This window comes from Carettochelys insculpta, chromosome 1, assembly GCF_033958435.1.
Source record: "Carettochelys insculpta isolate YL-2023 chromosome 1, ASM3395843v1, whole genome shotgun sequence".
Lineage (NCBI taxonomy): Eukaryota > Metazoa > Chordata > Testudines > Carettochelyidae > Carettochelys > Carettochelys insculpta.
The window spans coordinates 11518731-11579678 of record NC_134137.1 but is presented as its reverse complement, the minus strand read 5'-3'; the positions used below and the strand labels follow the sequence as shown (position 1 = coordinate 11579678).

General features: G+C 49.6%; 2 protein-coding genes across 2 annotated transcripts in view; one reads left to right on the top strand and one right to left on the bottom strand.

Moving 5' to 3' along the window:
• Positions 1-16750: 16750 nt before the first annotated feature.
• LOC142003569 (ecto-ADP-ribosyltransferase 5-like) lies at positions 16751-29010 on the bottom strand. Its single transcript, XM_074980632.1, has 4 exons — positions 28945-29010; positions 23302-24016; positions 19663-19695; positions 16751-16857 (listed from the first exon to the last, which is right to left on the bottom strand). The coding sequence occupies exons 1-4, from the start codon at positions 29008-29010 to the stop codon at positions 16751-16753; spliced, it is 921 nt and encodes a 306-aa protein (XP_074836733.1).
• A 28455-nt stretch (positions 29011-57465) lies between these two features.
• The window catches only part of LOC142003555 (ecto-ADP-ribosyltransferase 5-like), an 11419-nt gene continuing 7936 nt past the window's right edge, over positions 57466-60948 (top strand). The window contains exons 1-2 of the mRNA XM_074980607.1: positions 57466-57488; positions 60250-60493. Coding sequence (XP_074836708.1) covers positions 60350-60493 — 144 coding nt within the window. The 5' untranslated portion in view covers positions 57466-57488; positions 60250-60349. The remainder of the gene's footprint in view (positions 57489-60249; positions 60494-60948) is intronic.

The following is a 60948-nucleotide window of genomic DNA, read 5'->3' as shown; positions in this document are numbered from 1 at the left end:
TGCACTGGGTGATAGCATAAATTGTGACTTTACAGCAACATGTTATTTACCACGGACAAAAGTTCATTGCTTTGCCTGCTCCCATCAGGCTTTCTTTACAAGGCATTACAAATGCACACCTTTGTATTTTCATGCAAGTGATCTCTGCAGGACCCATTTCCCAGCTCCTTCAGCAGCATTGAGCTCCTGCTGGCATATTCCTTACATCAGGCACCAACCCCGTCACACAGAGCATGTCTGTTGCCACACTGCCCAGCAAGAACCACACAAGTCACTCCCTCATGCACTCCAGCTTCCCCTGTGCCACAACCTGTGTCCTCCTTACACAGCTGAGAGGTTCCCAAAATCTGAACAGGGTTCTTCTGATCCCTCAGGGATTTCTGGGACTGCCCCTGTCCTGCAGCCTGTCTTACCTGGCCATTACTGTGGACTCTCTCTGAGGTCACCACCACCTGACCTCCTTTGCCTGATAGGCTGTGGTGATGCAAAAGGTCTTGTGATGTCACTGTCACAGCTACCCCTCCTATGCAGGGCTAATGTCCTGCCTCTGGTCAGCCATTTTTATGTGTGAGCTGCACCCCCTGCATTGTCCCCTTCTTCATTGTTAGCTCTAAAGGCCAAGCAGGCTACCCAGGAAAACATCCGAGGCTGCTCAAGGTGCTGCTTTCAGGTTTGCGTGAGAGACAGTCCTTTAATCCGCCCCCTGCCACCCATGTGCATGTCACAGGCATCCTCCAGAAAGGCAAGTCATCCTCTCTGGAAGACCTCGAGAGGACTGTCACGAGTAGTTGGGAGGAATCTGATGCACTGGGGGGAAGAGAATTGACACGAAGTGCACGCGTGTGAGTCTGTATCACAACTCATATTCACAATGAGTGGCACTACGATTGTACAAGGAACCTTCCTTCTGGTGTTCCCTCATGTTCCAAGGCCTGGGCTACACCCACTTTTTTGGAACTTACAGAACTATTTTGGGTCGGGATTTATTTATTTATTTAGTTCTACCGAAATAATAGTCCCAGCACAGATTCTTGTGTGTGCACAGTTTGAGCTTCATCAGTGGCTCATATGGATGTATTTCCCCACTATGCACTATCATGGAGAGCTGGCTGTGTCCAGACTGGGGTGAGAGTACCTTTTGAAGTGCACTAGCAGAGTTGAAGGCTAAGGTAGGTTTCTCAGACTTCACTGCCCCGTGTCCCACTTCTGACAACAAAAATTGCCACACGATCCCAGGAGGGAGATGGATTCCTGAGTTGGCCTGAGCACCACTGCCTTGTGTTGGGGAAGACAAAGCCTGAACTCCACAATTCCAGAGGTGGGGGAGGGCTCCAACTCCAGGTGTCAAGTATCAGAGGGGTAGCCGTGTTAGTCTGGATCTGTAAACGCAACAAGTGGTCCTGTGGGGTCCTATATACATTGGACAACTGGATAGTCCCTATGGAAAAGAATAAATGCACACAAGTTGGTTATCAGAAATGGCGATGTACAAAAGCCTTCAGGAGAGCACTTCAATCTCCCAGGACACACAGTAACATATTTAAAAGTAGCTATCCCACAGCAAAACAATTTTACAACCAGACTCCAAAGAGAACCTGCTGAGCTGCATTTCTTTGGCAAATTTGACACCCTCAGCTCAGGATTAAACAAAGACTGTGAATGGCTGGCTAAATACAAAAGCAGTTTCTCCTCTCTTGGTGTTCACACCTCCAGATCAACTGCTGGTTGTCAGCCTCACCCTCCCTGACTGAGTTAACCTCGTTATCTCCAGCCTTGCTCTGGCCTGCCTATTTATACCTGACTCTGCAAATTTCCACTACCTGCATCTCAAGAAGTGGGTCTTTGTCCATGAAAGCTCATGCTCATACATTTCTGTTAGTCTGTAAGGTGCCAAAGGACCCCTTGTTGCTTTTGCAACTCCAGGTGGGGGTGGTCTATAATCTGAGCCCCCACTGCTCAGGGTGAAACCCTTACATTTCAGCTTTGGCCTCAGATGGAGCAGCTGAGGATTCAGTCCTGGGACCCAGCAAGTCTTAAGTCAGTCCTGGCCAGGATCCTGGACCACTGCTTGAGAACCGTTGTTCTAGTATAAACAAGCCCAGACCATCAAATCTCCTGCACCATTAGATTGAAATAAAACAATCAGATTCTTGCTCAGAGGGCTGAGAATTGCCACCCCACAGCACAAACGTTACTCAGCTACTGCAGTGACAGACAACAGCTGTATAACCTCGATCAACAAGCTCCTCTGATCCATACGTACAAAGGAGTGTCAGTTCAGGTGTGGGATGGGATTGCAGGGCCCTGGAAGAGTAGTCTGGGCCCAGGCTACATATGGGATCTGATTTAAAAATAGAGAGATCGTGTGGGCAGTTGATTGTATCAAGTATCAAGTATCTGGCCCGGCTCAAAGGCCATCAGGAGCGAGTCGCCAGGTGGGACCCTGGGGACAGGACCGCTCTGTTGCAGAATTAGGCGACCCAGAGCCCGTTAAACGCTCTAAGCTGTAAGGTGAAGTGATGGAGTAGAGAGAGTCAACATTTAGCCCACAGCTCAGCCAGTCAGCACTGAGGATCTGCGTGGGGGAGGAGGCTGAGGGTTTTCCCCAGGTGGCCCAGGGATGGCTTAGATCACCAGTGGGGTCACTCTCCCGGCACTCTTCCAGTCACGTCTCTGGGCGAGGACCCGCACCCTGAGGGCTGGAGAGCAGCCCCCTCTTGGCCAGTGGCAGGAGGACAGTAGGGAAAAGGGAAAACCACACAGACAAATGCCAGTGAGTCTAAACGGCAAAGGCCCAGATGGGAAAAAATTTCTCACGTTTTCCATGACTAGAACTGGGTGGATCAGGCAGAACGGGCACCCGCTCGCTGAGGCGCTTCTCCCCTCCACACGGACGTCTGCCTTCTCGCTCCGTCAGAAGGGGAAAGCGCTGAAGGGTCTTCTCCTCACGCTCAGGTACAGGAGCCTCAATGGTCTCCCAGTCCTCAAGGGAGCGACCCCAAAAGGGACAGTGGCTGCAGCAAAGCCCTGGGAGGGTCTCTCTGACTGCCACAGTCCTGCAGCCTGGGTCACCCGGCCATTGTCATGGACTATCTGTGAGGTCACTGCCACCCAACCTCCTCTGACCAATAGGCTGAGGTGCTGCAAAAGGCCTTTGTGATGTCATTGCCACCCCCACCCCCTCCTATGCAGGTAGCTCAGGTTGCTGCTCCTAACCCCTGACCCTTTAGACCCCCATCTGAGGGAGTGGTCTGAGCCTGCCCTTCCTGGCCGGTTACAGTGCCTGGTGGCAGGAGGGCCAGACAGTCCTGGCCCTAGCTCCAGTCTTCTCCAGGTGGCTGAACAAGTGCACCCCCCATCCCTATCCAGTTGCAGGCACCCCCAGCTCCACCCTCATCCTTCCCCAGGCAGCCCAACAGCTGTGGTCCTGGCTCTTGGCCCTTCCTGGGAGGCCAGACACTCTTGGTTGCAGCTCTGACCTTCCTGATGACCAGACAGTCATGGACCCGGCCCTCCACAGGTGGCTGGATAGTCTCAGCCCTGGCCCATCCCTCTGTGGATAGCTGGACAGTCGTGGCCCTGGCCTGGCCCTTCCCAGGAAGTGGCAGCCCTGGACCTGGCTCACCATCCTTCTCTGGTGGCTGGAGTTGTTGCACACAGCCAGACACTGTTTAAAAAATGGAACGGCACGAAGCGGAAGCCAAACACATTCAATTTACAAAACAAACCAGCAGTCCTGTAGCGCTTTAACGACTAGCAAAATAATTCATTAGGCAATGAGCTTTCCTGGGACAGACCTACTTCTTCAGATCTGGAAATTCTGAATTTCACAATGAGCGGCACTACGATTGTACAAGGAACCTTCATTCTGGTGTTCCCTCCTGTTCCAAGACCTGGGCTACACCCATTCCTTTGAACTTGCAGAACTACATGTGGCCAGGATGCATTTCTTTATTTATTTCCACCTAAATAATGGTCCCAGAACAGCTTCTAGTGTGCGCACTGTTAAATACTTATAGAAGTGCCTCTCACAGATTTATTTTCCCGCAATACTGGTATAAAGCACCGTTACAGTGGTTTGGCTGTATCTGGACTGGGCTGACAGCACCTCTTGAAGTGCACTAAAGGAGCTCAAGCCAACAACTCTCTAAGGTAGGTTTCTCAGACTTCATTGCACCGTGTCCCACTTCTGACAACAAAAATCACCACGTGAGCCCAGAAGGGGGACAGATTCCTGAGCCCGCCTGAGCACCACTGCCCTGGGTCAGGGAAGACTAAGCCTGAACTTGACACTTCCATTGGGGGTGGTGGGAGAAGAGGGCATCAGCTCCAGGTGGGGGGTCTGTAACCTGAGTCCCACTCTTCAGGGTGAAGCCCTTAAGTTTTGGCCTTGACCCTAGTTGGTGCAGCTCAGGTTTCATTCCTGGGACTGAGCAAGTCAGTCCTGGCCACCATATTCAAAGGGGGCCCTGGACCACAGCTGTTCTAGTGTAAACCAGCTCCTGATCACCAACTCTCCTGCACCGTTATATTAAAATAAAATAGTCTGATTCTTGCTCAGGGGACCGAAAGATGGCCACTTCACAGCACAGATGTCACTCAGATACTTGGCCCTCAGATACAGCGGTGATGGGCACCAATTGTAAAACCAAGATCCATAGCTGCCCTGATCCTTGTGTCTGAAGTGTTGGCAGATTTGTCTGCTAATCTGGGGTGTGCAAATGTATGTGGGGCGGAGGTGAGGGGGAGCTGAATAAATCTATCAATGTACTGCTTGTGTTACTAGGGTTTCTAAGGAGCTTCACTTCTCCCTTCTGCTAATGTTTTTGGACCAACAGGACAAAAGTTCAAGAAGAACCTGGATTTGATTATGGGTACACATAGGCAAGTCGATAGAGACAGATTGTGCCTGGCTAGGAGGGATGTTCCTTGAAAGAGCTCACAATGCAACAAGACAGTTTCAGCATTTTGGATACAATAGGATCCAGTATTACAATTGGTCTGATAATGGGGGTGAGCCAGCCTGGGTTCATTCGCATCTGGAGTGGAGATTTCCCATCAGGCAGTGCTTCTCTGCGTTCAGTATCCCATAGTTCAGGGTGGTTCCTGCTTTGGGAAAGCTGTTCTCCAGTCTGTATGCTAACAGAGATGTCTCTCTGGTCTATCCTCAATGCAGGTGAGGCTGGGAGTGTTTTCTTAACCTCACTGCACTTGCTGGTGGGATTTTGGTGGATCTACGCCTGCCAGACCCAGTGTTTTGTCTTTTGGTTCCAACAGAGGCCCCAGGAGTGTGTGTGTGCGGGGGGGAAGGGGTTGGGGGCTTGTCTTTCATAAGAATCACTCCCTTCCTCCCCAAGGGCACAGGCGGAGAGAATCACAGGGCTGGCAGGGACCTCAGGAACTCATCTAGTCCAGCCCCCCGCTTCAAGCAGGATCAACCTCCTTTAAGTCATCCCAGCCAGGACCTGGTCAAGTTGAGACTTAAAACTCCTGCTCTGGTTCCCCAAAAACACAGAGCTGGTAGGTAATGTGACAAAGTCCAACTGATTCCTGGGCCTCTGGCCTCTCCTCAGTCCACTGGACCCACTTAAGGGCCCAGTTGCCCTCGCTGGGGTGACGGGTGATCTGGGGGGAACCCAGCCCCCACCCACTCGTGCTGTGTTCCAGCCCAGGGATCCTGTGTGGCTGCTAGTGGGAAGGGCTGACTCCCTTAGCCCTTGGTACAGCATCTCTTCTCCCTGGGCCACTTCCCCAGACGATTCCCCCACGTACCCTCTCCTGGCTGCAGTTGTAACCAGTCCCCCTCTCAACCTGCTGCAGCTCCTCACTCTCCCTCTGCTGCTCCTGTTCCTTTCTTCTGCTCCTTTCCAACCTGCTTTTTCTCACTGCTCTGGTCTCTCCTCCTCTCACACTCTCTTCCCCCATGAAGGGCTTTGAAAGGCCTCTTATTAGGTGTCCGCCTTGGAGTCAGGTGGTGCCAATTAGCCTGAGCCATCTCCCACCCAGCTGCTTTTGATTGTCCTGCTGGTGCTCCTCAGGCCCTTCTGCTTGGGCTCCCTCTGAGGGGGCCCTCTGCCCTGGCCCTGCCACACATCCCCCTGCTCAACACCCTGGGGTTGGGCTACTTGACAAGCCATCTGCATTTACATTTTGGCTCCCACGTCTATGTTGCACCTTGAAACTGAAGGGCTGCAGGGACAGGAACCAGCTGGTGAGCCTTGCATTTTTGTCTTTGTTGCGGTGCATCTATTGTAGGGATGCAAGATCAGTGACCAGGGTGAACTTCTGCCCCAGGAGGTGATAGCGTAGGGCATCCACGGCCTATTTCACCGCGAGGCATTCTCTCTCCACCATGGCACATCTTTGCTCACGTGGCAGGAGCTTCCTGCTAAGGTATAGAACGGGATGTTCCCCTTCCCTTACCATCTGTGACAATACCGCCCCAGCCCGACTTCTGAGGCATCGGTCTGGAGGATAAATTCCTTCTTAAAATCAGGGGCGATGAGGACGGGGTCACTGCAGAGAGCAGTTTTCAGGTCTATAAAAGCCTCCTCGGCTGCCGAGGTCCATTTTACAATATCAGGGCCACTGGCTCTGGGCAGGTCAGTCAATGGGTACACCCTGGAAGCGAAGTGGTGAATGAACTGGCAGTAATACCCAACCAGCCCTAAGAAGGCTCTGACCTGCTTCTTTCGGGATGGACAGGGACAATTTTGTATTGCCTCTACTTTATTCAGTTGAGGTCTTACCACTTCCCTTCCTACAACATACCTGAGGTACTTGTCTTCAGCTAGCCCAGTCGCACACTTGGTGGGATTCGCCATCAGGCCAGCTTTCCTCAGGTCTCCAACATAGCTTCCACCTTCTCAAGGTGTGTATCCCAATCCAGAGTGTAGACAATGACATTGTCTAAGTAGGCAGCCGCGTGCTTGGCATGTGGACGTAATAGCTTGTCCATAAGTCTTTGGAATGTTGCAGGCGCACCATGAAGCCCGAAGGGGAGGATAGTGTACTGGAAGAGTCTATCTGGGGGTCGAGAAGGCTGTCTTTTCTTCGGCCCCCAGTGTCAGAGGGATGTGCCAGGAGCCCTTGGTTAAATTGAGGGTGGACAGGAGTCGGGCCTTTCCCAGTTGGTCGATCAGTTCATCTACCTGTGGCATGGGGTAGGCATCAAACTTTGACACCCCATTCAGCCTTTGGAAGTAGTTGCAAAACCATAGGCTTCCAGTGAGCTTGGGTACCAATATGATAGGGCTAGACCACTGGGTGTACAACTCTTCAATAACTCCGAGCTCCAGCATTTTCTTAACCTCTGTTTGGATCTCCCCTCTCTTTGCCTCTGGTATTTGGTAGGGCTTAATGTTTGCTTTAACTCCTGGATCGGTGATGATGTCATAGTACACCTATGTTGTTCTAGGTTTAGCTGAAAATACATCACAGTTCCTCTCTATCACATTAGCTACTTCCATGTGTTGGTCTGGGGTCAACCCGGGAGATATCCCCACCTCCTTCTGGAGTTCCTCTTCTGGGGCTGGTGCTCCCAGAACAACCAGCTGCACTTCTCTGTCCCACCATGGCTCTAGCAAGTTGACATGATATATCTGGTCTGGCTTCCATCGGTCAGGCTGGTGGACCTTATAATCCACCTCACCAACAACTTCTATCACCTCCTATGGTCCCTGCCACCTGGCGAGGAGTTTGCTCTCGGCTGTAGGCACCAACAGCATTACCCTGTCTCCCACCTGGAATTTCCAGAGAGTTGCTTGCCGATTGTAGTGGGCTTGCTGGGCTTTCTGCGCTTTCTCAATGTGTTCCCTATTCTAAGTGTTTCTCTAAGTGTTCACTATTGGGGTGACTCTGGCGATTTGGTCTCTCATCTGCAGCACATGGTCAATGATGTTTCTCCCCAAGGTGGGCTGATCCTCCCAAATCTCTTTGGCAAGGTCCAGAATTCCCCGGGGGGTTACGCCCGGACAATAGCTCAAACGGGGAAAACCTGGTAGAAGCTTGAGGGACCTCCCTTACAGCAAACAATGAGAATGGCAGCAGCATGTCCCAGTCCTTGCCATCCTGGCTCACAACTTTTCTTATACTTTTCAGAGTTCCGCTAAATCGCTCAACGAGGCCGTCAGTCTGGGGGTGATAGACTGACATCCTCAGGGCACGTATCCAGAGCAGGGTACATAAGTCCTTCATGCGCTTGGACATGAAAGGGATCCCCTGATCGGTTAGGATTTCCTTGGGTATCCCCATCCTCGAGAAAATCTGGATCAGCTCCTTCACCATTGTTTTGGACAGGGTATTGCGCAGGGGCACAGCCTCCAGATACCTGGTGGCAGAGTCCACAACAACTAGGATGCTCTGGTGCCCCCATGCAGACTTCTCTAGTGGCCCAACTATGTCCATGGCAATCCTCTCAAAGGGGACTTTGATGACCGGTAGGGGCACCAGCGGGGCCCACAGGTGTGGACGGGGCCTGTGTAACTGGCATTCCAGACAGGAAGAACAATATTTCCAGACTTCCATATAGATCCCTGGCCAGAGGAATCCCCTCAGTATGAGGTCTAGGGTCTTGTCACCCCCAGATGCCCCCCAAAAAGTGGCTGTGGGCCAGCTCCATTATTGCCCTCCGGTGCTTCTGAGCTACCAAAAGCTGTTCTTCCTCTTGGTCCTGTATCCGGGCTACTCTGTAAAACAAGTCCCCCTTAATTACGTAATAAGGGCCCGTACCTCTGCTCCTTCCCTCCACAGGGGTCCCATTAACTTCGACCACCTCCTTATGGCTATTTTGGAACACCGGGTCATTGGCCTGATCCTGCCCAAACATTTCTGAGGAGAGACCCACATGTTCTGGGTCAGGGGAACCCCCCGTTGTTCTCCTCTGTCGATGAGCTAGGCTCCGCCTCTGGCTCACCTACTTCTCTAGATGTTTCCCTAGTAGTTGGATGGGTTTACCCACCTGCCAGCACGTGCTTCAGATTGTGGCCCAGTATCCTGGTTCCCAGCCTCTTGGCCGCCCTTCTCATCTCATGGGTCTTCCCTGGCGCCGAGAACAGGCCCTGGGAAAATTCACAAAAGATTGGGACCGAGCTATTCCCTTTGGCCCCATCCCACTGTAGTATGTCATTGAACCTGGGGAAGTCCCATCCTATGACCACGGTGTAGGAAGCCTGGGGACCGCCCCTGCAGTTATGTTTGTGACACTGCCTTGGACCTCTACCTTTACTGGGATGGCTGGGTAATAATTAACATCCCCATGAACACAAGAGATCCCTGCGTGCTTTGCCCAGGTCACTTGGTCCTGTCCCACTAACATCTTGATACCAAGGTAACTGCACTCCCGGAGTCTACCAATGTGGTTGTTTCTATTCTGTTCATCTTCACCAGGCAGGTGTACTGATGGGGGGCTGTTGAAGCCCCGGCAAGGTGAATGAAAGCACAGAGATCTTGCATGTACCCCACCCCATATCGCATGGGCTCCTCCTGATTGAGGCACTGTGAAGCTATGTGCCCCAGTTCCCCACAGGTATAACACCTATACCCCATGTGGGGCATCCACCTTTTCTTTGGGCTGCTGGGCCTGGCCCTCTGACCCTCCCGACCTTTGCCCCCAAATTTCCTCATACCCTCAAGTTGTTCCCCTGCCACCTTCTTCTCTGCCTGTGCCCGTTCTGGGGCTTCAGGAACATGGGCCCTGGGAATGAGGCTGGGCTCCTTGCTCCACCATACCCTTTCCCTGGGTGGGGGTCAAAACAGTTCCCTGGCCATCAAGCCTCTCTCTACGAGGGCCACCAGCTCATCGAAGGTAGCAGGGTCATTCTGTCCAAGGCAGTCCTCTGATATCTCTGTCCAGGATGACTACCTTGCCGACCTTCTCCGCACCGTGGATCTCTGGCTGCAACCACATCCAGGCCAGGTGGATTAGGTTAAACAACTGGGTTCGGGGGGTGGTTTGTCCTCCAGGTATTTCCTGTCGTGGAACCTTTGGGCCCTCACCGCTGTTGTGACACCCGCCCATGCCAGGATTTCTGCCTTCAGCTGGGGGTAGTCGGAAGCAGTTTCTTCCGCCACGTTGAAATATGCCTTCTGGGCTTCCCCAGTCAAAAATGGGGCTAAAATACTGGCCCACTAGGCCTGGGGCCAGGCCTCCCATACAACGGTTCTCTCAAAGGCCAACAGGTAGCCATCAATATCATCATCCCCCGTCATCTTCTGCAGGTAACAGCTAGCACGTACCAACCAGGTCCTGTCCTGATTTGGCATCTGGAGACCCAGGGTCTTCACCCGCTCCACGACCTCCTGCAGGGTAGCGTGGTCCTGGGCAGCCTCTCTCACCAGCAGCTGGTTTGTCTCCTGCTGGACTCGGGTAGCCTCCTGCTGGGCGGCTGTGACCTGCTGGTGTGCCTTTATCACATCCTCCATGGGTATTTCTCCTTTAAGAGGGGCCCAGATAGCTGGCTTTGGGGTCACTGTGAGACCTCACTGCAGTTACATTCTACCCCTGGCACCACATGTGACAAAGTCCATCTTATTTCTGGGCCTCTGGCCTCTACTCAGTCCACTGGACCCACTTAAGGGCCCAGTTGCCCTCACTGGGGTGGTCTGGGGGGAACCCAGTCCCCACCCACTCGTTCTGGGTTCCAGCCTAGGGACTCTATGGCTACGTCTACACGTGCACCCAACTTCGAAATAGCTTATTTCGATGTTGCGACATCGAAATAGGCTATTTCGATGAATAACGTCTACACGTCCTCCAGGGCTGGCAACGTCGATGTTCAACTTCGACGTTGCTCAGCCCAACATCGAAATAGGCACAGCGAGGGAACGTCTACACGCCAAAGTAGCACACATCGAAATAAGGGAGCCAGGCACAGCTGCAGACAGGGTCACGGGGCGGACTCAACAGCAAGTCGCTCCCTTAAAGGGCCCCTCCCAGACACACTTTCATTAAACAGTGCAAGATACACAGAGCCAACAACTAGTTGCAGACCCTGTATATGCAGCACGGACCCCCAGCTGCAGCAGCAGCAGCCAGAAGCCCTGGGCTAAGGGCTGCTGCCCACGGTGACCACAGAGCCCCGCAAGGGCTGGAGAGAGAGTATCTCTCAACCCCCCAGCTGATGGCCGCCATGGAGGACCCCACTATTTCGATGTTGCGGGACGCGGATCGTCTACACGTCCCTACTTCGATGTTGAACGTCGAAGTAGGGCGCTATTCCCATCCCCTCATGGGGTTAGCGACTTCGACGTCTCGCCACCTAACGTCGATTTCAACTTCGAAATAGCACCCAACACGTGTAGACGTGACGGGCGCTATTTCGAAGTTACTGCCGCTACTTCGAAGTAGCGTGCACGTGTAGACGCAGCTTATGTGACTGCCAGTGGGAAGGGCTGACTCCCTTAGCCCCTGGTGCAGCAGTTCTTGTCCCTGGGCCACTTCCCCAGATGATTCCCCCACGTCCCGTCTGCCGGCTGCACTTGTAACCAGTCCCCCTCTCAATCTCCTGCAGCTCCTCACTCTCCCCCTGCCATTCCTGGGGTTCCCGTTCCTTTCCTCTGCTCCTTTCCAACCTGCTTTCTCTCGCCACTCTGGTCTCCTCTCTCCACTTGCCTCTCACGCTCTCCCCACCCTTCCCCCATGAAGGGCTTTTAAAGGCCTCTTATTAGGCCCACCTTGGAGTCAACTGGTCCCAGCTAGCCTGGGCCATCTCCCACCCAGCAGCCTGTGATTGCCCTGCTGGTGCTTCGCAGGCCTTTCTGCCTGTTTGGGCTCCCTCTGAGGGGACCCTCCGCCCTGGCCCTGCCACGGTAACCAAATGGCAATTCAGGGGGGCGATGGGAGTGCAGGGCCCTTGAAAGGTGAGTCTGGACCCAGGCTACATATGGGATCTAATTTAAAAGCAAAGAGCCCATGTGGGAGACCGATTATCTCTGAAACCTCTGGCCCTGCTTAAAGACCATCAGGTGTTGCCAGAAGGGGCTCTTAGAGTCAGGAGCTCTCTGTTGCTGCAGGAGAAGGAGACCCAGAGCCTGTTAAACTCTCTAAGCTGAGAGGTAAAGTGATGGAGTAGAAAGGGTCCATATTTAGCCGCTCAGCATTGAGGTTGTGAGGGGCAGGGTGCTGATGGTTCCCTGCAGATGGCCCAGGGATGGCCCCGTTTGCCAGGGGGTCACTCTCAGATCACTCTTCCTGTCCCATCGCTGGCAGGCAGGTAAACAGGGAAAAGGGAAGACAGAAAGACAAATAACTGTGAGTGTAAAGGCCCGAGTGGGAGAAAATCCTCAAGGATTTTGTACCTAGAAGAGGTGGATAAGGCTGAAAAGGCACCAACTCTCGCTGAGGCTGTTATCTTCTCCACACAGATGTTTGTCTTCTCGCGCAGTTAGAAGGGGAAAGCGCGGAAGGGTCTCCTACCACTCAGGTCCAGGAGCCTGAACGGTCTCCCGGTCGTCAAGGGGAGACCTCAAAAGGGACAGCGGCTGCAGCAAAGCCCTGGGGGTCTCTGTGACTGGTACAGTTCTGCAGCCTGGGTCACCTGGCTGTTGTCATGGACTCTCTGTGAGGTCATCAGTTCTCAACCCCCTTTGACCAATAGGCTGAGGTGCTGCACAAGGCCCTTGTGATGTCACAGCCACACCGCCCCTCCTATGCAGCGCCAATGTCCTGCCCCTGGCCAGTCCCTCTGCGTGTTTGTGGTGCTTCCCCTGTACCACTCCCCCTCACGTTCACTGTTCTCTCTGGGGTTTAAGGAGGCCACACATGAAAACATCAGAGGCTGCCAAATGTGCCACCCTCAGTTTTTCATGGCTCTGTATCCTTTAAGGCCACAAGGAAGGGTTAGGTCACCTAATCTGACCGCTCCTCTGAACCCCTTGCTCATCACACCCCTCCTGTATGGACGACACCAAGAAATGCAGAAAGCTGCACAGCCCCTGGGTAGTTGGGAGGAAGTGGATGTGTTAGGGGAGGGAACTGACCCAAGTCCATACTTGGGAGTCTGTATCATAACACATATGTGCATCTGAACTGCATTAACGTTGTACACACAGCCATAACTCTGCGAACAGCAAGAAGTCCCGTGGCACCTTACAGACTGACGGATATTTTGGAGCATCAGCTTTCATGGGCAAAGACCTGCTTCATCTCAAGCATCTGACAAAGCAGGTCTTTGCCCGCAAAAGCTGATGCTCCAAAATATCCGTTAGTCTATAAGGTGCCACAGGACTTCTTGTTGTTCTCAAAGATACAGACTAGCACGGCCACCTCTCTAATACTTGTCACCATAACTCTGGGATTTCCTAATGCTTAGAGGCCTGGTCTCCCATAGGTCTTTGTAATTATAGAGTTATTTTGGGTAGAAATGCAGTAGACCAGCTGGTGGGGTGGCCAGGGGAGCTGATCAGCAATGGCTGGGCTGGCTACTGGGGAGGAATGAGCAGCTGGTGGGAGACCCAAGAAGTACACGCTGGCAGGGCAAACAAAGTGCCTTCTCTCCCCTACCCCAGCCGGGAGCTGAGCTCACACCAATGCACTTCTGAAGCCTGGGTCCTCCCTGACCACACATAGCCACAGTGAGTGGGGTCGGCAGAGGGAGCAGAGAGGGGCACAGAAAAACATCTTTTGGTTGTGGAACTCAGGAACAGGAAGCAGAAGTCTTTGCCCCACACACTCTGGGCTGGGCGTCCTGCTCACAGCTTTATGAACCTTCTTTGTGACCTTTTCCCAGGTGGTTTCCCTCCCTTCAGCAAAAGTTTCCTTTCTACACTCAGGCTGTGTGCGGGTGTGAGGTATTGCGTCTCAGAGGTGCCCAGGGGGTGGTGGAACAGATGCCCACGGCCAGGGCTGCATCGCTCAGGGGAGATGTGAAGGGAAGAGATGGGGTGAGGGCAGAGCAGGGCTGGAGAAAGGCGGGGCCTGGGTAAGAGGCTTTGTTTTTGGTGAGTGTAATGGGGTGGCACCCACTTCCGAAGAGACCCCCTGCTCCAGCCGGTTGCGTGTATCTGCCCATTGTGCTTGAAGCCTTCTGCAGCAGCTCAGCGGCAGAGTCACATCCCCTGCATGAAGTACACAAACAACCTCTGCTGGGACACACCCGTCACAGGGCACGTCTCAGCACCTTGTGTAGTGTCCCACGTCTGTTCCCTGCTCTGAGGGAGAGTGGGGTGAGTCCTGAGCTTCCCATACTGGCAACGTCTTCACCATCCCTTCAGGGCTTTATCTCCATGTCCCAGCATAGAGCCCTGGTCTGCGATAAGAGCTCCACAGGGAGCTGTCCGCGGTGCTGCTGCTCTCTCAGCCAGCTCTTCTCCCACTCTGCATCTCTCCAGCTCTGCACTGCAACTAGCTGCTGCTCTGCTTTGTAGTCCCTTTTATAGGGCCTTCCTGGTCCCCGATTGGATGCTTCCTCTACTGCCACTCTAACCTGCTCGGAGGACCTCTCTATGGTTTGTCTGGGGTGGAGGGTGGCAGTACCATAAGGCCTTCAACAGGAAGCTTCAGGGCCTGATCCGCCCCATCACAATGAGATTATAAATTTGGCCGCTTATGGATACAGGCTTAGCATAATAGAGTTTGATTTCTATAAGGCCTGTGGCATAGTCCCAGACAGCATTCTGACAAAAAATCAGCAGTATACAGAATCGGCGAAGCCCATAAGTAGCGTCATCAAAACTTGTTAGCTGATATCTCACAAAAAAGTAATTTTAAATAGGAAATCATCATCCAACGGGGGTGTTTGTAGTGAGGTTCTGTAGGGGTCAATGTCTTTATCAAGGAACTGAAAGGAAATATAAAATCATTGCTGGTAAAATTTGAACATGATACAAAAATTGATATGATACGGCCCCTTCTCATCTCAAGAGCTGGTGGTTAGCAGTGGTGGTGAGGACCTGTGGGCAGTGTTTGAGTCTGCAGCTTCTCTTGTGGCTTATCTGTCCAATATTGGATTTGCACAGTCGGTTGCAATAACCAGATGTCAGTCTATTTCTGAATTCCTGAGTCTTTCCTTCTAAGATGAAGTTCTTTCGCGTGGCTTGCACATATACTATCAAAGGATGATGTGCTCTGTCGTAGCAATCGTCACCAGGTATTTCGATCTGATGATGTAGATTCCCAGGATTTTGGATCGATGTTGAATTTTTTCATTGTGTTTTTGCATGTATCCTGGAATCTTAGCTTTGGTCTTCCTCTTTTTCTCAACCCACATGACAGTTCAGCAAAGAGGATTTCTTTGTGAACACATTCATCACCCATTCTTCTCACATGACCAAGCCATCCTAGTCCTCTGCTGTGGAGGATAACTATGAGGCTGGGTATGCCTGATCTTGACAGGACATGTACATTTGAAACTTTATCTTGCCAGTTAATATTCATAAATCTGCAGAGGCAGCGAAGATGGAAACTGTTCAATTTTTTCTCCTGATTCGAGTAGGTGGTCCATGCCTCAGAACCATATAGCAGGATACTCAATACACATGCCTGGTAGATTAGTATCTTTGTTTTCACTGTCACCTTAAGATTGTTCCATGCTTGTTTCATAAGTCTGCCAAAAATAGTAGCTGCCTTCCTGATTCTGATGTTCAGTTTTTCATCCATAGATAGGTTTGCGGTGACAGCAGATCCAAGGTAACAGAATTGTTGACCCACATCTAATGGGTTGTTATCCAGAATGACATTGGGTCGCTGAGGTTCACCTTGAGTGAATACAACAGTTTTCTTCATTCTTATGTCGAGGGAAAACAACTTGCAGGCTCTGGACAGAGAATCCATCCATGACTCTAGCGTGTCCTCATTATGAGCAACTACAGCTGCATGATCTGTGAAGAGGAGCTCCCTCATGAGGACTTTCTTGACCTTAATTTTGGCCTTGAGTCTTGCCATCTTATAGAGAGAGCCAACTAATCTTGTGTGGAGAAATACAGCGCTGTGTGAGTTTTGACAAAAATTGATAGAATGGTAAATCATGAGAGACAAGGACAGGTCAATTGTACAGGTCAGAGTGATCTAAGTATTTGGTGAAGAGAGCTAATTTAAATAATAGGCATCTAATACACCTAAAACAAAACAGATCAAAGCATGTAGCCCACACTTACAAGATGAGGTTCAGTAATATAGAATAGGAACATTACAAATACAGTGTCCAGTTCTGGTGTCCTCCTGATTGCCCAGTCTGGCTATTCAGAACATCCACGCACATGTCCCGTTACCTGCTGGAATACGTTAGCTGCCATGGGAGTGGTTAAGTGTATCCCCAGACTGTTGTTGATTAGACATCTTGCAATCCCAGAGCTGTCAGTAAGTGGCTACAAAGGGAGGTAAAACGGCCAAGAACTGTGCCTTGGATTATACCTGTGTCAGAGATAGAGACGTGATGCCACAAACTGTCCTGTTACCTGGATTCACCTGGCCAAATGATGGATTAAATCCATTGAGAGTATGAATGAAAACAGTCCAACTTAGTTCATTTCTTAAAGCCTTTTAATGAAGTCATCAAAACTGGTACAAAACTGCTAATATGACTGGCATAAAGTAACTGTTATCTAACGTCTGCCCATTTACAGGTTTTGATTTACTAATCAAGAGCGTATCATCAGCGCTGCCCAAGCAGGTACAAGATTGACTCTCCATCCATGTACCTGGTTTCCCTTTGAACCACTGGCAGAATAACAGGGTGGCTTTGAGTCTGGCAAGTCCCACAACCATGGTGTGAGTTGGAGAGGAAAAAAATTAATAAGGTAAATAGGAAATTTTTTAGAAACCAGAGAACAGCTTCAGAGCGGCGATTTGGACAAGGATGACGGATCCTCCAAACAGGAAAGAGCTGCACTCTCTGGGGAAGGTGAGGCCTCCTCTGGGAGCTGTCAGTGAGAAAAAGTGACTGGAAGGATAGGAAATAATTCCACAATGGCAGACATCCTTAGAGTGGGACAGCAGCAGAACAATAGCTTTAGGAGATAACTTGGGGATGGATCATTCCAGTCCATGGAGGGTTTTGAGATTTCAAAATAAGGTTTTGTTCTGACTTGGAATTAAAAAAAACTCTAAAAAAGTTAAAATTCTCCACACAAGGGAACAGAGCCTTGGCTCTGGGGCGGTGCACTGAGCAGGATGTCCCAGAGTTGGGGGCATGGGAAGTCCTGGGTCCATGACTGCTAGGCAGTCTCCCAGTTAAGCTGCTGAGAAGCCAGGTGACTGAGCTGGCCAGAGCCAAGCCAGGGATCTGCAACCTGTGGCTTCAGGGCCTCATGTGGCTCTTTAAGAACTTTGTGGCTCCCAGCGCTATAATTACAGAGTTAAGAAAAATCCCTCCTGATTGTTTTCAATAAACAGTGAACACCTAAAAGCCCAACAGTGAACAAGTCATATCTAAATAGCAAACAATGGGTGATCTCGAAACGTTGAGTAACTCCCCCTCTTAGTTTGTGCAGTGAATTGTGGGATATGATACCGTATCTCCCTTTTAACTGTGTTGCTCATAAAGTCTTGATTTCGAAAAGGAAGCATGTGGCATTCCTGCTGTGGAGGGCAACACACAAGAAAACTGAAATTAAACGTGAAGCAAAACTGGCATAATTAAAGTGGGTTCAGAAGTGAAAGTCAGGAAGACAGGGGTACAAACACACACTTGTAAAGTGTGAGGAAACAGAATACGAAAAAGGTTTGCGAGCATCCTACAGTAAACACATATCACATTACAAATCGGTGTGCGTGCTGGTCTTAAAGTAGGGGTTGTAGAAAGTACGGTTTGACATTATTTCTTAAGGGCCCTCTTGTATTCAGCCACAATGCACCTCTTGGATTATTAAGCTTTTCACCGAGTTTGAGCAGAAATGGCTTTTGCTGCTATTTGGGTTGCGACCCTGGCCCAGGCAGTGTTCTGACAGAACAGTCTCTGCAGAAGGTTAGATATTGACAATTTCATCAAATTGCAGCAAGAAAATGGTTTGTTGAGATTTTTCTGACCTGCTTGAGTAAAACAGTCAATTAGTCCTTTGAGAGGCTGTAATTCCACTGGGGGTAGAACAGGTGTCATTCGTCAAGGAGGGAGATGGGGACACGCTTGTGTTGCTGGATTAGGGGAGGTGTGTTCGCCTTATCATTCAGAACACTGAAGATGAATATTTAGTGCTCCAAGGGGTTGAGTTTCCTACATTTTCTTGTCTGAATTCAACTGCACATGGAATCCATTCAGACATGCAAGTGCTCAGAAACAAGTCATGAGATCCATCCTAAAGCCTGGAGAAATAGACAGACCCCACTGTTCACCCCATTTATTTCCCCACTAGTTTCCAGTAAGGTATTTGCCTGTGGGGCTGTTCTCTGCTCTGCACTTCAATATAAAGGGCAAGTGATCGTCAAAACAATGCAGAATGAAAGTTTCTTTCTTACCTGAGTTGTCAACGTATTCTTGGTTCTTCTGTCCTATGGCACAAACAGAGGCACTCGTTAGCCCAGGTACAATTTTCAGCTTCATTCAACTATTTCCAAAGAAATGTAGGATCTGTTGAATGGGGTCCCACCAACAGACTCCATCTAGTCTGAGATGTTCTCTCAGCTGCTTTGGGGAAGCTGCAAGTCATCCTCTATCGAACAAGTCTGGAATAATTTATATGTGGGGATTTTTCTTACCCAGCCCAAGCAGTGAGTGACTGCCTTATATCCTCAGGCTCTATGGATTATAGTCCTTTTAAAGTCATTTTTTTAATCCTAAGTATCCTAACGGTCGAGATTCTCATGGTCTGTAAAAATGGCTACTCTGTTGAGCTCTTGGCCTGATGGAAAGCTTGTGGTAATGAGTTCCCTATATTATACAACTGTTTTACTAGTTAACATTATAGACTCATAGGCCATGTCTACACTTGCTAAAAACTTGGAAATGGCCACGCTAATGGCCAAATCGAAGAATAGTAATGAGGTGCTGAAGTGCCTCATTCATTCGCCCGCGGCTTGTCTACTTGGGTGTCCTTTTCGAAAGGACCCCGCCAACATTGAAATCGCCTTATTCCTAGGAGACTTCGATGTCGCCGTGGTCCTTTTGAGAAGGACCCCCGTGTAGACAAGCCGCGGGTGAGTGAACCGTGGTGGCCGGCGGCATGCTAGTGAGGTGCTGAATGTGTATTTCAGCGCCTCATTAGTATTCTTCTATTTGGCCACTAGCGTGGCCATTTCCAAGTTTTTAGTAAGTGTAGATGTAGCATAGAGTCGTAGGATTGGAAGGGATCTGAGAGGTCACCTAGTCATTGCAGAACTAAGTATTTTTTAGATCATCCTTGAGAGATGCTGCCAGTTTAGTCCGGTTTTATGAGAAAGGGAAATGGCCCTCTCTGGCTCTGTCTCATTTATTGTTTTCTATGTTTCCATCATATTTCTTTTTGTGTCTCTCTCCTCCTCATAAAACAATTTCAGACTCGCCTTTGGAGGTCTCTCCAGACCACTCATCATTTCCAACATTTGTCTCTGAACCCTTCCCTCCCCATCCCCTGCTCACGTACTAGCCATGAGGTCCATACAAGGAATATGACCGACAGACAGAACATGACGTTCACCCTGCTTATTCCTCAGACGGTTTCATGTTTGCCTGATGGGCCTGCACTCGATACTGCACTTCAGTAAAGAGGGCAGGTCACGGTCAAAACAATCAACATAAAAAGTTTCTCTCTTACCGGAGTTGTCAACACATGTTTGGTTCTTCTCTCCTACGGTACAAACAGAGGTCAGTGAAATAGGACCCGGCAGAATTTTCAACTTCATTTTACTATTTCCAAAGAAACATTGGAGCGGTCGTTCTGGACCCTGCCAGCGGGCTTCATCTTGTGTGATATCCTCTACCTGACTGAGGTGAGACCCAGCTGCATCCAGAGAAGCTGGAACCCCCTACTGGACAGCTCTGTAACAACCTACACATAGGGGAAGTTTGTTCACCAACCCTGGCAATTAATGACTGTCCTATATCCTCAGGCCAAAGGGTTTATTGCCCTTTTTGAAACAATTCTTTAGCTTATGTAATACAGCTATGGACATTCTCACTGCCTTACATACATGGCTAATTCTTTTTAATACAGTAAACCCTCGAGATATGAGCAACCAAGTTGTGTGAGCCTCAGGTTAATGCGACTGCCACCCCTGACAAAAGTGGGGAAACCACTCCCGTCAGGGCAGCAGCCTGACCCTTGCAGCCCCTGACAGGAATGGTTTCCCAGGCCCTGGTGTAGTGTGGATCTGGGAACCAGGCAACAGCCTGGCTCCTGGTTCCACTCCGCTTGCAGAGCCAGGAAACTGAGCAGGGCAGCAGCCCTGGTTAGTTTCCTGGCTGCAAGGAGTGGAGGGGAGATAGGAGCCAGGCTGCCCCTGTTCCCTGCTCCCCTCCACCGCTGGAGTCCGGAAACTGACAAAGGCTGTTGCTCTGGTGAGTTTCCTGGCTCTGCAAGGGGTGGAGAGCCAGGAGCCAGGCTCCTGTCTGGTTCCCAGGTTCCCAACTCCCCGCTGCTTGCAGGATCCAGGAACCTGACTAGCTCCTGGCTGGTCAGTTTCCCGGGTCCTGTAAGTGTCAGGGAGCCAGGAAGCAAGTGGAAAGCTGGTTCCCAGCTCCCTGCCACTTGTGGAAACTGGGAAACTGACCAGCCATGTGCTGGTCAGTTTCCTGGGTCCAGCAAGAAGTGGGAAGACGGGATCTAGGCTGCCCCCTCGTTCCCAGCTCCCCACCACTCTGGGACCCCAGGAGGGCCTTGTTCGCAGCTCTCCTTGACTCATGCGAAAATTCAAGTTACGCTGGGGTTGCAGGAACGCACCCGTGGCGTAACTGGAGGGTTTACTGTATTCTACTGGGCTGTTGGTCTGAGGAAAATCTTGTGGCAAGGAGTTCCGCAAGTTAACCCTGCATTTGCTAACAAGGCATTCTCTTTTGCTGGTTAAAATGTGTTGCCTTCAGTTAATTCTTCTTTTATATGAAAGGGGAATGGCACCTTGTAATTTGTCACTGTCTCATTTATTATCATAAAATCATGGAACACTAGAACTGGAGGGGACCTCGAGAGGTCATCGAGTCCAGCCCCCTGCTCTCACGGCAGGACCGAGCACCATCTAAACCATCCCTGGTAGATGTCTGTCTAATCTGCTCTTAAATATCTTCAGCGACGGAGATTCTACAACCTCCCTAGGCAATTTATTCCAGTGTTTAACCACCTGACAGCTGGGAAATTTTTCCTAATGTCCAACCTAAACCTCCCTTGTTGCAGTTTAAGCCCATTACTACTTCTCCTGTCATCAGAGGTCAAGGAGAACATTTTTATCCCTCCTTGTAATGCTCTTTTGGGTACTTGAAAACTGCTATCATGTCCCCTCTCTGTCTTCTCTTTTCTAAACTAAACAAGCCCAGTTCTTTCAGTCTTCCCTCATCACTCATGTTCTCTAGACCTTCAGTCATTCTTGTTGCTCTTCTCTGGACCTTCTCCAATTTCTCCAAATCTTTCTTGAAATGTGGTGCCCAGAACTGGCCACAATACGCCAAGTGAGGCCTAATCAGTGCAGAGCAGAGCAGAGCAGAGCAGAGCAGAGCAGAAGAATGACTTCTCGTGTTTTGCTCACAACACTCCTTTTAATGCATCCAAGAAGCTTTTTTTTTTTTTTTTTGCAACAGCATCACATGGTTGACTCATATTTAGCTTGTTCGTCTGTATACCTCCATTGTGGTCTTTTTTATGTGTCCCTCCAGCTAATTCAGCCACCCCAGGCTCAACTTTGGAAATCTCACCAGTCCTCTCATCATTTTCTGTACTTCTCTGAACTTTTTTCCCTTCCTAACTCTTTGCCAATGGGGGTTTTGGAAGCACACCTACTCTCTCAGGGACGGGAGCCCCATTGAGCCATATAATGATACAACATTTGGCATAATTCTCCCTCCCATCAATACAGGCAAACCTGAATGTTTTGTTTCCATTGCAGACCCAGCCTTGCCCCAAGCAGAGCTTTTCACTAGGATTTGTACCAAACTCTCCACAATGGCAGCCCGGCTCATTAAAATCCCAGTGACATTCTTTCTCACAAGGTGCGTTACCTTCAATGTGTGTCAGTGAATTTCATCTCGTGTTGCCCTTTCGCCCAGCCTGGTCAGAGCTCTCTAAAGTTCCTCGATGTTGTCCTTAGCCCTTACTGCCCTAAACAATGTGCCACCACACAACAGGCCACCTGCCCGCTCTTCACAGCCTATGGCTTTGCTGGGCCCTGTCTGAGGAGATACAATGGCTCTGCCAGTCTTCTGTGGACTCTGTGCAGGGTGTGTTTGTGTGACACTTGCAGTGGTTTGGGGCTTTAACCTGTCTCTTTAGTGATCCCCTCGTTGTGGTGTCTAGGTGCTGTAGTAAGTACAGGCCTAGTATGAGGCCTTAGGCCTGAACCAAAGTAATGGTCAAAACTTTGCTAACAGAAAGCAAAGTGCAGCTGTGAGCTAAAGGAATGCATTGCTCACAGAAGTTGGCAAGAAGAGGGTTGATGTTGCATAAACATATCTACCTAGCATAGTGAAATAGGAACACGGTACCAGAACACCCGACCCAGGAACATTCCACAGATAAGGAAGAACAGGCCGACCCATCCCAATGACAGGGGCAGAAGGGTAATATGATGGACACAGTTGTTTTGTTCAAACCACCATGTACAAGGTGAGAGGCGGCACCTGGTTACGTAGAAGGGTGTATGTACCTCAATACATCAGGAGTGATGTGTAAGTTGTTTGTACCTGTGTATAAGAATGTAATCTTGGGATGTGGTCTGGGTCTGGCCGAGGGGGCAGTGGAAAGTCCCGCCACTGACTGAGCCGAGTCCATTGACCGTGGGTGCATATTTGTAGTATGCCCTGACTTAGACTAAGAAATCTACAGGGAACTACTACTGTATCCAATACGGCAATAAACCTGGCCGACGCGCCTTCGCACCTTACTAGACTCTGTGGTCATTGGGGGTTCTCTTTGAGTCTGCTGTGTCAGCTCTCTGCAGAGCCGGGGCAGCACACAGAGGGAACACACGCACGCAGCCGAGTGATACATTGGAGAGAGCAGAGCACCACGCTGGTGGCAACTCTGACAACAGGTGCCTTCTCTGTCCTCAGCGAGTGCTTGGGAGTGTCCACCCACCCCAGCCTGAGTCCTCTCTAGCTGCATGAGTGGTGGCAGCCTGTCTCCCCCAGCTCTGGTGGCAGATCCCCATGTCAGTGTACCTCTCATCGGCTCTCCCTGCAATGGGGGTTTCAAGTTCCCCGCAGCCAACAGCCCCAGCCAAATATTTCTCCTGCTCAGCCCAGGACTCACCGCCCAAATACGCGCAGTTAAAATAGCTGCAGGTCTGGTTTGTGCTCAAGAGGGCAAAGCCATTGTTCCCTTGTGCTTGTGATGCATTGAACATCTCATGTATTGGGATTAAGACTTCTTCTTGCTCTGGGAAGTGTGAGAAGCTCTTGATCTGAACACCAAAGCACGTGTGGATGGCGAATAATTTGTCCACGCTAAATCTTTGAGCTCTTTCTCTGTTCATAGATGAAGAGGCAAAATATCCAAACCGGAAGGGCTTTTCTTGGCAGGCAACTTCAGTCTCGAAAACCCTCCAGTACACCGTCAGGTTGTACGTCTCCTCACAGCTCCCTCGTAAGAGCTGTAAGGCTCTTGTCAAATAATAATGAAAGGCTTTGAACTGGAAACTGTCCATGTAATGGACTCGAGATACCCCTGCCCCTCTCACCGCCTCATTAAAAGTTCTTTGAAAAGCCTCGTTGTTGTATTTGTATTTGTCAGAGTAGGCTATGATGGCTCTTCCATGCTCATCCGTAAAGCCCCTGGGTAAGGAAATCTTTGTTTTTACCCGTTCCCATTTTTCTGTTGCTATTTTCCACACCTTGCGAAACAGCAACGACTTGGACATTTCTTCCTCCAGCAGGCCAGGGGCAAGTTCATCCATTTCATTAGCACAGCCAAGATATTGGTCATCAAAAGCATCAGGCTCCATGGTCAGGTTGACCTTATGTGTTGCCTGGGGGAAGAAAGGAAACATAGAGTCACATTAGAATCTGTGCTGCAATAGCACCTACGATAGCAGCCTGATTTCCAAATAAGCTCTTCTGGAGTAGCTTATTTTGAAATAACTCTCCTGTGTAGCCACACCCTTGGGCTGCATTTACGCTACCCCCCCTTTTTGGAAGAGGCGTGGAAATGCAATGGATCAAAAACGCTAATGAGGTGCTGATATGAATGTTCAGCACTTCATATGCATAAGGGGGGCCACTCGCCATGTCCTATGGCACAGGACTCCTCATGGTATTTTGCAGATCCAGAGTCACATGGCTGCCCCCTGAGAAATAGCTCCTAGGCTCACCCCCGGGATTGTGACCCTGCTGTACTTAGCCCTGTACAAACACACAGAGGCTGTGTCTACACTGCCCCTCCCTTTCGGCAGGGGCATGTAAATGCAGCAGATCGAAAATGCTAATGAGGCGTGGTATGAACAGTCAGCGCCCCATTTGGACAATGGGGGCCCCTCGCCACGTCGACAGCACTGCTTTTGAAATGCAAAGCAAATTAGGAAGAAGGGTGCTTTCAAAAGCAGGGCTTCTTTTTAAAGGAACCCCCTTGACACAGCTGTTCTGCCTTTCGAAAGCAGCACTTTTGACATGGCGAGTGGCCCCCATTATGCATATGAAGTGCTGGATATTCATATCAGCACCTCGTTAGCATTTTCAATCCATTGCATTTACACGCCTCTTCCAAAAAGGAGGGCTAGTGTAGATGCAGCCTAAGGGTGTGGCTACACAGAAGAGTTCTTTCAAACTAAGCTATTCCAGAAGAGCTTATTTTGAAATAAGGCTGCTGCACACAACAATGCATTTTGAAATATCACTCAGCTATTTCGAAATACAGCATCTACACAGAGGGGCTGTGGCTACACTTGCAATCTTCTTTCGAAAGAGGTATGCAAATGAGGGGAATCAAAATGCAAATGAGGCACAGATTTGCATATCTGACACCTCATTTGCACATTCTTTTTTCAAAATAGCTTCTTTTGAAAGAAGAAAACCAGTGCAGACGTTGCTGTTTTGAAAGTAAACCCCATCTTTGAAAGAATCCTTCATCCCTTTTTTTAGGGAAGCATCTTCTGGAAGCAGCCTGGTAATGAGCCATCTGAAGATGCTAATGAGGTACGGATGTAAATTTCCCATGCCTCATTAGCATATGGGCACGTGATTTGGAGGCTGGAAGAAAATTTTGGGGAAGAAGGGGATTCCAGAAAGAGGGGGTCCTTTTGGAAGATTCCTGTGGGCCGTGTGTCTGCACGTGAATTTTGGAGTCTGGAAGAGCTTCTTCCGGGCACCGAACTACATGCCCATATGCTAATAAGGCATGGCAAATTTACATCCACACCTCATTAGCATCTTCCGGACGGCTCACTACTATGCTGCTTCCAGGAGAGTTGGCATGTGCAGACACAGCCATAGAGCCTAATTTGAAACAGAGCCATTGGTGCCCTATGGCTTATTTCCAAATAGGATCTATTCCCGGTCTTAACAGCCCCTCTTTTTAAATAGCTGGTATTCCTCATAAAGGCCGTGTCTACACCTGGCCAAACTTTCGAAAGGACCATGCTAATGGCCAAATCGGAGAATACTAATGAGGCCATGAAATGAATATTCAGCACTTCCTTTGCATGCTGCTGGCCATGGCACTTTGAAAGTGCCACGTTTCGACTGTGCGCGGCTCGGCTACACGGGGCCCTTTTCGAAAGGACCCCACAACTGTCAAAATCCCCCCATTCCTTTCAGCTGAGAGGAATAAGGGGATTTCAATGTTTTCAGTCTCCTTTTGAAAAGGGCCCTGTGCAGATGAGCCACGCGTGATCGAACCACAGCGCTTTCAAAGTGCTGCGGCTGGCAGCATGCTACTGAAGCCCTGAATATTCATTTCAGTGCCTCATTAGTATTCTCCGATTTGGCCATTAGCATGGCCCTTTCGAAAGTTCAGCCGAGTGTAGCCACGACCAGAATGAAGTTTAGCAATTTTGAAATCAGCCCACCGCTATCTTGACATTATTTCAAAATAGTGGTTGCATTGCGTAGATGCTAGCATAGTTATTTCAGAAGGATGGCTTTTATTTGGAAATGACTTTGGTGGGTAGACCTACCCTAAGAGGTATCTTTGCACCTGGGAACTGACCCTTAAAATGACAAGACAGATGAAAGGTGGGAGAAAAGGATGACAAGCATAACCAGAATCCTCACTGAGTTCCTAGGCAAATGTCTTGTTGGCGCCATGATTCTTGGTAGATCAGCACTGTCTCTTGCTTTGGTTACTGGGCTGTCAACTGAACATGTTGACTTGGTTTAGTAGGGGGTTGTTGGGAAAACAAGCGGAGATGGAGAGAAAGGCTCCATCCCTGGAGGTTTTTAAGTCTCAGCTCGACAAAGCCCTGGCTGGGCTGATCTGATGGGTTTGGTCCTGCCTCGGGCAGGGGCTGGACTTGATGGCTTTTTAGGTCTCTTCCAGCTCTATTGTTCTATGATTCTATGAATCTATGACAAGCTATTTCTCAGCAAACGCTGGGGTGCTGTTCAGGGACAATGCCAGGACTTTTCACTTTGGAGATCTGGGTTCCTGTAGAGCTCACCTGGCAAGCTGGTGAGTGCAGGTGATCAGAAGAGCTGTGGCAGGTTGAACTAGGCACACCCTGTGGAAGCATAAGAGTTACATTGTAATGTAAGAAGTATAAGAGTTACATTATAAAAATCACACTATGATACAATGTTGCTTCTGAGCTCAAGAAGGGGAAGTGATGTTGATGCTGTGTGTAGGAAGGTAGGGTGGGTTTGGATAGAGCCAGGTGTGCCTGGGAAGGCAGGAACCAGAGCAGTAATAAGTGTGAGTCTGGCCTTTTCTTTGTTTATGGAATCACTGTCTTGAGCTGTATAAATCAAGAGACCCAAGCCCCAGGTGGGGGCTCACATTTCTGGATGTATTAGCAGAGCGGCTTTGCTAATAAACAGAGTGGCCTGACAAATTGTGAGTTTCAAGTCCATGGGGCATAGGCTCTGGAAAGGCAAACCCTAAGGCCCTAACTCAGAGCACAATGGATATACTGGTTCCTGCAGCTGAGGGCCCATCTGAGCCTGGAAGAATCACAGGATTCCTGCCCGAGAGCAGAAAAGGTGTTTACTTGTTTTGGGGAGGTCTAGGTGTTGGATTTTAGGAAAAGCTTTTTCACCAGGAGGGAGGTGAAGCCCTGAAATGTGTTGCCTGGAGAGGTGGTGGAATCTCCATCCCTAGAAATTTTTGTGTCCCGGCTAGACAAATCCCTGGCTGGGATGATTTAGTTGGGGTTGGTTTTGCTTTGGGCAGGAGGCCAGACTTGATTACCTCCTGAGGTCCCTTCCAGCCCTGGGATTTTATGCTTCTGTGGAAAAGCACAAGGCCTGACACCCAACTCTATGGTGTGCAGGGGTAGGATGAGGAAGACAGACAGGAAGGGACATATAAATAGGAAAGACAAAAGGGGTGGTGGGGAAAAGGAGACAGATGGGTGAGAATTAGGTCGGTCAGAAATCCCAGCCCACCTCCAACCAGAATCTCTACAGACCATTCCTGTTTATCTCAGTGGTGTAGCACATAGCATCTAATTCTGCATCTGATACTGGGTCTGTAGCACAGCATGGTGTGCACTGGTTGCCATCGCACACTGGGGCGCTTTCTACACATGCCACTGTCCTCCGAAAGTGGCATGCTAATGAACAGCCCAAAATGTGCTAATGAGGCATGTATGCAGATTGCTTATGCCTCATTAGCATATGGTCACATGGTTTGGACTCTGGAAGACGTTCTGCCGGATTCCAAAACGCCGTGTAGAAGCATAGCCCCCGAGGGCTTCTTCCATTAAATAAAGGAAAGAAGGACTCTTTTGAAGATGGGTTTACTTTTGAAAGAGCAGCGTCTACACTGGCTCACTTAGAATATGCAAACGAGGTGCCTAATATACAAATTTATGCCTCATTTGCATTTTCGAGTTACCTCATTTGCATGCTTCTTTCGAAAGAGGAATGCAAGTGTAGACACACCCGCAGTGATTTTCATACCCTCTTTGCATTACCTGTGCAGTGGTACCCAGCCATGCAAGATGCTTTGTGTATACATAAGACTGCCGAGAAACTGTTGTTAGTCTGTTGTATGACATTTAGGAAGAAGGTTTCAAGAAACAATTTCTCAACACTGTGGAAAAGGCAGACTGAGATGTGGAGCAAGAGATTAAAATACCTGGGCTCCTTTTGTCTTGAGAACGGAAGACTTGGGAAAGGGGGACCCAATAGCTGTCTTCAAATATATTAAGGGGTGTTATGAAGAGGATGCGGATGAATTGTTCTCCACTGCCACTGAAGGTAGTGTAACCCCCAGACCTGCTGGGTGTAGTGTACTGTCCCAGCTAGAGGCATTGAGACCACTTATAACAAGAACAATGAGTTTCCTCTTCAGACTTAGCTGAGAGCCAGCTGGCTTTTCGCAGAAGCAGTAGAGGCTCCTTCACTAAGCTCCAGAGGTCCCAGGTTTGACTTTACCCACAGATGGCTGGGGTCTGCTGGCATTAGAGCAGGACAAAAATTAATGGGCTGGAACTGCAGCAAGAATGATTTAGGCTAGATACTGGGAAAAACTTTCTAGGTATGAGAGAAGTCAAGGTCTGGAACCGGTTTCCCTGGTACGCTGTGGAATCCTCAGCACTGGAGCTTTTATAATAGGTTGGACATAATAGGTTGCGGCTGGTCTAGGTTCACTTGGTCATGCCTCAGCAAGGGAGCTGGATGAGATGGGATCCCTTCCAGTGTGACATGTCTATGCGGGTCAGACGATATTGCAACCTGCACAGCGTGGAGCAGAAATACAAGAATACCCAGCGCACTTCCCTGGCAAGGCTCAGGAGCTTACCTGGGTGGCTCCCAGCCAGGTTTGAAGACAGAAGTATATCATGGGGATCAGCAGAGGTCTCCGCATGGTTCTAACGTCCCTGTGCGGCTGTGGGAGAATCCAGCAGGGACATTAGCCGAGAGGTTTGGGGAAAGCACGCACCAAAACCAAATCACTCTGCTGCACCTGCTTTGGGAGCTGGAATTTCCCAGGCAGGCGCTGATCTCTCACAGATTGCAGCCCAGCCATAACGGAGGTGGGTCGGACCCTGTAATGCACTTCTCAGCTGGAGGGCTGGGGAAATCTTACTTTCCCTTTCATGGAGATCACATTTCCCCAAAGAAAATCTCCCCCTGGGAATACGATACCTAGCACTGCTGTGTTTACTCCTAAGTGCTGCTCAACTGCTGCACAAGACACAGAACCCAGGGAGGTCTGTCGAGTGTATCGCAGGCAATGGGGCTAAAATAATGACACCCCTCAATGTCCCATAACACGCCAGCTGGCCTGTCTGCAGGCCAAAAGGCCTCAGAGAGCGAGAGTGGAAACTTCCATACCTGAGGCACAAATTCCCATCCTTATGTAACAGCTTGTTACAGCTTTATACCCTGCAAACATAAACAGCAGGCAGCCACATCAGACCTGACACCTGCCTTTAGATGTGGGAACCTAAGAAACATGTAACCAGGGCAACCTTGGCTTCAGCCCTATGAGAACATTAAAGGTGGCACTGAACCAGTACATGCACCCCCGGTAAACAGCTAAAGGCTAAAATCACTGTAAGGTCCTGCCCCTAGCTGAGTTTTAATGAGGACTCTCCACCTCAAGGGTGCCTTGGCCAGCCCGCAGCTGGAGCCACATCCCCCGTGAGGCATTTCAGGACTGGAACTCCCTGCAGCGAAGGGGACGTAAGCAGGCCAAAATGCCTCTTGTCCAGTCATATACGTTCCTATTGTGCTTCTGGCTTGCTAATGTGTACCTTGTGAATCCAAATTTGTAGTGGCTTTGAGAAGATGAGCTTAATAAAGTACATTATCCCTAACTGACACTGTGTTGAAGCAAATCCCATAATCCTGTCTGGCCTTGGCCTTGTGAGTTGACACTCGAGAGTTTGGTGCCCCAACCAAGTGCCCAAGCTAACTCCACTGTACCCTGGGCCCCACTATTTGTTCTGCCCCATGGTTAATGGAGTGATCAACACCTCAGACGTCAAACAGCAAGGCCAGTCCAAGGCCCCAGGGTCCCAGCTGTACGGCCCTCACAGAGACACAAACAGACAGGCTTCTACAGTAGGGAGCTGAGTTTTGGGGATGATTTTTTGACCAGGAAAAGGGAGCCAGGGAGCCCACCCCAACCACACAGCGAAAACCAGAGCCACCCAGGGCTAGAAGCAGAGCTGGTGGGGGGAGGGTGGCAGGCTGGGGGGCCAGTGGTAAGGGACTTCCTCTGGTACAGCAAATTGCCTTGTTCAGGACCGGTCAGGTCCCAAGTGTGGCTGACCAGGGAGGTCCAACCTGCAGTACTGTGTCTGGCTCCATAAATCTTCAGGACGGCCTTGGAGACAGCCAGCAAACAGACCAACACACTGCTCACAAAGTTCCCTTACTTCCCTGCACCTGATCCACAGCCAGGTCCCGACTCTCTTGTTCACTGAGTGGATCCCTTGTGTAGGGGATACAGTGAGGAGCTGGGTCCTTGGAGCTGATTTTCTGACCAGGGAACGGGAGCCAGGCATTTCTGGCAATCAGAGTGTGACAGCATCTTGTTCAGGGAAAGCGAGATGGGCCCAGGACCAGGGAGTGCAGGGGTATTTATTGGGGTGGGGAGGGAGATGGGATTGTCACTGAACACATAGAAAGGTCATCCCACTTCTGGGGTAGGGTCTGAGATGGTGCTTGCCCTCCCTTCGCACAACTGAGGGGATGGCTTTGGGATAGGTGACTGCCGAGCTGTGCCAAGACGTTGGCATGGATGTGTGCACCGAGGATGTGTGGGTAGAGCAGGCGGGTGGAAAAGGAGCTGGGGAGAGGAGTGGGCATGCGGACCAGGGAGGTGAGGTGCCAGGAGCCTGGTGCGTGAATGAATGGTGGTATGGATTCAGTGTATGGGCATATACACAGGGGACATCTTCTTAGCTTAGCTGAGTGGCTTCCAGCAGGGTTTAAAGAAGGGATGGTGCTGATCTCTGAGGCTGCTGATGTGTGCTGAGCACCCAGTTTTTTTTCCCATGGGTGCACCAGCCCCGGGGTACCCACAGAGTGGGCACCTACAGGAATGTCAGATGGAAGGGGACCTCGAGAGATCATCAAGCGCAGTCCTGTGCAGAGGCAGGACTGAGCAAACCTAGACCAGCCTTGACAGGTGTTTGCCCAACTTTTTCTTAAAAACTTCAAGTGATGGGGATTCTACAACCTCCTTTGGCAGCCTGCTCCAGAGCTCCTTCACCCTGAGAGCTCTCTAATACCTAATCTAAATCTCCCCTGCTGCACATCTTGTCCAACCTTCAAAGGACAAGGAGAGCAGTTGGTCATGGTTCTCTTCCTAACAGCCCATAACATAGATGAGGACAGCTCTGAGGTCCCCCCCCCCGCCCCCCCCGGTCTTGCTAAATGTTCCTCGCAGATCAAGTTTTCTAACCCATTGATGTTGCTCTCCTCTGGACTCTGTCTGAAACGGAAACTGAAGCCTGGAGGTATGCCTATCTTATAGAGCTGGAAGGGATCTCAGGAGGTCAGCCAGTCCAGTCCTCTGCACACTCAGCGGGACCTATCACCATCCTTGGCAGATTTTTCTTTTCTTTTCTTTAAAAGTCTAACCTGCCCCAGAACTGTGAAAGGCTCCCTCAAGGACTGGGCTCACAACCCTCTGTTTACAAGCCCGAGGCTCTAACCACTGAGCTGTCCCACCCTCTCCTGCAGATGTCCATATTTCCAAAGCTATGGCACTCTGAACTGGGCACAGTATCCCACTGGGGTCTCACCAGTGCCAAGCAAAGCAGGACAATGACCTCCCCTCTCTTACATCTGACACTCCAGCTAATACATCCCAGGACGATATTTGCCTTGTTTGCAACTGCCTCACACAGTTGACTCATGTTCAGTTTGGAATTCCCTCAAAACCTCAAAACTTTTTTCAGCAATATGGCCCTCTAGCCACTTATTCCCCCGTTCGTAGCCATGCATTTGAGGTTTCCTTTCAAAGTGAAATACTCTGCATGGGTCTTAACTGAATTTCAGCTTGTTGATTTTAGACCAGTTGTCCCCCTCTTCAAGGTCGTATTTTAATTCTAATCCTGACATTGAAAGTACCTTCAACACCTCTACTAGGTTGGTGCCCCCATAAACTTTATAAGCATCCTTTTCCTCTCCCTTATCCAAGTCATTAATGAAAATGCTGGAGGTACTAGACCCAGGACTGACTCCTGCAGGACCACACTAAGTACGCCCTCCCAATTTGATATCAATTCACTGATCCCTATCCTTCACTCTCAACCTTTTGTGCACCCACCTTCTAGTAATTTCAGCTAGGTCACAGTTTCCTACCTTACTCATGAGACTGCTATGAGGGACTGTGGCAAAAGCCTTGCTAAAATTAGGATATAGCCTGTCTACGGCTTCCCCCCAGCCCTGCCAAAGAAAGCAATTAGGTGGGCTTGGCATGATTTGTTCTTGAGAATTCCATGCTATTTCCTATAATCTTCTTATCAGCTCAGTGCTCATAAGAACATAAGAACATAAGAATGGCCATACTGGGTCAGACCAAAGGTCCATCCAGCCCAGTATCCCATCTGCCGACAGTGGCCAATGCCAGGTGCCCCAGAGAAGGAGAACAGAAGACAATGATCAAGTGATTTATCTCCTGCCATCCATCTCCTGCCCTTGTACTGAAGGCCAGGGCACCATACTTTACCCCTGGCTAATAGCCATTTATGGACCTAACCAGCAAAAATTTATCGAGCTCTTTTTTAAACCCTAATAGAGTCCTGGCCTTCACAGCCTCCTCGGGCAAGGAGTTCCACAGGTTGACTGTGCGCTGTGTGAAGAAAAATTTCCTTTTATTAGTTTTGAACCTACTACCCATCAATTTAATTTGGTGTCCCCTAGTTCTTGTATTATGGGAAAAGGTAAATAATTTTTCTATGTTCACTTTCTCCACACCATTCATGATTTTATATACCTCTATCATATCACCCCTCAATCGCCTCTTTTCCAGACTGAAAAGTCCCAGTCTCTCTAGCCTCTCCCCATATGGGACCCGTTCCAAACCCCTAATCATCTTAGTCGCCCTTTTCTGTACCTTTTCTAACGCCAATATATCTTTTTTGAGGTGAGGAGACCACATCTGCCCGCAGTACTCAAGATGTGGGCGTACCATAGTTTTATATAGGGGAAGTATGATATCTTTTGTCTTATTATCGATCCCTTTTTTAATAATTCCTAACATCCTATTTGCTTTACTAACTGCCGCTGCACACTGCGTGGATGTCTTCACAGAACTATCCACTATAACTCCAAGATCCCTTTCCTGATCTGTCGTAGCTAAATTTAACCCCATCATGTTGTACGTGTAATTTGGGTTATTTTTTCCAATGTGCATTACCTTACATTTACCCACATTAAATTTCATTTGCCATTTTGCTGCCCAATCACTCAGTTTGCTGAGATCTTTTTGTAGTTCTTCACAATCCCTTTTGGTTTTGACTGTCCTGAACAACTTGGTGTCATCTGCAAACTTTGCCACCTGACTGCTTACCTCATTTTCTAGATCATTGATGAACAAGTTGAACAGGATCAGTCCCAGGACTGACCCCTGGCGAACACCACTAGTTACCCCCCTCCATTGTGAAAATTTACCATTTATTCCAACCCTTTGTTTTCTGTCTTTTAACCAATTCCCGATCCATGAAAGGATCTTTCCTCCTATCCCATGACCGCCTAATTTACATAAAAGCCTTTGGTGTGGGACCGTGTCAAAGGCTTTCTGGAAATCTAGGTATATTATGTCCTCTGGGTGCCCCTTGTCCGCATGTTTATTAACCCCTTCAAAGAATTCTAATAGATTAGTTAGACACGACTTCCCTCTGCAGAAACCATGCTGACTTTTGCCCAACAATTCGTGCTCTTCTACGTGCCTTGCAATTTTATTCTTTACTGCTCAAAATGCATTAATAATTTGTTCCAGTCGCTCTGCAGATACCAAAGTTAAGCTGACAGGCGTCCATTTTCCTGGGTTCCCTTTGCTCATCTTTTAGAAGAGGGTTCTTTGGAGATCTTCCACGGTGGCAAAATCATTTAAAAAAATCATTGGGCCTAGTGAACTGCACCATGGGTCCCAAAGCAGCCAGTTACTGCGTGGGTCTGTCTCTGTCACCCACGCACCAAAAGTTCTTTCACTATCTACAGAGGAGCAGCTTCCATAGAGAGACAGAGAAAAACGATGCACATGCAAATAAGGATATAAATGGCTGTGTAGCTGCATGGTTGGAGCACTTACATGGCAGCTCCCAGTTCAAATAATTTCCCCCCCTTCAACAGTGGGGACACTTGAACTGGGGCCTCCTGTAGCCTGGGTTTGTGTCCTAATCACTGGGCTAAAATCCCCCTTCTTCACACAGTGCTGGGGAGGCTATCCGGGGGCTGCCATGCACATGCTCAGAGGTAGAAACACAGCAGCCTAGGAAGCGGGTTGCTGCAAAAAGCAAGTGCCCAGTAAATGCACTCGCGTCCAACCTTCATGAGCAGGGGCTTTGTGAATCGTAGGTGGAGGAACCTGATTGTGGGATTTAAGTTGCCTAAAGTGACAGCTAGGTAGGGGTAGATGCAGAGGTGGAAAAGTACCTTAAAAGTTACTTGAGCAAACAGGGTAGCTGCTTTCACTTCTGGGTGCTTGAATATAATAAAGATGTGAAATGTGAGTGTGTGTTTGTGCACGCACGTGTGTGTACTTTTACTCAAGTAGTTTTTCAGAGGCATGCTGGTGATTTGTACTTAAGTACATCCTCCCCCCCCCCCACCAGCTGCACTTTTACTCAAGTAACTTTTTGGTAGTTTTCTCACCTCTGGTTAGATGGATAGATATCCGTTGCCCCAGTCCGTTGCCCCAGCAACCCCTGGGAAGAGATGAAAAGCTTTCTGCTTTGGAGGCTATCGGATTGTGAATGGATAATCTCTGTGGTTGTATCGGTAGGGGAGGATGTTTGTACTCTATGGAAAAAGCTGTGGTAGACCTATTTTTATGACATAGGTGTGAGCAAAATAAGCAGTTTCTTCTGTTTCTGGTTTCTCTGCATGTTCTCAGTAGCTTCTCCTGTCCCACAAACTTTTATAATTTCATGACCAGACAGAGCTCTCTACTTGATAGAAAATAATAGACTTTCCATTCTGTGCACCCCATAACACTGATAGTACTATTTGCATAACAAAAGCCAGTCGTGATCCCAACTCAGACTGCAGCCCCATTGAGCTAGAGGCTGTATTTGGGGGGGGATTTTCCCAATTCCCATTAGCTTGCAATCCAAGACAGACAAAGGTTGGTAGAAGGAGAGAAAAAGTGACTTGCCTGTTGTCACGCAGAGCAAGCCAGAGGAAAGCTTGGAGCTCTTGACTTCCAGGCAGCTGCCTTATCCACTAGTCCATACTCCCATCAGCACAAGATGGGTCTAACAGTGGCGAATTTGTAACATAGTCTAAATCAGGTGTGTCCAACCCGCAGCCCACGGGCTGCATGCAGCCCTGGACAGCTAGTAATGCGGCCCCTCAAGATCGTAAACTTTTAACATTATTATGTAATTTATATACATTAACTATTTTATATATTTTATATGTGGCCCAAGACAATTCCTCTTCACTCAGTGCGGCCCAGGCAAGCCAAAAGGTTGGACACCCATGGTCTAAATAATGGTACAATCTGTTGTCTAGAGATGAATGCAGCAGAAGAGTCTGTAAAAAATAAACGTTTAAAGATGTGACTGTACCTGACTTCCCAAAGGCTCTGAAGCTCTGGCTGACAGCGGACACAAGCGGGATGTTCCTGCAGTAGTAGTGCTTAATCTGCAATGTCTATAACACAGGAAACTGCCTGAATTTAGATAGGAAACCTCCCTGCTCTCTTTCACTTTCAGAAGTATGGGCCTGATCCAGTATTCCCCACAAGCTGAGCACTTGTGTGACTACCCAGGAGAGATTCAGGTGCTGTCCAGCTGATTAGCAGAGCCCACCCCCCGCCAATGCCCACAGCTGCAGCATGTGCTTCTATTGGTGGTGCATGTATGCACGAGTGTCGGTGCACGTAATAAAATTCATTCTTCACGTGGATGGAAAAAATTAGAGGGAACTTTGGCCTGAAACCAGTAGAAAGATCCCACTAATGTCAATGGGCTTTGAATTGAGCCTGTAGGGAATCAAATGTTATTTTGAGCTAGGGCAAGAGTGCCTGAAAATGCCCACTACATCCTTTTTCCAGATGTATCTACACAACTACCCCTGTTTTATCGTCTGTGCTTCCTGCTCTAGGATTCTTCATCTCGCTGACCCAAATGCTAAAGCCAAGCAATTCTGCTACTGTAGCCCAACTGTTACCAGCCATTTATATCTTGTTGCTGTGCTCACCAGGACAACTGGCAAAGCAGTCAGGAGCTTTGCTCTTTTGTGAGACAGAGCCTGGCCCAATAATAAAATGGCAACTTAGCTGAAAAGCTATATTGATGAGATCTGCTTTAATGCGTCTCCTGTATGGCCCAGACCCATGGACAGCTTACATGGAGCATACCAAAAGAAGAAACAGCTTTCCTAGGAGGCCTGCATAAAGGTCTTCGAATAAGATGCCAAAACAGTGTGACAAATACGGAAGTGTTAAGTTGTGCTGCTGTGTCATGCGTGGGAAGTACATTTTATGCAAGAAAAGGCTCAGGTGCTTGGGCATGTGAAGGGGATGCTGGATGACAGGATCTTGCAAAATGCACTGAAGCTCGGACAGGGCCTAGAAAGAGGCAGCCCACTATGCTACCTTTAGGGGAGAGCAAAAGGAACAGGGATGTTAATAACACTGTCAGAGCAGTGTGTGGCCTGGTACCAGAGGCCAGTTCTTACCGATGTGCTGTACTGGCCGCTTTCACATCTGTTTCTCAATGATGCTGCAAGTGCAGGTGGATCACAAGGGCCATTCCACTGATATTATTGTGAGATGGTCAGGAAAGGTGCCTGACATGTGCATCTTTAGGAACACAGGTTTGTTCAGAAGGCAGAAAGCAGGGACTTTCCTTTCAGCCTGCATAATAACTGTTGGTGATGTTGAAATGCTGACTGTGCTCCTGGGAAACCCAGTCTTCCCACGACCCATGAAGTCATACACAGGCAGCCTGGACAGTAGTAAGGACTGGCTCAAGCACAGGCAGTGTAAGTTCAAAATTGTAGTGGCATGTGCCTTTGGATGGTTAAAAGGTCACTGGCGTGGTTTGCTTATTAAGTTAGACCTCAGTGAAAACAATATCCCCATTCTTGTTGCTGCCTGCTGTATGCTCCATAATAGTTGTGAAACAAAGGGAGAAAAGTTTCTGCCTAGGTAGGGGCTGAGGCAGATTGCCTGGCTGCCAATTTTGAACAGTCAGACACCAGGGCAAAAAGAAGAGCACATTGAGGGGTGCTGCATCTCCATGAGGCTTTGAAAACCAGTTCCTGAGCCATTGTCATGTGGCACTGTCTGTTTTGTTTGTTACCAAACTGTCCTCTCCCCTGCATTTTCTCCCCTGTGTACAGAGCAGTCACCTCCATAGGACCATTTAAGGTGGCTGCCCCAGGGGGCACACTCTGGGGGCTCCCAGGCAGCTCCCTCAGATGTCTTACAGAGGGAACAATAGGGCCCTGTGAGGCCTGGGAAATTACCCAGGAGGCAGGACTGGTGCAGGTCAGCAGCAAAGGTTGGTCCCCTCCACACTCACAGTGGTGGTAGGAGCCAGAGCTACCCAGAAATCTGCTTTACTCTGCCCCACTGCCCATCTCCCAGCCTGCTGCACTCTGCTTCCCACCTCTGTGTGTGTTGCAATGATGCCAACAGAATTACTCAAGTGGCATGGGAAAGTGTTATACCACAATGGATGAAATAAGGCAGCCCTTCCCAGAAACCTGTTGGAAAGGCTTGCAGTGTACCGCTGTGAAAGCTTCCTGGAGATCTCCGAAGATGAGTCCAAGACCATCCACATGCAGGTAAATGGTCTTTTTTGGAGAACACTGAAGTAATCACCTGGTGGAATAGTGGAGGTTTTCCTGGGCATTGCTGAGAGGGCTAAATCAGGGCAAGTTGCTTAAAACAGGGCCACTTACAGCCCCAGACTGGGGTCCTCCACTATAAGGCACCAAACCAGTCACACAGAGCACTTCTGTTGCCACATTGACCTGCAAGAAGTCTCACAAGAAATTCCCTTGGGTATTACAGCTTCCCTTATGCCACAACTAGTGTCCTCCTTCCACAGGTGAGAGGTTATGAAAACCAAACTCACCAAATCATGACAGGGTCTTCCAGTCCCCAGGGACCCACCACATCCCCAGGTCAATGTATACCTCACACCTTATACAAAACAGCACACCATGCCAATCCTTAAGACTCTAAAATCTAAAGGTTTACTAACAAAAGAAAGAATAGGGTGAGAGTGGAATTGTTAAAGCAGGCACATTACATACACCAATGATGAAATTCTTGATGCAGGTTGGCAGCAGAGGTGGACTAGGCTGCTATCTTAAAAGTCTCTGGAATGCATCCTTTGTGAGAATGGGTCATCAATCCTTCCAGGCTCAGGCTATAGCAAAGATGTTCCTCAAGTGAAGCGCTTTAATGATGACAAAAATGGAGGCGCTCTCAGGGTCCTCTTTATACCCTTATCCATTTGGAGGGAATTCCATTGTTCTTGTGTGGAGGCAAATCTGAGATGGAGCCTGCCACATGGGAAGGTCACCTGTCCAAGTCCTTTTTAGGCACCCAGCCCTTGTCTCTCTTCTGGGTTACACATTCTCAGACAAGCTCCTCAGATGCAGATTGGAAGCTGGTAATGCTCTTTGTCTGTCAAGTAATTCACCCGACTAGGGACCCTTTCACAATAGTTTGGGGTCTCCCAGAAACGAGAATTTCAAATACAATTACAGAGCCCGTACTTATTAACAGGGATTTTTTTCCAGTGGAACACAGTGGAACTACATTCCGCCACCGTCTTTCCATGACTGCCATTTTTAAAAGGCAGGTGGGCAGCTCTAAGCTGCATGTGGCTCTCTGCCTCTCCGCTTCTGGCTTCCTCCAGCTTCCTGCCTGCCGATGAAAGAGCAGGACTCAATTTAATTGGTTTAGTGACTGGCACTGGCTGTTAAACCAATTAAATTGAGCCCTGCTCTTCCGGCTTGGCAGGTCAGAGAGCTGCCCCAGCTGCACTGTATGGGGCGCTGGAGGACTGGGGGGAGCCGCGCATCCATGCGGAAGGGAACATGATGGCTGGCAAAGGAGCAACAGCATGTGGCGCTCCTTTTGAAATGTAAGAGATTACTGGGTTGGCTGGGGGCAGTTTGGGGCTGTGTGTGGGGGGGGTGCGGTTAAAGGCTGGCAGCAGGTTGGGGCTGCAGGGGAGCTAAGGCCTGACCATGGAGGAAAGCATAGAGGTTAAGGCTGATGGCAAGTTGGGGCTGCAGGTGGGGCCTGGGGTTAAAGCCTGACGGTGGGTTGGGGATGCGGGGGTGGGGGCCAAGGCTGCAGTGGGTTGGGGCCTCAGGGGAGGGGGGGGGATTAAAGCCTGGCCATGGGGGTGGGGTGAGGATTAAGGCTGGTGGCAGGTTGGCGACACAGGCAGGGCATGAGGTTGAAGCCTGGCTGTGGATTGGGGCCATGGGGGAGGTGGGGCGGGGGTTAAAGCCTGGCCATGGGGGGCATGAGGGTTAAGGCTGGTAACAGCTTGAGGCCATGGGGGGCAGGAAATTAAAGCCCGGTGGTGGGTTGGAACCGCAGGGGGAGGCGGGCGGGGGGGGCAGGTTTAAAGCTTGGTGGTGGCTTGGGGCTGCAGAAGGCAGGGGTTAAAGGCTGCAGCAGGTTGGGGCCATGCAGGGTAGGGTGGGGTTAAACATGGCAGCAGGTTGGAGCTGTGTGGGGCAGGGGTTTACCCCTGGGGGGGACAGAGTTCTGGCACCTTTTATCCTAGAAAAAAAGCACTGGTTATACCTTCAACTGTAAAAAATGACACATGTATATGAGTAGTAAAAACAGGATCAGCGAGTTATAAGCTTTCAATAGAGACCTCACTTGGCCTACCCTTCGCAAGAACCAGTGCATACAGAGAACAGTGGCTATAATAATGTTTTGCAAATTAATCTCAAAATCCGCTAGCGTCATACGTGCAATCCCCCCAGTCTGATTGGAAATGAGCACTCACCGAAGGTGGCTTCCCCAGCATCACACGCTGCTGCCACCTGGTCTTGTGAGCTGGGCTCCACGGAAATAGTTCTTGGCTGTCTGGGAGAATGGAGTGGCCTTTGCCTGTCTCCCATTCTCTTTCTCTTTCTCCTCCTCTTCCTCGTCAACAGTCTCTTCACTGTTACTGGAAGTTGCCCGGGGCTCCTGGGAGGTACCATGGAGCATTCTGGGGCAGTGGTGGTGTCACTGCCAGGGATCACATGCAATTCCTTCTAAAACCAGCATGTTGGTGTGGCTGACTCAGAGTGACTGTTCACCTCCCTTGTTTTCTGGTATGCTGGCTGAGCACCTTTGTTTTCACCAGCACTTCTGCATGTCTCCGGTGTAGTCCTTCTCCCCCAAGCCCAGCATGACCTAGGCATAGAGGTCAACTTTTTTTTTGCTGGATTGGAGCTCTGCTTGCACTCTTCTCCCCACACAGACATCAGATACTCCACCTCCCTGGTACTCCACGCTGGAGCGCTTTTATAGCCTTGAGTCTGCATGACCAGCTGTGCCAGCGAGTGGCCCACCATGATCAAACAGAAACTGAAAATCCAGAGTCCCCAGGGCTTGAATGGGGGTTGGCTGTTTCCGCTGTACCTGGCTGGTGTGCAGTGGAGTTGGAAGTGCCCTCTAGAGTGGTCACAGCAGAGCATTCTGGGACACCTCCTGGAGGTTAATTCATTTGAATTACACAGTGCGGGGCCTAACCTATCCCCATGTCCGCTCATGGACGTTGAATCAAGCCCAACCTTGCTTGTGGAGGTGGAGTACAGAAATCATCTTTACAGGCCACTTAGTTTGGTGACAGGAACTCAGTAGTTGCGCTGCTGGCTGAATTTCAGCCTACAGGCATATCCGTGTGACAGAGGAGTCTGAGACTCAGGAAGTCTGCAGGAAATGAAGAGGCTGTTGCAGACACATTTCACAGAACTGTTTGTTCCATCATTTCTCTTTGCTACGGCAAAGACCTGGTCTACACTAGAGACATAGGTTGCCTTAAGTAGCATTAAGCTGCAGAACAACCGTACAGGAAACTGGCCAGGAAAATGTGCTGCTGAAATTAAACAACTTTTTGCCTTAATGCGTGAACTGGGTGAAGTGGGACATCTTGGTAGGAAGTCTACGACTGCTAATATGGTGGTGTGGTTCTGGGAGTTAAGCAGTTCTATGATAAAATTCATTTCTATGGATTCCTAGGTTGTGAAGGATAAGGGGAATCGAGTCAGCTCAGACCTTAGTATGGGGACCTTTGTGTGCCAATGCTCTTTGCATGAGTTGAGGTATGATCTCATTAAGACCTGGTATTGGAGGCCACCAGAAATGTTGTGTAGTCAGTTTTATAGCCTGGCAATGCCCAACATGGCTCAGAAGAGATGAGTTGTTGCTTATTCAGAGAATTGTGATGGGAAAGGGTCTTTGGGTCCCAAACGTGGCCATTGGACAGATGTACCACGTTCCTAACAGAGAACCATGGGTTAAGTTCAACATTGGGTGACATTTGCAGAGGCACAAATTGGTTGCTCGGTAGAGAAGTCTTTAGGACTAGCAGATCTGTGTTCACTCGCACATTGGTGAAACGGTTGGGCTTCGGTGTGGTGGAGGACGCCGATGACATTGCGCATGCCCCAGCCAATGGCACTCCCACAATTTTCTCCACAGGGCATTTGCGTACCTCATTTTCCAAACAACCCATACCAGCTACATTCCAATTTTCAGCATTGCAGTGTTCAGCTATATCAATGAAGCTCAAAATCTGGAAGGCAATATCACCTGCATCAGCCTTTACACAATGGTAAATAATAAGCTGACTTATTGTGGCCAGTTCTCTTGTCACACAGTAAGTTACCAAGTGACAGAGAGATAGCCATGTTAGTCTTTAAAGTGCTAGGACTGCTTTTCTGTTTTGTTAGAATACAGACTAACAGAATAATTTATTAGGTGATGAGCTTTCATGGGACAGACCCACTTCTTCAGCTCATAGCCTTACCAGAACAGACTCAATATTTAAACCACAGAGGTCAAAAATTGTTATCAAGGTTGACAAATTGGAAAAAATGTTATCAAGGTTGGCAAATCAGAAGAGCAGAGGGGTGGCAGAGGGGGTGGGGAAATTAAGAGTTAGATAAAACATCTGTAACCCTTCTGTTATCGCCAGATGCCTGCCAGAAGGGCCGGGTTCAACTCTTGTGGGGTTTTCTTATCAAGGATACAACCAACTGGCTCGAGCCCCCACCCAGTGGCCTGGGACAATTTCACCCCCGTGCTGGGTGCTTGTAAGGCGGTTCTCCCCCCCCCCGCAAGCACAGAGTCTGAGATAGAAATGGCTTGTTTAATGACTGTAACCTACCCCAAGGTTACAGCGACAGATGCAGTATATCTCAGCACAGAAGAGACAAACCCCCCTTTACCCAGATACCATCCCCATATGCAGTAGAACCCAGTCTCTTGCTGGGGCTCTTGGCCCTTTTCCACACACACACAGTTTCAGGATGTACCTTCTGCGGTGCAGTCCCAAACCCAAAGCCCGCAGATACATCACCAGGGCAATACTAGCTGTCCACTTGTCTGTAGCCTCCCCTTGCTGTCATCCGCCGCCGCTCCTACCGGCCACCTGCCAGTCTGCCGCCGCTCCTACCAGCTGCCCGCTGGTCACCGTCGTCCGCCGCCGCTCCTACCGGCCTCCCGCCAGTTGCTGTCGTCTGCCACCGCCCGCCAGTCCGCCGCTGCTCCTACCAGGGGCCTGCCGGTCTGCCGCCGCTGCTCCTACCAGCCGCCCGCCAGTCGCCGTCATCCGCCGCTGCTCCTACCGGCCTCCCGCCGGTCTTGCTGTCATCCGCCAGTCCTAACCCCACTGCTTGGGACCACCCTAAGGCAGAACCCAGTGATTTCAGCTCTGTGTGGCCTCAGCTGCCACTCTGTGATTTCACCTCTTGGTATGTCTAGTGTGGGGTTTCACAAACACCCTAGTATCCAGCTCTATCTTTCAACAAGTGGGGAAGGTTAGTCAAGCCAGGCTTATGGCTATATGGCCAAGGCACTCAGCAAGCTGGCTTAACCAATACCCCTCCCCTTCATTCCACAATGCTTTAAACCAGGGTGCCCTGTGTAATCAATGTCTTACACAGCTAAGGCGACTGCCCTGTCCCCCACAACAACCCAGAGCATTGGTGAGATCTCACAACTCCCACATTAAGTGTCAGCTTAAATTGTGATTTTTACAAGTACATGTTTACAATAGACCAAATCTCATGGCTTACTTGCTACCCATTAGGCTTTGCCTGAAAAGGTATCACACATGCACACCTTTGCATTCTCATGCAAATGATCACTGGGAAACACACTCCTCCCAGCCTCAGCATCACACCTGCCGCCCTTTGCATTCTCATGCAGATGACCTCTGGGAGACACATTCCTCCCAGCCTTCAGCAGCATTGCGTTCCTTCTGCCACATTCCTTACACATCAAAGTATGTAAAAGAGTCCTTATAATAGGTCAGGTAATTGCTGTCCCTGTTCAAACCACGTTTTAATGTGTCGCATGAGAATATGAACGGTAGTTCTGAGCATTCCCTCTGTATGTGGTTGTTGAAGTCCCTTTTCAGTAGAACACAAACTTTCAGGTCTTTAACAGAATGGCCCACTCCATTAAAGTGCTGGCTGACAGGTTTGTGTATTTGGAGTTTTTTGAGGTCTGTCCTATGTTCTGTCATTCTTTGTCGAAGAGTGTTTTCATTGTGTGCTATATTCACGGGGAGTGGGCATTGTTGGCACATGATGGCATATATGATGTTAGTTGAGGAAGAGGAGAATGTGCCCACAATTCTGTAATTAACATGGTTAGGTCCAGTGATGGTATCTCCAGAACAGATATGTAGACAAAGTTGTCAACGGGGTTCGTTGCAAGGAAAAGTCCCAGGATTAGTATTATTGTGGTATAGCCTGTGGCTGTTAGTGAGAATCCTCCTAAGGTCGGGAGATTGTCTATAGGAAAGAACATGCCTGTCACCTAGGGCCTTCTGGAGTGTGGCATCACAATTTAGGATAGGTTGTAGGTGTTTAATGATGCGTTGCCATGGTTTGAGTTGGGGGCTGTAGGTGATGACCAGTTGTGTTCTGTTCTTGGCATTTTTGGGCCGATCTTGAAGTAGTTGGTTTCTGGGTATGCATGTGGCCCTGTCGATTTGTTTTTTTACTTCTCTCAGTGAGAAATTCTGGTTTATGAATGTGGTAGTTGTCGGTCTCTGCCAGTAGGATCAGAGCAGATGCGACTGTATGTCAGGGCTTGACTGTAAATGATGGATCGTGCAGTGTGTGCAGGATGGAAGCTAGAAGCATGTAGGTAAATGCAGCAGTCAGTGGGTTTCCAGTAGAGAGTGGTATTGATCAGGCCATCAGTGATTTGTACTGTAGTGTCCAGAAAATATATCTCTTGTCTGGAGTGCTCAAGGCATAAGTTGATGGTGGGGGTGCAGATTGTTAAAGTCTCGGTGGAATTCTTCTAGCATCTCTTTATCATGGGTCCAAATGATAAAGATGTCATGATGTATCGTAAGTAAAGGAGGGGTAATAGAAGACGAGAGCTGAGGAATCGCTGTTCCAAGTCAGTCATAAATAGATTAGCATATTGTGGGCCCAGGCGGGTGCCCATAGCAGTTCCACTAATCTGGAGGTATAAGTTGTCCCCAAATTGGAAATAATTGTGGGTGAGAACAAAGTTACATAGGTCAGCCACCAGATGAGCTGTGGTAACATCAGGGATCATATTCCTGATAGCCTGTAGTCCATCTTCATGTGGAATATTGGTTTAGAGATGCTCTACCTCCATGGTAGCAAGGATGGCGTCGTCAGGAAGTTTTCCAATGTTTTGTAATTTCCTCAGGAAGTCAGTGCTTTGCAGCATTTACGATTGCTTGAACAGTTTTGCTGTACAGGTTGCCACTAAATCCTCGGTGTTTCTTGCCACACTTCTGGCACTGCCGTGCAGTCTTTGAAAAGGAGATTTGGAGTCAATATTTTTGGTAATTTCTTTGAAGGTGATGCCTGCTGCAAACAGCAACTTGGCTTTGGCTAAACTGTAGGCAAAGCAAAGTTCAGTCTGAATCTTTGACATCCCAGTTAAGGAAGTTGGTCATTGACTTTACCTACGGTCCTCTTCTCACTTTGACACCCTCAGTGAATTTGTCCTTCCCTACCTTCAACATGTTTGAAATCATGGAGTTTTATTGCACCACTTTTTGGCATGATCATAAGATACAGTTGACATGAGCAGTTTCATCACTGGGACACATCTCAGGCACACCACAAAACAAGTGGTGCGCTTTTGATCACACCATAGTCTTGCAGTAAGGAGAGAGACTGAAACATCAGGCCGCCTATCCGAGGTCTGGCAGGAGGCCTGAGATAAATTGTCAAAACTTGCTAATAGAAAGCAAAGTTAAGTGGTGAGCAAGAAGCACAGACTCATAGAACACTAGAACCAGAGGGGACCTTGAGAGGCCATCCTGTCCAGCCCCCTGACCTCACAGCAGGACAAAGCACCACCTAGGTCAGTGTTTCTTAAACTATGTTCTGTGGAACGCCGGTGTTCCATGAACAACTTGCAGGTGTGCCATGAATGTTTGGAGAAAGACACTGATGGTATCTATTTTCTGTTATTAAAATCAGGTACCGTGTTACTTCTTCATTGCTATGACACCTGATTGCGTTACTTCCTTTTGGTTTTGCTGTACATGTTGCTTGTCTATTTTTTGGTGTGACAACAATTGTTATTTGCAGAAAATTTCCATATAAAATATTATTGTTTGGTGTTCTGTGGTCTCAAAAAGTTCTAGAAACACTGCTCGAGATCTAGATTTGTCCACCCTGCTCTTAAATATCTCCAGTGGTGGAGATTCCACAGCCTCCCTCGGCAATTTAGTTCAGTGCTTAACCACCCTGACAGGAAGTTTTTCCTAATGCCCCGCCCCTTTTGCCTGAGGCCCCGCCCCTTCTGGGGCATGAAGCCAACCCCTCCACACACATCTTGCCCTGGGGCCCCCAGTGGTTCTCATTACTGCTGAAAGAATCACAGTGATGGTGAGATAAGCCGTGTGTCTTTTCTTCTAAAACATTTCAAAGATCTAACACCCTCTCTCTTCCTTAACAGCTAAATCTGTCTTCTGTGCTTCAAGCATCTGTTTAAACTACCTCCTTTGTCCCACATCATACATTGAAGCAAAAGGTTGTTTCATTCTGGCAATGCATGGTTCAGGTCAGTTGCCCTTATACCTGCTCTGCTGGTAGAATTCAGTCTGCAGACACAGGGGTGTGACAGAGGAGTCAGTGCTCGGGGGAGGGTTTGCTCTAGCGCAGTGGTTCCCAACCTTTTGGCATCCCACCCGCCTTTTGATTTTTGAGAAACCCCCCCGCCCCCGGCCTCTTCTTTCCCATCATCCAACCCCCTTTTGCAAAAAAATCAATCTGTAATTTAAAATAAACACAAAACCTTCATGTAAAAATGTTATGTAAATCAAAAAAAGGTACAAATAGTTTTTCTTGGCCCCTGGTGCAGCCCCAGCTGGCCAGCTGCCTGAGCCCCGGGCCAGCTGCCCGCCTGAGCCCTGTGCTGCCAGAGCCGCCCGTCCGAGCTGACCAAGCCCCACAATACCAGGGCCAGCCACCCAAGCCCCACAAGCCTTGCAAACTGGCCACCTGAGCCCCCCATGTCCTCCCACCTGAGCGCCTCACCTTCCCCAAAGCCAGGCACCACCAGCCCCCCCACTCACCCCATCCCCCTCCTCTGAGCCAAGCACCCACAGTTGTTCATCTAACCCCATCCTCCTCCTCCTCTCCCTCCCCAACCCACACTCACTCACCTTTGCAGGAGGCAGCTAGGTCCACGCGGGTCTTCGCCAGCTGCCTGCTATTTATAGTGCCTGCGCAGGGTCACCCATGTAAAATGGCAGGGGCTGAGAGCCGGAAGCAAAGGCCGCCTTTTTCTTTGGGTGGGGGAATGACGAGGGGGACTGGGTTGCCTTTCCCCCCCCGAATTTATTCATGCCCCCCCGGGGGTCACGTACCCCAGTTTGGGAAACCATGTGCTAGGGGAAGAAAAAAAAAAGTCCAGAGTAACGCACAGAGGTAACAATAGAGGATCATGAGATGATTGTTCAGAGATTACAGCTGGAAACGACTTGAAAGTTTTCATATTGCTATATCTCAGCCACAAGGCACAGAACTTCAAGCCACAATACACAGGAAGGGCAGAAAGACACCAGAGATTCGTGTTCTTGAAGTGTGTGAGTTGCATTTTCTCTTCACACCTGCTGAACCAACTGCCGGGGTGACAAGCGTCAGGCACACATGACCTGCAGATGCTATGGGTACGAGGGGCCAACCAGCAGCCTGGGGGAGAAAGCCCTATGCAAAATTTTTACCCATGAAAACTCATTACCTGATAAAATTGTTACTCTTTAAGGGGCTGCAGGACAGTTATGACTGCTACATCGTCAATATTCCTAACTTCAGGCACAGAATGGGTACACCTAGCTGGATTGCATGGTCTCGTTCAGAAAATCATAATCTTTCCAGGGATACCGTATATGGAGCTCAGTGCAAAACGTGACCAGATGTCCCATTTTTAAAGGGACAGTCCTGTATTTAAGCCCACCTGCTGGTGTCCACCTTTTTTTTTTAAATGGTCTATTTTTCCTGTATTTTGCATCCGTCTCCTCCCATCACTACTGCTAGGTCCTGCTGATGTTCAGATCTTCCACTCACCAGCTGCCCTCCCACCTGCAGTGAGTGTGTGTGTGTGCATGTGTGTGTGTGAGTCCAGTAGCTTATACAATTACGAGTGCAAAGCTGGTGGTTTGGCACAGTTGCCGTGTGTGGGGCCCACCATCCCACCACAGTCCCGTCTGCAGTGTCTCCTCTTGGCCAGCAGATCCCTGTCCCATTTCCAGCCAACAGTGGCTGCTTGCTGCAGTGGTTGGTGATTGTGGGCTGGTGGTAGCCTCTGGTAGCTAAGTCACCTCTGCAGTGTGAACTCACCCTCAGCTTTTGTGCAAAAAGTGCTTCAAGCCCTCAGGTTTGCAGAGAAAAGGCTGAAAACATGACCCGAGTGTGGCCTTACGGCTCAGAAAGCAAAGACACATAGAAAGACCCAAAATGAATCTTTAATTTCTCTTTCATCTCATTGTTTTAAGCCAGTCTCATGATTGCTTTATTTGGCTCCCAAGGTAGGTCTGCCTGAGGCTGGCTGTCCTCCCAGGACAAAGAATTTTCTATTGACCTAGCATCTTTCGGAGATGAAGTTTCATTTTTCCTATTCCAGGGAATTAAGGAGGAGGGAGCAGGCGGCAGGAGACGAGTTAGGGTAGGGTTGTATAAAGTCTGGGGGATACCAGTGACATGTGGGCACAATATTTGTGTTCCTGGGTTAGTAACAGGCTATGGCCACCTAATACAAAGGGTGTTGATGAACATTAGACAGACGGTGGACCCAGGTTTTCGTAGACATGACCTCCTTTTCGATCCTCCCGTCTCCATCCAGACAGATATTAGACATATGAACAATTTCCCTGAGAATCTACAGCCACTTCCATGGAAGTTGGGGGAAAGGGTCTGCCAAGAACTGCTGGCGGTGTTGGACCTCAGAGTTGTGGAGGAATCTCCTCATTCAGAATTTCTCAGACTTCGGGTGACCATATTTCCCTGTGCTGAATAGGGGACAGCCAGTAAAATAACTCAGTTATGTTCAAGTGAGCTCCCTGGCCATCAAGCAGAACTATGCAGTGAAAATGTTCAACTGGTACACATCTCCCACACAGGAATGGGGGTGACAGACTGACATGACCCAAACCATCCCTGTCCATAGACTCATTGTTAAACTTTTAAGGTGTTACAGGACTACTTGGGGTTGTTTGTCCCGCAGCACCAGTGAGACAGATTGGATACTGCAGCCTGTTTTAGGGGCCTGATTTTAAAAAGATGTTGAAAAGAGTCCAGCGATTTGAGGGCTAAAGAAGAATATCATCTTGTGAGCTACTGAATGGAGCCCCATTTGTTTAGCTTCTACACTTTGTTTGGTGGTTTGTTCCAGTGGCGAATCATCCTCAGTGTGAAACATTTGTGCCTTACTTCGAGTGTGAATTTCTCGGTTTTCTCCTTCCAGCCACTGGGCTTGTTCTCCCTCTCTCTGCGACATTAAAGAGCCTTTTGATACCTGACATGTTTTCTCCAGGAAGACACTTAGACATTTCAATGAAGTCACCTCTCGGCCTTCTTTTGTAGAAGCTAAACAAATGGGGCTCCATTCAGCAGCTCACAGGAAGATGTTTTCCATTAGCCCTCAAATCGTTGGACTCTTTTCAACATCTTTTTAAAATGAGGCCCCTAGAACAGGCTGCAGTATCCAGTCTGTCTCACTGCTGTGGCACCTCCCTGCCCTACTCACCCCTCTGTTGATTTGTCTAATGATGGAGAGCCCTGGTGGGTACGGCAGTGACATCACACAATCTTTTACACAGCCTCATCTTATTGGCCAAAGGAAGTTAGGAGGCAGTGACCTCACAGAGTGACCATAGCAACAGCCAGATAGGACAGGCTGCATGGGAGGGGCAATCTGCAGCCAGTGTTCCTTTGGCGGTCTCCCCTTGAGGGCTGAAGACCACTCAGGTTCATATAGATGAGCGCAAGAAGGAGCCTCTTTGGAGTTTCCCCCCGTCCCTCTTCTAACTGAGCTAGAAACAGAGGTCCCTGTGGAGAAGGCAAGAGCCTCAGAGGGGGTTGGAACCTATTCAGCCCGATCCACCTGGTGCCGGCCAAATTCTAGGCTCAGAAAAAACTAGGTTAAGGTGCGATGGTTTGTTCTCACCTTGGCTTTTGTCCCTGAGATGCACTGGGGACATTGGGATTTGTATTGTTTCGGTTTCCCATATTTCTTCTTCCCTCTCTCCACTGTCGAGAGGGGACTGCTCCCGGCCACATGGTGAGAGGTCCTCACAAAGAGATTGGAGGGGAAAAGTGCTCTGAGGGTGATGGACCCTGGTGACCTGAACATCCCTGGGCTGTCTTGGGGAGACCTTCTGCCCCTCAGAGCTGCAGTGCTGATTGGCTGAGCTGGGATCTTGTGACAGGGCAGAGACTCAGAATGTTATTGTATTTTAAGACCAGACAAATCAGCCAGAACAGATCATCTGCTTGGTGTATTGTGCTGCCTCTGGCTACTGACTGTCTCTGAGCAGTTCCTGATTCTATCTAACGCTCTTGTTGAATAATCTCTAGGCAGAGTGGGGCTGGTCAGTGGCTTATTTGCAATCATTTGGTTCTTATCTTTCAATGTGTGAAACTCGAGATTGTTGGTTAGTTGAACATCAGGACTCCTGGGTCCTATTCCCATCTCTGCCCTTGACTGGCTGTGTGATGTAAGATGAATCCTTTCACCCTTTCTTAGCCTTAGTTTCTCTCTCTTGGGATAAAATCCTACTTGATGGCAGGGCAGGGGAGCTGTGACGATTCATAGAATCCTAGGACTGGAAGGGATCTCAGGAGGTCATTATGCCCAAAGCAGGACCAATCCTAACTAAATCATCCCAGCCAGGACTTTGTCAAGCCAGGACTTAAAAACCTCCGGGGTGGAGATTCCACCACATCTCTAGGTAACGCATTCCAGTGCTTCACCACCCTCCTGGGAAATAGTTTTTCCTAACGTCTAACCTACACCTCTCCCTCTGTAACTTCAAATCGTTGCTCCTTGTTCTGCCATCTGACACCCCTGAGAACAGTTTCTCACCACCTTCTTTAGAACCCCCCTTCAGGAAGTTGAAGGCTGCTATCAAATCACACCTCACCCTTCTCTTTTGCAAACTAAACAAGCCCAAATCCCTCAGCCTCACCTTGTGGGTTGGCAATTCATTTGCAAGTGTCACTAGTAGCAGTGCATAGGAGGTGTTCTATCATGTTGAGTCATTACAGATTATGCCGTAACGCAGCAGACACCCATTTATTTTATCTCCCATTGTGCAGCTTTCCATGTTGAATGAACAAACTGGTGGACGCAGGTACAGAAGCCGGTGATTTCTCCTGGAGCCACTAAGAAGGCACTGAAGCTTTGAACATTCCCATTCTCCAGTAACGGAGAGGTGGCCGTGGTAGTCTGTATGCCAACAAAACAAAGCAGCAGAAATGTAGCACCGTAAAGACCAACACAATGATTTATTCAGTGAGGAGCTTTCATGGGATAGAGCCCCTTCAGCAGATCTCCATTCTCCAGTTTATCTTGGATTTTTGATGATCTGATCTGGCTTTTGTCCCAGTGAGATGCAACCAACCAACAGGGTTCTGCTGGCTGGTCGCTGAAGCAGTCTATCTTAATTTTCTTATTTTTAAACCATTAAAAGCAGGCACTGCTTATCCCAGACTGAAGCCTCTTAGCTAGTTTCTCAGCTCAGACTGGTTCTCCTCTTTTGGTGGGGTGAGACAATTTAATGGTACATGACAAACGGGAGAGGCTTTTGTTTTGCAAAAAAATATTTGTGCCAGGTAATTGCAGCCAGATTGATTTCTGATTCTGAAAAACAGACTTGCTTAATTCAGTAGGACTTTCTAACTGAAAACAGTTTCAATAAAACATTTTCCTTCTGAATTCCTGGGCTCTGTCTCTGCCTCCAGAGGGGAAAAAGGGCGCTGTTGTTTGTTGGTTAGAGCCAGGATGAGACTCGTTTCTCTCTGGCTCTGTTGTTGCCTGGCTGGGTGACCTGGGGAAGGTTATTTCTCTTCCTTGTACCTCTGGATCCCAAGAGACACTATTTTAACTCCTGGCAGAAGCGAGTCTGCGGGTTGGTCTACGCTAGGCCTTACAGTCGACTGCAGATACACAATTCTAGCTACGGCATATCTGCAGTTGACTGTAAGGTCTGTCCTTACTGAGGGAGGTTGATGGGAGCGTTTCTCCCATTGACCTCCCTTATGCGAGAGAAGAAGTACAGAGGGGCGACTGAGGACCCCTGAGAGATCGATTTCACACCTCTTTACCAGACTCGTGAAATCAAACTCCAGGAGAGTGACGCTTCGACCTGGAAAGTGTCAATACACCCTGCTGAGATAATGGAGAGTAAAGCTCTTTGTGGAGGAGAGAGGGTTATTCCAAGACACTGAGCACTAAGGCTTTCTGATATTGGCTTAAATGTCTAGTCCAGACCTCAAACACTTACCCTGGCCTCTCTCGTTCACACTGCAGGCTTTTGTAATACCAACAGACCTGGGTTGCCAGCACCAGGGATAGAACCTGCGAGCATAGGGTCTAACTCCCTGCACTCTACCATGTGAGCTAAAAACCACCTGGCAGGTTCTAGCCCTGGAGCCAGCAACCCAGGTCTGTCAGTGTTACAACCGGTGCATTGGCCAGGAAGAACTGCTGGAAGGTCTCAGAAGCTTGGGACGTGCTTCCTCAGCCCGGGGAAGCATGTAGTACCCAGAGGCACTAAGAGCCCATGGCGGGAGAGTGAAGTCTCTGCTCTACAGCCTTAGCTGAGTGCTGCCTGGCCTTTAGCTCATGTGGTAGAGCACAGGGCTTTAGGTTCTGTCCCTGATGCTGGCAACCTGGGTCTGTCAGCATTACCCATGGTTCCCAACCACTTCCTGTTTAATAGCATGGGTCACAGGTACTGTAGGCAAGGGAGGGTATTGCCTTCCCAAATCTGCCTACGCTCCCTGGCAGTGGGGGAGGGCTGGGGCCACAGCACAGCAGCCTAGACCCTCCTGGTGGTCAGGAAGGATTGGGCTGGGCTTGGCTCCTGGGGTGCAGGGGGAGTAAGCGGGCTAAAGGGATGGGTCTTAGGGTGGGCCTGGGACTCGTCTTCCCTTTCTGGACCCCCACCCACCACCCGCGTTTAAAAGAAGTGGTGGGAACAAAGCCCAGAGTGGGCTGTGAATGAGAGAGGCCAGGGTATGTGTTTGGGGGTCTCACCAAGGCCTCACACACCTTTCTGTCCTGTGGCAGGTTTATCCACTCACCTGTGGTTCTCTCTTGTTTTGGCAAACCTCCTGGAGACCCAGCTGGGGAACCTGCTGGCAGAATCCCCAGATGCAGACAGGCTCCAACACATCCTGGAGCTCAACGAGGTGGCCTGGGAAACAATTTTACCTTTATCACGGGAAGGACCGTAAAGGAGAGAGTGAAACATCCATTTTCCAACCTGTGCTCCCTGCTGTGATGCTGTTGGGCCATTGTGGTCAGGTCAGCCTATGCCAAGCAACGTTGGTCCCATCCTCCTTCAAGCCAGGGGAGGAGCTGAAACTTGGGGCCAGCGCTCTGCCTGGTTCAGTTGAGCACTGACCACAGATCCCCAGGCTGCCCTGGAGAGAGAGTCTCAACCCATCCGCCTGCCAGGAGGTCCAGGAGATGGTCCTCAAAGAAGAGTCACTGGCTCCTTCCTAAAGGAACAGGAGGACCCCAGGGAATCAGCCGACCTCTGCTAAGAGCCCTGAGATACCTGGGGAATTGTCCTCCTAGCTGCTCCCTTTGTCCCAGGAAGGGGTGTGGAGTGGGGAGGGGCGAGGGGCTGTCTCCTTCCTGCTCATGGATCAGGGCTTCAGGGAGGATGGACCCCACCCTGACACCACAGGTGCTGCCTTTCGGTTTTGCCCATGGGTGCCCTATCCTGACTCCACACCCCCTCCCCAAGACCCCGCCCGCACTCCATCCCTTCCTGCCTCTTCTCTGCCCCCCTCCCACTGCAGCCGCTGGCCTGAGCACCTCCCACTTGCTCCTTTCTACCGCCTGCCGCCTGCAGGGCAAGTTGTGCGTGCTTCTGGGGTGGGGGGACGTGCTGCCATCTGCCCAAAGGGAGCGTTTCACCATATTTCTACACGTGTCATATTCTAGTTATTGACTGCATGTCTCTCACTGGTTATTAACCACGTGGCCGGTATTACAACGGTAACAAGCTACTACACCATGACGTTATCATGCGTCACAGTGCAGGAGTCCTCGAGTTACATGAGGGTTGTGTTCTCAGGCATCCTGATGGGGAGACAGGAGCAAGCTGTCCCCACACCTGAGGGAAGGAAGGATCACTAGCCCACCACCCAAGGCAGCTGCCAGGAACCCAGCACTGTCTCTGGGTGAAAGCAGGTGGAGAAGGAGGCCTAGGAGCACCCAGCCTCTGCAAAGCCCAGGTGAGAAAAGCATAGTGCACTTCCAACTGCGGCCCACCCCCAAACTTACAGCTGCTGCATCTGGAGGAGCGTGGCACCTCAGCAGGATGTTCCAACCAGTGGTCGCCCTGGAGCTGCAGCTGGCAATACAGCAACAGAGCCTTCTGGAGTTGGTCGGGCAGCAATAAGAACAGCAGCAAGGCCTTGCCCAGCAAATAGTCTGTCTGTGGCAGGGTGTGCTGAGCCCAGGGAAGGGCTCAGGGAGAGGGATGCCCATCACCGGCACCAGCCCTGGAGCTGCAAAAGCCCCAGAGGGTGAAAAACAGGAGCCCCTGGGCCCAGGCAGGCACTTGGCTATCTGAAGATGCCCAAGGGCCAGTGGAGCTGCTGAGCTGCACAGGCGGTGGTGTTGCAAGAGGGTGTTACTGCGCAGTCGAGCTGGCTGTCAAGTTTCCAAAGACAGCAGTGAACTTCACAGTAGAAATTACTATAGTGTGTGGAGTTGTAACAACAGTGGAGCCAAGTTGTCAGCAGGAGAGATTGAACCTGTAATCTTAGGGGCTAAAGCCCTGTGCTCTACCACATGATCCAAAAGCCAGCAGCCTGTCAGCCAAGGCTGTAGAGCAGAGACTTCACTCACCCTGGTACATGGTCTCAGTGCCTCTGGAGTTATGCAATTAAGAGAGCAGTTTAAAACCCAGGTGTAAATTGGACAGTTAGCCATGAGAAAGCCAGTCAAAGGTAATGTGTAGCTTGAATGGTTAATGGGCTAATTCTTAATCCAATTTAACTCACGGTCACTCTCATAAGCACATTCACACATACACGCACCTACTGGGGCTGGCCAGACCCTGGCTAATGTTGGTTGGTTGATTGACCAGTTCTGGAACATCTTTCTTGCACTACCCAATGCTGCTTGCCTCAGCCAGGAGTCATAAGCAGCCGGCTGTCCTTGATTAGTTTTAACCGCTTCTCTGGAAACTTCACCTCCTTCTGGGTAATTTGTTGTCCCAGCCCACACAGTTCTTTTCCCGGGGTGATAAATGAGTCCATAATTCACCAAGGCTCACGGCCTCTCATAGAATCATAGAACAACAGAGCTGGAAGTGACCTAAAAAAGCCATCGAGTCCAGCCCTAGGCAGGGCCAAACCCACCAGACCAGCCCCGCCAGGGCTTTGTGGAGGCGAGACTTGAACACCTGCAGGGATGGAGACTCCACTACTCCCCTGGGTAGACCATTCCAATGCTTCACCACCCTCCTAGTGAAAAAGTTTTTCCTAACGTTCAACCTGGACCTTTCCAGCCACAACTTGAGACCATTGTTCTGTGTTCTGCCATCCGTGACCACCGTGAACAGCCTCTTTGCAGCCTCCCTTCAGTATGTTGAAGGCTGTTATCAAGTCCCCCCTCAGTCTTCTCTTCTGCAGACTAAACAGCCCCAATTCCCTCAACCTTTCTTCATAGGTCACATGCTCCAGCCCCCTAAGTATTTTGCTTGCCCTCTGCTGGACTGTCTCCAGTGTGTCCACATCCTTCCTATAATTGGGGCCTCTCTTCAGCCAACATACTGTTAATTGCACTCACGCCAATCATTTACACTGTTCACTCGTGCTAACCGCTCATGAGTCGCGACATAACCCACCCAGCCGACCAGCCGCACGGGGAGACAAGGAAGGCAGTGGTCCCAGGAGGGGATAAGTCAGCGCAGTGCTGGAACCGACAGCTATATCAGGGTATTTGGGTAGGGTCCCCTCTTAGACGGGAAGGCGCGTGCTCCTCACTGCCAGGGCATATGCTGGGACTGATGGAGTAGGGAGCAGCTGGGTCCTGCTACCCTGGCCATCACCCCCTGGATGGGGACCCATCCTCCTACAGCCATTGTACCACAACTAACTGGATCTTCCATTAGGCCATTGATGCTCATTATCAGGCCACACAGCCCCATGCATCCTCCTTACCACTTCAAATGTTAATTCTGAAGCAAGACCTTCCAGCCCCACTCCGCTCCACTATGAACATTTGGATAAAACTCCAGACTGAAGATGACCCAGAATTTGTGCTCAGCACCAGGGACTAGGTTGCCATGGCAGCACAATGGCCACCCAAGCATTGGGCTAGTCTATCGGCAAGGCCATAACTGAGGTGAGGGCGAGCGACTCACCCGCCCAGGTGCACATTTTGGGGCTGGGGGAAGGGCAAAAAAGGGTGGAGGAAGTGATAGGATCCAGAGCCCCGCAGTGGGATGGGGATCCCTGGGATCCTTCAGGACCTAGTTCCATCACAGCAGGAGTGGGAGCAGAACGCAACAAGACTGTGGGAGTGGGGGCGGGTGTGGCTGGATGGAAGGAGGATTTAAAAAATCATCTTCCCTGAAGGCATGCAACATGAATACCCCAGCCAGCAGCCGCTGCTCTCCAGTTGCCCAGCTCGGAAGGCCATGCCATCGCCAGCAGCGCAGAAGTAACAGCTGCAATAACATGCCATGCTACTTGTGCTGCTACTTGTGGCAGTGGTGCCTTCACAGCTGGATGTCAGGCCAGTGGTCTCAGCTCTCTGGCCACCACGTTCTGGCTAGATTATCCCATACCTCCCTTAGTTCTGTGCTGCCTCAGGCGCATACACACAAGCCGATTAGGATTTCTGGTACCTTGGGCACAAAGAAGTTTCATATTCCCCTTCACTCCCTTGCCATTGGGCTCTGCCCACTGTTTCTCTTCTCCTTACTCCCCTTATCCACCACAATCACAGTGACTTTTTGACTCTCTACCAGGCCTCGTCCAAAACCTATTGATATCAGTAGGTTCTTTCCATTGAGTTCAGCAGGATTTAGATCAGGCCCTTATTGCTAAAAATAATTCCACTCATTGTGAAAGTGAAAGAAAGAGAACGGGGAGGTGTCTTAGCTAAAGGAAGGCCATTTCCTGTGAAAGCAACATTTGCTATTGTATGTAATCTGCAGCCACCTCCTGCCCAGCTCAAGAGCCTGCCAGGGAAGTCAGGTACAGTAATGTTTTCAACGCTTACTCTTTCTTAACCTCCTTACTGACTCCTGTGCTGAGTTTCTCCCTGGACAGCAGGGGGGACTGTGCTTTAGCGCAAGATACAAATCCACTTTGTTTGCTCAAACATTCAGCTTGCAAAAATGGGGAAGTCCATCCCCACCAAACGATAAGGCCTGGCTCTGAGACATGTCCTACGTGGCAGCTAACGAACGACCTCATTCCGCAGTCATTGTACAGACTTCCCAGAGCTCTGTGATCCACGCAGAGCCAGGATACAGATCTGTCGTTTCCCCTCCCCTACTTTAACCTAACCCTCTTTGCTTGTTTTGTGTGTGCCGGCGAATTTAGTGTTTTTAGCTCTATTTGAAGTATTTGGAAAATTAATTAACAACCTAACTTAATTCATTAGCAATGTAATTAATCACAAAAAAGACAATGATACAGCTCTTATCACAGTTACAGCGGTCCACCAACAATGTACTTGAATGGTGCTATGGTCTGGTGAGCCAGGCTATCTTTATTCTCCTTGCAGCTGTACCATTGGCTGCTGTTTGTGACAATGGGAAAGTCACTTTACTTCTCTTTCTCCACTAGCCTTTGTTGATCTCAGACTGCAAACTGCTCAAGGGCGGGACTGCCTTCCTATGTGCAGCCCCGAGCACAATGGGACAACAATCCAGGTTGGGATCACTCGGTGCTTCTGTCGTGCAAATTACAGGAACAGAAGGCAGAATCTGGTGCTTAGACTTAAACAGCTAATATTGGCCGCTGAGTTGATTTTAGATCTCTGATTTGTTACAAGGTTGGAAATGCTTTCAGGGAGAAGCTCCAGAAATATCACAAACCTTAGGCCATTTATAGGAAAGATGTGGATGCACTGGACAGGGTCCAGCGGAGGGCGACCAAAATAATTAGGGGGGAGTAATTAGTCTGCAGAAGAGAAGACTGAGGGGGGACTTGATAACAGCCTTCAACTTACTGAAGGGAAGTTGCAAAGAGGCTGGAGAGAGGCTGTTCACAGCGGTCACAGATGGCAGAACATGGAACAATGGGCTCAAGTTGCGATTGGAAAGGTCCAGGTTGAACATTGGGAAAATCTTTTTCATGAGGAGGGTGGTGAAGCATTGGAATGTTCTACCCAGGGAAGTAGGAAGTCTCACCTTGACAAAGCCCTGGCGGGGCTGATCTGATGGGTTTGGTCCTGCTTAGAGCACGGGGCTGGACTTGATGGTTTTTTTAGGTCTCTTCCAGCTCAATTGTTCTATGATTCTACGAAAACAAAGAAACGACTTTTTTGTCCATATCCACCACATAAAATGTTTTGTCCATGACTATTGTCGTAGCATACAAACATCTCTGTAGGGTCATTGTAAAGAATTGTTCCCTACTGATTCAGCCTTCAAGATCATCAGTTCATAGCATCCGGTGAACCTCCCGGACAGAAAGCAGTTCATCTCTTCCAGTGATCGTCTGGACAGCGGATCCATACCTTCTCTGGGCTCCTAAACCCCAGAATCAAGGTCCCTGCTGGGATTTCCCTTTCAGTTGCTCCTCCACCTGCAGGTGCATAAAATTCTTTGGCACTGACATTTTGCAGTAAAGAATTCCTGCAGCTCCCATAGGTCTGGCTCTAGGCAGGCAGCCTGAAGCCCCATAGTGGTACATGATCAAAGGTGTTCCTCAGCAAACTCCCCTGTGAAAATCGATCTGGTAAGTGTTCGGATCTTGCTTGTCAGACTGGGCTCCCATAGAGAAGTTTCCAAAAAAACAGGTATTGGGAGGGAATATAAGGACTGCTCTTGTAACTTTTAGCCCAGTGGTTAAGGCATTACCTGTGTGGCGGAGTCCACATAACCTGACAAGGCTGGGCCCAGGATGCCTGGGGGGCTGAGGTGATCCTCAACCTCCCCACCTACTGTGGGGTGCTCAATCCTGATTAGCTATTTGCTTGACCCACTGAGCACTGCATTAACTTCCAACCATAGACAATTTATTCAACAGCAGCAGCAGCAAGAGAAATAAGGGAAAAATGGGAAAGGTTAAAAGAACCCACCCTGTGGTCACCAGAAAGGCACAAATAAGTGCCTCTGGGACCTCAGGAAAGTTCACCATCTGTTCCTCACACATCCCAAACCTCCCTCCCAGGCCTGGCTGTGCTGCGATGTTATGGCAGGTCAGACCCCTGCCCTGGCTGTGGTCACATACCCTCAGGGTCTAAGCCTTGGGGCCCTTCCCCAGCATTGGCTCCCCTGTTGGGTTGTGTGTTCCCCTCCGAGTTCAGCCTGCAAGGCCTCTTGTCTGGTGATTTCACCCTGCATTTGCTTTGCACTCCGCAGCCGCACGCTGCCCTTGTTTGCAGTGTTACTTGTGGCACAGCCAGCATCCTCTGTCTTAGCTTTGAGCTCACAGTTACCCCCTTTAGCTTTCTCTTTGGCCTTTCATGTTGGGGCTCAGGCTTTGACTGCAGGTAGTGGGGCTTGAGCTTCACCTTCTGCCCCAGAAAGTCTAATGCCAGCCCTGGTAAACCCATTAAAACAGGGTCCTGACCCACAGTCTGAGAACCCCTGCCGTAAGGTGTGATCCACAGACCTGCCTGGTTTGCTGGGTTCTGTGCAGTCTGCAGTTTAATGGCAATTAGCAGCAGACACAGCAGCGCTGTGCATCATATTTCCAGCATCAAAGACTTGGGATCACCCACCATTACTCCCCAGCCCTTCAGCTGAGGACTGTATTCCAGGGCAAACTGTTTCTGTTGTAGATGGGCTGCGGTCTGTGATACAGCAATTCCTGACTGGGAAATCCCAGTTACTGAATGTGGCACAGTGGAAACAAGAGAATGAGGAGGCTGCTTGGTCTTGATGCGCTCTTCCCCCGTCCCAATCTCCACTGACGTGCCTGATGGATTCTCACGCAGCTTCCCAGGGGATGTTGGAACCATGATGAAGCCTCTGCTGATCCCCTTGACAGTCTTCTATCTTCAAACCTGCCTGGAAATGCCTCAGGTAAGTTGCTGGTGTTCCCGCTCATCAGTGGGTGGGACTCAAACCTCAGAGCATCAATCTCTACTGCAGGAACTAAAGGCCCACGTGCTCCTTATCTGAGGCTGTAGACCAGACTCATTAATCTCTGGGTAAGTGGTCTCGGTGCCATGAGCTGGGACAGAACTCCACGGCCAGGAGGTGTGTGGGTTACATGCTCAAGGCTAGGCAGGCAGCCATGGTGCTTTAAGACCACAGAGATGTACGGCCAGAAGGGACCTTGAGATGACATCTGGTGCAGTCCTCTGGGCTGAGGCTGGACCGGCTGCACTGAGAACATCCCTCACAGCCCCAGGTCACCTTCTGTAGTGGCTGGCAGGGGAACCCAGAGCCTCCCACTAAGCTGGGCTTCCGTCCAAGGACTCTGACCAGCACCCGACGTCTGCTCTGTCAGAATCCTGCTGCTTTGTCCTTGGACT

What these genes read in the sequence shown, in the direction of transcription:
- LOC142003569 (XM_074980632.1), bottom strand. Translation starts at nt 29,010, where the DNA reads ATGCGGAGACCTCTGCTGATCCCCATGATATACTTCTGTCTTCAAACC. An exon ending in CCTGGCTGGGAGCCACCCAG is followed by an intron (nt 24,017 to 28,944) that starts GTAAGCTCCTGA and finishes TTCTTCCCCCAG; the next exon opens with GCAACACATAAGGTCAACCT. An exon ending in TAACTGCGCGTATTTGGGCG is followed by an intron (nt 19,696 to 23,301) that starts GTGAGTCCTGGG and finishes TTTGTACCGTAG; the next exon opens with GAGAGAAGAACCAAACATGT.